The following is a 70,889-nucleotide window of genomic DNA, read 5'->3' on the forward strand; positions in this document are numbered from 1 at the left end:
ACATAACTTTATGATGTGTGTTTTGAATGTTTTACCAGAACTGTATATATACATTACGGTAGAATCGACCCAATCATCACATTTGGGAACTGATCATGAGTGACGTATTCCACGTTTGTATCACGTTTGTAGCCATTTTGGGAATACCCTGTCTTTTAACTGCTCAATCTCGACCACAGAAATTTATTTTCCACGAAATGAAAGCAAAACCACACGTTTTCTCGACGTTATGAGTTTTACGATTTTGTGGCAAGATTAATATCAGATCTTATCGCCATCGTGCGAAATCTTCCTTATATTGGTAATGAACTGAAAGCAGAAGTATAATTCCAATATCCTTATAGTTTCTGTCGTCCAAAAATGATATGATGCATCTAGTTTTGTTAAAAAATACATCTTCACATAGGTTGCCCAAAGTTGAGATGTGAGAATCCACTCTGCTATTAAATTGGACGACAGCCACCACCCAGGAAAAACAGCATCAGTCTGAATGTAACTGTGTCTCCAATGTGGGCTTGAGTGATTCAATAGATTTGTGATTGTATTTGCCTCAGAGAAGAGCACAATAAACGACAAGAAAAAGAGAGAGCGGATAATTTTGACTAATGTGAGCTTGAGTGATTCACTAGATTGTGATTGTATTTGATATAGGTGGCTAAATGAAAAGCACAGTAAACGAAAAGAAAACAGAGAGCAGATAAGACCGATCGTACTGAATTATCACTCGAGTTTTATCGAAAGATGGTAGTAAATGAGTTTCAGAGTTTGTATGAAAACTATGGATTAATACCATTTTGATTGTCAACAATTGTTCCGTGAGATATGATAATTATTCCGTGGATATGACATGTTAAATAACTGAGTGGGCTATAACCAGTCTCTTATCCAACAAGCGCGAATGGAATAGTTCTTTTATTAAATTTCATCCTGAATGTTTGAGTATTTGAAGCTTTTCTCAGTTCCGTAACAGTTGGTATAATACATTTCCATATAACGTGACTCGGAATGTGAGCTGATAACCGGAGTCGACTAAACCAATCAGAACACTAAAATTGTAATATATATAGATATGTATTTGTCTCTTGGTAGAGGTGGGTAGGGGGTACTTCTTAGCAATAGGCTCATGCGATATGGATGCTAACTTCTCGTAATTAAATTATAAAAAAATTGTGGTCGTATAGATCCAACAAACAAAAGATTATTAATGAATGAGGAAACCGAATTGAGTCTCTTTGGAATAAAATACAACAACGACAAAAGCATACAGGTAAAAGAATTTTAATAACCTCGCTTGATACACAAGAGGTTAGGACGGAATGCAATCTCGTTCTCGGCTAACTACATTGGTTGCATCGCTTCCTGCAGTATCTCCTAACTATAGAGTTCCTGCAGTGGTGTATTGGCCGCCGTTGGCAACTTCTCCATCTGTCTCGACAAACCGCTATGTAGGAAATGAAGACAAAGACTTAAGTTATTCATGGTTGCTGCCGCTCGTTAAAACTATTTAAAAAATATCTCAACTCACAACATTCACTCACTCAAGTTAATTTTTTTCGCCAATTAACGCGCGAAATATGAGGACGCAGCACATTGTAACATCTTGGTTCACACAATGAATGTAGACTGAAAATGTTGAAAATGGAGCAAAAAGGACAGGACAAGAATACTTGTAAAAATAGGTTTTTAAACGTCTCATTTTTCATTGCTTTTTGAACAATGAAATCAAAGACTAGCGTTTTGGGTCACTTTTAATACGGACTAAGCAACTCGAAATCATCATCTGCGCGTTTTTAAATTTTTAAAAAGGGACATGTTTTAAATAGAAGCTTCGAATGTAACAAAAAGAGATGGCGAAAAAACAAAATTGAAATTATATTACCAAAAATAAGACCATTATGCTATGGTATGATGCGTTACAAACCTCCTCCACCTCCTCTTTTTGCACATTCACTTCGGTACAAAAGGTTCGCTTGCCGTGCATCAATTGGACTTAAACCAATCCTCTGGCCAATAACATTTTGATACTGGAAAATATGATACATGAATAGATTCTATCTTCTTCACAGCTGTCCTTTCGTATTATATGTCGCACTATGCCTCCCTCCCTTCAACCCCCCCTTCCCCCCCCCTCCTCGATCTGCAAATACTCTGTAAATGTCTATTCAAACCTTTTGGTGCTAAGAAGAAAACAAGTTGTTGTCCAGGAGCTCCCAGTGACTCAACGGGCCCCATAAGCTTATTTTTGTTTGCCATGAATTCACACAAGATGAGGATATGGAAACTGTTGGAATTGAAGTAGTTAAAATATCGGCAAACAGGAAGAGAATGAACTAGATTATGAGGAATAGTAACATACCCTCCTGTCTTTCGTTACTATGGTTGGAAGTCTGGGGTTCTTGCTGAACGCTTTGTCGTCGTAATGCATCACGCTCCGGTAATCATAAGGGGTGCCGAGAGAATCAATGACTGACCTTGGGTACTTGTTAAAATTATGCCCTTTCCCTGCAATAAATTGCGGTGAAATATTTTTTGTCGGGAAAGTCAGTTGCTGTAATATTAAAGGTAGACGAAAGGAAAAAATTTCTATCGATCCTAATGACAAGAACTCTATTTTAGAGACTAGAATTTGTGAAAGATTTGGGTTTTCATGTGTTGGAGATCAAAATAACCGGAATTGTGGGATTAAACGGTGTTTGCTGCTTTCCTTTTCACACACTCTACAATCTGATCAAATCTGCTAAAATCAGGGAGAGTTCAAGGGTGAAGCCAAAACGAAAAAAACTACACGGCTACGTTAAAAATAACTTCAGATACTATTCTGGATTACGGTACAGTTTGTTTCAACTTTTGATACTTTATTACTGATAATATGCATCGAGTCATTAGGGGTAACAAATAAGAAACGACCTTAGAGGAAACAAAAAAAAATCGCTTTTGGTAAGCGAAAAAGCACGAGCTATCGACAGTTAACCAACTGCAATAATTTCATGACGAAACTCAAATTTAGATTCATGGTGCAAATAGGGCGTGCATGGGAATGATTTTTCAGTAGCTAATTTAGAAAAAGTGGAAAAAATTAAAGAAAGAAGACTTTTGCTGGGGTTTTTAAAAATGAATTGAAAATCAATTTGCCTCACCTGCTTGTACATTTTGGAACAGCACTGTGACAAACCGATCTCTATCGGGACGAGACTGTTCATGATAGAATCCAATGGCATGGCCTGCGAAAAATCAGTAAGACACTTGTTTTTTTGCGGTTCACTCTTATGATATCATGCCGTTACCTGATAATACATGTTGATTCTTTTAATATTTAATCAAGAGAATTTTTTGAAATGGTCCTAAGTTCGGATAATAAAAATTGGTGAAAAAATTTTTCAACGGCTTTAAAAATATCGTCCCTAAACGTTTATATGAAATAAAACCTCTAAAAAATATACACAAATACGTAAGCAAAAACATACAAGGAGAAAAGCAGAAGAAAAAAAAAGCAAACAAACCGACCATACTAAAAAAGTAAGGAAAATAAATAAAAACAAATAAGCAGACACACCAGAGCAAATTATTTACCGATTTCATGAGCAACAATTCCTAGAGTACGGCATCCAGTTCCAAGGTTTATAATTTGACGGCCTCCTATTCTGCCTACATTTGAATAACACCCTCCACTGAAAAGTAGGTTGATATTAGAAGGATGCATTAGTTATTTCCATAGATTTACCTGGTGTGATGCGCTTTCATAAAAAAAAATAAAATAAGATATAAAACATAGTAGGGTGTAGCTCTATATTAAGTTGATCATAAGGGATTTCGCGGGCGAGAACTCGTGACGGTACCGAGGAAAATCTGATCACAAAAAAGGAAATTATATTTGCAAATGACCTGACGTCTTTACTGCCTTTATCAGGGTCAAACATTCTCTTCAACATAGCCCCTGATGAAGGCACTAGAGAGGAGTGTCGAAACGTTGGGTCTATGAATAATAACTTCTTCGGTTACATTCATTAAATCTGCAAACCAGAGTAGCATCAAACTATGTCTGCTCATAACCATTTTTCTTTTCCCTTAATTTTCTGGTTTACGACGTACTGATTGCTGACGCCGATCTGCTTGCTTGTAAGGTCTCTAATAGCGGAGCGTGTGCAACGTAGCCCCATACGGAGGAAAATTTTTAGGTTAACCTTCAAAGCCAAGCCTTCTCGTCGATCCATCAGTACATTAGTTTTGAGATATTCTAGTTCTTTCCTTTCAATTTTTTGAGCACAAGAATAAAATGCTAACATTCTGAGATAGCTCGAATCTCTAATTTCGCTAACATATATTTTGATTTTCGTTCAAACACACAAGCTTATTGATTACTAAGATTTATTTTAGAGCAAGTTACGCTAACAGCCTCTTACCTGCGTAAAGCAAATATTACGTAATCTCTTTCATTTGTTCGCCTCTTAAAACGGATGCATGTCTTTCTTCTCCATTCATTCATTCCTGCAATTATGGCCCTAATTGCATTCCTGAGCTCCGGACTTCTACCTGTGTTTTTTTTTAAAAGCGAAGACTAGTTAATATCAATCTCTTGTACTAGGTGGTTTCCTTTCGCTCTGTTTACACATAGAATTAAAATCCTGGACATGACGCAGCAAAGACTCATCCCGAGTGAAAAGGTATAGTTTTTCGAAGATCTTTATCCATCAGTTGTCTCGTTTGAATTGTGATACAGGTGAAGCGAATTGTTGCAGCGACTTTTCAACTAATGAAAAAGGGGCTCCGAACTTTTAGTTGAAAAGAAAAAAAGGGTCCCATCCACCTAGAGCTTTTCCCAGTTTTTGTGGTATGAGGCGATATGGGGTGCTGAAATTCCCTCTGAAAGGGATGCCAGCCCAGTTATGTGTCGTATATATTTAACTTCGAACTGCAAAGAAACTTGCACAAACTGATGTCCAAGTAAAACATACAGTTTAAATATATCCGTATTAATCTTTGAAAGTGTAATGCAAAACCCCGCTGTCAAGCCGATTGTGTGACATTATAGCTAGCGCAGTACAGGAGATGCGATATTTATCTTTGGTTTATTGGAAAGCCACGAATTAAGATTACAGTCCTTAGAGAGTTTTAACAATGACATATTTTATTCACCCTTACCAAGGCCATTAAAGACGGCAAAAGGGACTTCTCCTTTCGGCCATAGTCCGCGTCTGATGGATGCTCTTTTGCGGGAGCTATCAACATCCATTCCGTGCTCTGCTTTATAGAGGACATGGGGAGGAAGAATCATATCTCCCTCGAACAATTCCTTATTATCCACACCTAAATTCTCTATGGTATAAAATTGAATACAATTGATTAGTCGATCACTTGTTCATTCAATAAAAGAGTTATCATTCATGCAATCAACCAATCAGTTGTATAGTCAATCCTCCAATGAAACCAATCAAACAGTAAGTATTACTCTGCTGATCGGTAAGGCAGTCAATTAATTTCCCAATTCAAAATGAAACATAAGCGAGAGAAGTTTATGAAACCTTATATACTTCCATTCTCTTTGACGCAACTAATAATTAGTTACAAACTTTTTTGATGGGTACGTTTTAGTGGAAAACTATTGGCTTGTAACTGACAGCTACATTTATAACTAAAGCGAAAAAAAAGGATTCGGTGTGAAGCGAATTTAAATTAAAATTCCAGCTATTCCCCTCAAAATTAGGTGTACTTTGTATTATTTAAACCTATAAGGTGTTGATTTATTCTGTAACGATCGAACTTTTAGAATTCTTTTTAGCGCGGTAAAGTAAATCCATGGGTTTTTTCCGGCGTAACAATTTTTATTGCTTAAAAACTGTGATAGCTAGAAAATCAATAATCAGAAAAACAGGCACTTACTGAAAAGTTCAAAAAAGGGAAAACAATTCAAAAGTCCGTATCTTAGCTTCGAAAGCTATGATCTACTATGGCATTATTACAAGAAATTATAAACAACCTTACCATCAGGATTTTCCGATCCAACAAAGACTGCGGTCACCAACAGGAAGAAGCACAGGCACTTCATGCTTCTTTGCCTTCTTCTCAGTCAGCTTAAGTTTGCCTGCCGGTGAAAACTTCTGCTATAAACTGATGCTTCTCGTGGTCAAGCTGCTTCTTATAGTTTATCACGTCGACAATACAATATGTAATTACAATAATAGTGTGGAAATGAGGTGATCATTCGGTTCCTATTCCAGTACATTTCGGGAAATGTCCTGTACTTATCGTACACCAAACAATTTAACTTATTGTGATATCTTCCGTGTGCAAGTTAAGCCTCTACCTTTTGCGGTCGCAGAAGAAGGAAATCAGATCACACTCTTTACGACGTTACTGTGGTAACTTCAAGAGTTGCGATATTGCAGGAGCCTGAAATATCTGACCACCTCCTGTGACTACTTATAGCACGGCTTTTTTTCAGTTGTTTTTCTTTTAATCAAATTAAACTGAGATGACCACTTATTAAACTGTGATCCCATGTCATTATTTTTATTAACTAGCATGTCAATTCTGCTATCGATTTGGTTTTCTGATCCACTTTGGTAGATTCAGATGAGTCCTCAAAAACTACCGCCTTGTTAATGTTAACAAGGAAGTACTACAACTCGACTGACATACTTAAATGAATTGATAATTTTTTTGGTTTATCGCGGAACTTAAAACATTCCTGAAGAATCGACCCACACAACTCATGTGCCTACCGAGTGACGTATCCCTTTTCATAACCGGGGTGGCCATATCGAGAGAATTGCGTCACGATATTTAGACTAAGCTGAATAATGTTGCTTTGTTTGTTTGGAATAATGGCTACTGAAGACTTGTGTAGATAAGATTAAAAGATGCAGCTGTATTTTACCATCAACGAGGCAACGGAGACACCAAAAAGAAATCATTGTGTTATCGAAAGATTTACATGAGGTTCCTTGTGGGAGTACCCTGTATTTTAACTGATCAGTCCTTACCACACACATATTTCTTTCTATCTGAAGAAAGGAGAATTAAACCACACTTTTCCTCATCAGTATGAATTTTCTGTACTTGCGGCAGGCAAGAACGATATGGAACCCATTTCTTCTCGAAAGCATACGATATCTCCTTTATATTGATAGTGAACTGAAAGCAGAAATACATAATTCTACTTCTTCTGTAGTTTCTGTCATTCAAAACTAATATAATGCATTCTTTTTATTGAAAAAAGATTTCAAACGGACGGCTAAATGCGTTTTGTTTTACAGTTGTGTTTTGACTGAGTTAACACTTATGCAGAAATATACTTTTTTTTCCATGATATTCCTTCAATGCATATTGGTCTAGTCTCCCAATTAGTCACCTAGTGTACCGGTTTTTCTTCACTTTTTACATTTGTTAAAATCTAATCTAGCAAAAATGACGTTTATAAAGGAGACGAATCATCATAACATGGTTAGATATAGCTGACGATAACGTACATGCAACATACCATGCAGTACCTTTGAGGTTACTTACATCAAAAGTATTCATAGAGAAGATATAAGGCCAGGCGGTGAATATTTCACTCATTTGTTGTAAGTGATCTGAGTTGTGACATTTATAGTCTTTTCACAGTCCCTCTATCTACGCAATAGAACACATTTTCACAGGTTTTAAACAGTAATTAACCGATGAGGGATGTCGGAAGAACACGAGGAAAGCTTGTAACGCAAGTTTGTTTCCTGTAATTCTGAAATTCCAAAAAATTTGAATTCGCTGCAAGGTGAATTATATGTTTTATCATTATTATTATTCAGCCATGCTTGTTGATCGTACCGCTTCTATTATCTTATTATATCCTATTGTGAAGATATTTTGTTTCCCACTCAAGTTGATGGTGACACTGGTTTAGATGTTTAAGAGGGTCGTCACCCGTAACAAGGGGTAGAATAAAGCTTGGTTTTCACTCGCAATGCAAGCTTAAGCGCAAGCACAAACGCGCCCATAAGTTAAATATGCTAAACGAAAACGAACATCAACAAGCCCAAGCACAACAAGAAGGAACAATTCAGATACTAGTGTTTGTACTTATGATTGTGTCGAGGCCTTTTTCACGGGAAAAGTAAGTTGCTGTCCTTGTGTTTGTCGCTAGTGAAAACCAGGCTTGAGTGCTGCTGAAATCTGATATCTCATTTAGGATTGTCCTCGCAGCAAAATGGTTAGTCATTACTCCATTGAAATAAAATATGATTAAATGCAAGCAAACCGCGTAATATTTATTGCTTACACCTATTGTAACCAAACCAGCAAATCAGAGAGGAACTGAACAAAGGTAACTAAAATATCTTGATTCATATTATTCCGCCGATTAAGTTCCGACGTGAAATCGCGGAAGTAATGCTATGTAAATCTAGCTAAAATGGCGGAAAGTAAATGAAATGAAGAGTTACTAAAGAGTGACTCTTTTTAATTTTGAGGTTGTTATGAAATCTCTGGGGACCGTGCCGACCCATTTTTATTAACATAAAGATATACCGCCAAACAAATGGATGTGACTGCCAAGAAAGGGGATTTGGACATTTTTTCAACTTAAACTCAAAATTTTAGAGCATAACGCGGTGTCGTATAGTCAAATTTTTGCCATTTTGTTGCGTCATAGAGTGGTACAATTGTTTTTGTTTCGTTTTTCGTACCTTAGGTTTTGAATAACTATGATCGTGCACGAACTTCCCGGAAGTACAATATAGGTGGGCATATATCTAAGGGAATATCATCGGCAGTGATGGATATTTTGAGACAAAATTCCAAAGTTCAGCACTAAAATATCTAGAATACCGCCATAAAAAATTACAAATGCTTCAGAGAGGATGTCAACATCGATCCATCGCACAAATTTGAAATATTTTGGCAAGTCGCCCAAAATTCGTTTTCACTCCTACTTTCATATTTTGTAGCCCAATATGTTCTAATAATTGTGGTGTAGTTTTTATATATATTTATATGTAAAAATGTATTTTAGTAAGGAAAATGGATGGTCCTAGCCGAAATCTCGATAAAGCTAATTTTTCTCCCAAAAAGAAAGGAGAGTAGTGTGCCGCTTTTGGTTGTTCAAATACATTTTATGGCCCCAATGGTTTGCCTACGAGCTTTCACTTCTTCAAGTTTACCCACGGAGGCATGTATTTTTGCTAAGTATTTATCGTTCTATATTTATCTTATTCTCTGTGAATTATGGACGAGGGTGACTATTGTCGCAAAATTAGTACAAGCTTTCAATTAGGTACCTGAATTGTGTTAAGTTCGATAGAGTTTTTTTTCATTGCGGCAGTAAGACAATAAGTTCAGTACTGCTCACCTGTTTACTACATGGCTTGCCTAAAACACTCCTAGCAGAGAAACTCTTGGAAAGTAATTGCTTTTAATAAAATAACCAAGACACTGTATCTTCAGAGTTTTCACTTATTATGGCAGACCCAGAAAACTGACACAAATTTGGTAGCAATTGTGACAAAAGCAGTTTTCAGAAGTTGTTGTTTTTGTTTTTCATGATAGCATAGTAATCCATTATAGATGCCACATGGAACTCTCTCAAAATATTTGTGTGCTTTAAGTATCGATCAATTTGATGCTTCAAATTGGAAAAAAGAAAAAGTTAGTTTCACCAACTAAAAGAGTTCTCAACGCAAAGATGAACTGACACTAAATTTTATTATTCACAAAATTGTCCTCATAATAAGAAGTTTGATAGAAGTCTCGCAAAAAATTATTTCTCATACAATTCAATGGTCTGAAAGATTCTCTTTCAAACAAATCTTATGGTAACTGTAACAGTATAAAATAAATCTCTTGATTTGGATATATTTCTCAATCTTTTAAGTACCTCAATATTATATTACCATAACATTGATTAACACTAGGCAATAAGAACTAGTAATGCAAACCTCTGTGTCAGAAGGCCTCTGAGTGCTAAGAATGGGAATATCAATTCACTGAATGTTTATCACTGACAGAAACTTAAATATGTGTGAAGGACTAGCATTGCTGAGATCAGTAGCTTAGAGGAAGCATTTCTGCTCTCTTCCTTTAACCCTTAAATACCCAAGATCTGATTGTTAATTCCCCTTTCTAGTTGTTACACATTTACATGTAAATAGGTTATGAGAATTTGATGTAAGATCAAGATAACTTCAGCCTGATAAGTTTCAGTATTATCATTATCTGTTTACTGGATAGTGTTAGGATATTATAGGGAAAAGTTACATGAATCAGTCACTTTTGGGAGTTTTTAAATTGTCTAATATTTTGGTCTGATTCTTTCAATGCTGTCTTGCCACCTAATAAATTACCATGAGTTGCGAACTCAAATGGTTTTCAATGTATCACAAGGATAAGTTGTCCTGGGCCAGATGGGTTTCAAAATATTATGACATCTGTTAGTTACAGTTTTCCTCATGGGTTGATAGACAGAAGGTTATAATCAAGTGGCTGTACAGGCTCTACTGTATAGTTTCCCATAAGATACAATGTACAAATGGCAAACTAAAATACATCTTGGTAAATAAAATGGGAACAACTTTAACTGAAGAATATGGTACAACAACAAGTACCACATCAACAACAGCAGCAATAACAAATCTCCTCTACCTAGAGAGCTACAGCCTTTGCCTCGCTTTCTGGTATTCTGTGGTACTTCCTGTGATGCGTTCCTCTTAACACGATGTGGCGATATTCTCGTGAAACAACAAGGTAATCGTAAGCTGAATGAAATTAATCTCAGGTAAATTACGGAGATTGCTCGATCATCCAAGGGCTGAAATCCTTACCATAGTTGCTTCGTATTTGAAGTCGCTCTGGTTTTGTTCTAGGTCCTGGACATCGGTAAGAAGTTCTAATTCCGCCCGTCGATTTTGAATAAGATTTTGAAATCTCCTTGAGATCTTTTGCTTCGAGTTTCTGGATGTCATCTAATGACGAAATTTCCATATTGTTGTATTTAAGAACCATTTTGAAGGGAGAAATCGCATTGAAAAGTGCATTAGAACGTGAAATGTCAGCATATCAGCTGTTTGAAAGAACCGCCGGGTCAACCCCGGCCTCGTTATCGTGTGTGCGCGGTTACTAATCCAATATGGCGCCGGGAACTGTAAAAAGGTCTATTCCTGGAAGGTTTTTCCAGATATCGTGCAAAGAGGAAAAAAGCCATCTCTTGGTGTTTCTGAGGTTGATTCATCTCTGAATTTATGTGTCACGCTTGTCATGCAACTGTACGAAGACGATGGATAAACTGGAACTCAGATCTGGCTAGAATATGGTAGAGCATAACGTGATCATCGAAACAGCTAATAAAATCATAAATAAACAAGATTAGAGTGTTATGTTAGATTTTGTTACAAATTGTAGTGATTTATGCTAGTAAACGGCGGCGACAAGTAGGCACACCATATATATCTTATAGTCGCTAGCAAGTAAATTTTGCCGGACTTTGCCGCAACAAAAGAACCTGGCCAATATCCAGCCATCTTGACCTCACGCTTGGTCAATAACGCATATGAGTATATTTCATGCAGACCCATACAAATTTGGCAAGGGAAGACAGTTAAAAAAATACACTTCCGAGCCCGGAATTTGTCTAACGTATAGGTCAGTGGACTTTCTTTTACTAAGAGTGGGGTATGTAAGGTAAGGTTAAGGAGAGGAAGGATTGGAATACTGGAATACAGCAAAAGAAAGTCTGTTTTGATATGAAGACGTCCCCGCATAAGGCCGCCATTTTTTCTTCGCGTTTCATGGATCGTACTACCTGTGAGCCCGAGTGGCCTATTTCCCGCGAAAAAATATTCTGAAAATAAACCGTTCTGTGAACCGTTCCGTTCATTGTCTCAGTATGAGAGTTGAATGCTCCAAGTAGCGGCTCCTGGTCGCACTAATAGTCTAAGACAATGATATAAAGAGAGGTATTGGTCAGCGTTCTCATTGTTTTGACGTCTATCAAGTTTATGTCAAAAGCACATCAGTATAAGGATTTGTAGCCAATGCTTCTCGACCTACGTCTCTAGCGAATAAAAAGACGCTGATCAATATTAGCGAGCCCGTAATGTGCTATGAATATCGGTCAGAGGATTCTTTGGTGCAACACCTGTCACTTAAACATCTCTACGTGAATGTCAGCTCTGACAACAATGCACCAGCGCAGTTAAAAGATTGCATCGAAGGTTTATTACATTTAGGACTTTATTACATTTAGGACAGTTATTACATTTAGGCCTTACTCACCACACACCACAATTATTAGGACATATCGGGCTGCAAAATGTGAAAGTAGGAATGAAAGCAAATTTTGGGTGACTTGCCGCAGTTTGTCTGATGTATGTTGACATTAGCTCTAAAAAAAAGGCGCTCGTAGACAGAATATCGATGTTGCTGTTTAAGGACGTTTAGCTCTGTGTTAATCAATTCAGTTTTCCATGTTACTCCAATATGAGAAGCGATAAGGTTTTGAGGTAAAGCCTAATAACCAAAGCGACCTTAACAGAGTAGTGAGGATCGTGAAAAAACAAGGAGTTCCTACATCAACCAGCAAAAGTAGTGCATTGCAAAATCATTCATGCAGAACCGCAGCTCTGTTTGTATAGGTACAGAGTTCTGATTAATTGTTATTACGTTTTTTTAAGCCGGGTTCTTGCAATGCATTTCAGTAGGGAACTCTATGATTTAGCCTATTATTTATTCATTTATCAGTCTGTCTATCCATTTATCCATCAATCCATCCATTCATCCATTCACCTATCTATTAATTAATTAACTAATTCATTTGTTTTGAACCTGCTTGAATCCAAAACCAATCAAGCTTTGACCCCTGGTTGTTTTGTTTTTTTAAAGTACATATCAGGTGAGGGAACTCGAGAGATTACTGAAAATTGGTCTCATTCAGATTTCACGTGATCTATTAAGTATAAGTATTTTTTGAGGACATTTTCCAACTTGCTATTGCTGGCATTTTCATGTCAATCATCGAGTATTCACATTGAGGTTTAGCAAAAACATCTCAACTTTTATTTGAGTTCATTTTATTTTAGTCCGCCATATGAGCATTCCTACCTCTTTCGCGGCCCTAACTCAGAAAATTCGACCTAATAATGTATTACTTGGATAATTTTGATTAGTAAATAGAACTTGCTAAATGAAAGTTGGCCAACGAGAGCGAATGCGAATAATTTCTTCGTTGTTTATGAAAAGGAATACTTAACCAAAGCAATTTTAAAAATAAAAGTAAAATACCAAAAATGTTTCATTTGGAAAGGAAAAATAAAGAAAGTTTCCCATAAACTCGGGATCTAATGGTGTTTCGATGACCCTTTCAAAGTATTTTGCTCGTACCGAATCAACGTCCCTTTGATTTCGTGTCTGCTTTCCGGGGATATCGATACTTATTTTGACCCACAAAAATATATATTTCAGTAGTAGAAGGGCTTTTACGTTTCTATATAGTGTCATCTGCACACGAGTGGTGTTAGAAGAATTCTCGCAAGTTCAGGAAACGCTTAACTGCGTCTTGAGAACATTCGAGAATACTCCCAGCCCCCTCTCAACCAAGGACGGAAGGAAGTTGAACGGAATTAGATTATAACTAACTTTCAGAGTGACTTTTCTTTATGTAGAAAAAAAAATACTGAAGTGGTGTGTTGAGGGCAAGAATGAACTTTTTCTGAGAAAAATGTTCGTTGATATCACTATCTAAACGTCGTTAGAAAGTTTAAATAGCAATAAATAGGAAGGCTTTCAGGTTGGCGAGGTTTTTCTGGGAAATAAACGACAAACGACCAGTATTTTAGAGCTATTGATCTTCTTTAGTAGTATCTATTTGTCAGGTTACAGTTTTTACCTTTTTTCGTTTAGATAAAATCTTTCGTCCACTAGAACGTCGTCAGAATTCGAGAATGCAAAAGAAACTCCTGTCCTTTACAGATTGTTTTAAGATAGGATACCATCATGTACGAGTTCACGACAGATCTTTGTCTGTAGCCATGCACGGCATGGAGAATAGTGATGAGATCCGAGTTACGATGCTTCAAGGGATGTTTTCATTAAACTATGGAGAAACTAGGGCATTATTCCTCCGAAATGCAACATTTCAAGCAAGGTTTCCCTTTTATAAATCACAAACATGCTTTCACCTAACTGCGTGAAATATCTTTGCCTTTAAGCCACTAACACGTAGACTTACTTTTAAGGTTTTTGCATTTACGGAACGCATTCATTCCTTCGTTCGCTCAAGAATAAGTCTGAAGTATGATTACATTGTGGCAACATAATAACATTCTCGGACTTAGCGACGCAAGCAGAATTCACATTAATTTGGTTTCATGAAGCAGAACGTCCTATAAGATCGATATATCACCACGCTGTTTATGTGGAGATGAAGACCTAACAGCACAGTAGGAATATGACTTGATAAACATTGCAACAATTAGAAAGAAGTAATTTTTTTCTTGGTGTCGTCTTGATACGATTGTGTTGCAGGTGCGAACCAAGCTTTCCTTAAAGCTACGTTAACTATTTCGGTATTTTTTCTTCATTATAGAGTTTATTTTAGGACTTAATTAAACTTCTTATCGTGCAATTAACCCTTAAAGTCAACCGCTAAATATGGTTCTTATCTCGCTTGTGCCTTAGGGTTTTATGAACTATTTCTTCTTCTCCTTGCTCAACAGACTTTGCAGCTTTTCTTGCATTTGTTTTTTATTCTTCTCCTCCTTCTGCAGCGGCGTATCCAAGACCGACGACGACATTTGCGTGACCTGTCTTTGCAAGTTGCTGAGAGGTGGAAAAGGAGAAAAGATGTTTGAACCAGATAAACTTTAAAGTTACTCTACAGTTAAATAAAAAATTCAGCAATTACAAAATTGAATTCCGCTTAGCTAGATCTTAAACGGAAAGTGTGTTAAGACTGGCGGCATAAGGTTCTATTTACTAATGAGATTTATGTTCAACCAATGTAACAACAACAGTAACAATGTTTTCCCTCAAAACTCTTTCGAAAAGGTATCTAAAAAGGCCGAGTTATTACTTTACAGGCTTCTTTTTCACCTTTGGGCTTAGGTTTGGCCTTGGGTGTGGGCTTGAGTGTGGTCTTCGGGGTAGGCTTGGTTATAACTTTGGGCGTGGCCTTGAGCGTGGCCTTGGGCGTGGCCTTGGGCGTGGTCTTGGGCGTAGCCTTGGGCGTGGCCTTGGGCGTGGGCTTGGTCGTGGGCTTTGATGTGGCGTAGAGTGTGGGCTTGGGTGTGGTCTTTGGCGTAGGTTTGGGTGTAGCCTTAGGCTTTGACTTTGACGTGGGCTTGGGCCTCCTTGCACACTCTGCTTTGTACAAAAGGTTCGCCTGTTTTGCATCAATGGAACTTAATCCTTTTCGTTGGCCAATAGTAACCTGGATAAAATGAAGAAAGTTTCTGTTAAAAAAGGGAAACAATTCTCATGGTCCCACAAGTTTGCAGATCTGTGGAGCTGAGTGTGTTTTCGTATGCCAATCTATCGGGCTTAGTATGGATAAGGCCTCGCTCATGTGCTGGTCACGTGATTCAGAGAACGTTCCCCGTGTGGTATATGTGCATATCCAAAAATGGTCATGCTGTCACTAATCTGTCAAGCGAAGATCGCTTTCATATTCATTTCTCAAAAACTGCTGGTAACCTATGTGATATATACAATGAGAGAATATGAACAGGTTCCCTTGAGACTATAACCTGTGATAAGTTCTATTTTAAGAAGCAGTTTTCGCAGTTACACGGCGCATTTACTGAAGCCGAATGTGGCTGAAGTGCTCATTAATTCATTAATTGAATGTCAGGTAAGGAAAGCAAGAAACGGTTGTAAGAAATAACCACGCTTCTATTTTTCTATCCTGAGTAACGTACCCCTGATTTTTTAGCAACTATTGTAGGTTTTCCATTCCTACTGAAAGCTGTACTCCTATAATGCATTAGACTTCCATAGTCGTATGGTGTGCCGAGTGAATCGATTCTCCCTCTGCTGTATTTATAAAAATTAGATTCCATCCCTGTAATCGAATGAAATATACACCCCGTTAGAAAAGAACTGCAGTTAAAGCGAGGCACAATTTTCATAGTTTTTGTGAAAGTAATATTTCAAACGACAATCCTTTTTGATGATGTAGCCAATCACGTCCACAGACCTTGAAGTTGGCCATTAAGTTGACTTGGAAACTTTCGCTGGCACTTGTTTTTCTAAGTCAAGTTTTATTCATTGACTCTTTGTAATCACGAATGTGCTTTTTTTTCTTCTTTTCGAAATCGTCACCTAAAACCAAAGTTGTTTTTAATTCAGTAAGCTCATTACATCTTTATTTACCGAGTTTGGACTCCAGCCTCTAGCATTAGGAGTTTACCAATAGTTACCTGAAACTATATTAGCACGATTAATCCTGATGAACTTATCTCTGTCAGGACGGGACTGCTCATGGTAAAATCCGATAGCGTGACCTGGAAAAATTTAGACATTTATATTTAGAGCGTAACTCTCATCATGGGATGGAAAGGAGTAAAATGGGGCGGAATGGAGTGGAATAGAATTGAATGGAATGGACTGGATTGGAATATAATGGAATGGAGTGGATTGAAGTGACATGTGGTGGAATGGAGTGAAATGGAGTGGATTGGAGTGGATTGGAGTGATATGGAAAGGAGTGGAATAGAGTGAAACGGCATATAACGGATTAAAATCGGCTGAAATGAAAGTGGGATGGAATAAAATGGAGTACAATGGAGTGGAATGAAATGGAATTGAGAAAATGGAGCGGAATGGAATGAAACAGAGTGGAATCGAGTGATATGAAATGAAGTGCTACGGAGTGGAACTGAGTAGAATGGAATGGAATAGAGTGAAACGGCATCTAATGGATTGAAATAGGCTGAAACGAAAGTAGAATGAAGTAAAATGGAGTAGAACGAAATGGAATTGAGAAAAATGGAGTAGAATGGAAGTAGAATTGAGTGGAGTGAAGTGGAGTGGAATGGAGCGAAATGTGGTGACCTTGGATGGAAATAAAAAGAATGGAATGCATACAAATTAAAGATAATTGAATAATATTAAAATTGCACATTTTAGTAAGCAATTTGCAATATTCAAGAACAGTCAACCCTATTTTCTGTTTTGTATGATTGTCGAGTGATGCGATATTTCAAATATGCTTACATTTCTTTCTAGTTCTCTCTTGTAATTTCTGGTTGTAAGTCTCATATAACGTACCACTGTGTGTGAAATTACGTTTTCGACAGTTCGCCATCGGCTTGGACAAAATTTACCCAAAGAACTACGGAAATATTTTTAATCAGGGACCTATACCGCCGCGTGTGAGCTTTTATTAAAAAAAAATAATAAAAAAATAAAAAATCCCCGTAAGGGAGCTGCACGGGGTGGCGTACGTAGAGCCACGATGAGACTCCGCTAGATGCAAAATATAATAAGAAGCATGTGATCAACTGCTTATTGACTTAGTAAGGTCACGCCAGACGCGGAATATTGGTTCTTAGTCATCACGCGTGGACCTCGCCGCGATCGATGCAAAAAAAGCCGAAGAATTTTGTTTTTTTAGTAAATGCTTCTCTTCGTTTCTCACACCATCAGTTTGTCAAATGATATTAGCGAAATTGTTAACACCCGGAAGACACCCCACATTTCTTTCTCTTGGAATTAAATCTTTGTAAATTTGATGCTGCTATTTGATAACATTTCATAGAATAAGAGTCACCTATTTCATGAGAACAGATGCCCTTGTGCCAGCATCCTGGTGCGAGAAAAATATCTTGGCGCCTACCAATTCTTCCCACATATGATGCACATCTGTAATATAAACGGTTTTGATGAAAACTTTTTTCAACAGCTGCACGTTGTAAAATATATCGTTATCTACTTAAATTGATGACCGAAAATTAGGGATAATCATTATGGGATAATCTTAAACTGCGGCCTATCTGTTTGACCAAGCTTCTGCGTGTTTAACACAGCCTGGCCGACGTTTTAGATTTTCCCTCAACGACCAACCAAACATTCAAACACAACAACAACAGGGTGAATACAAACAAAAAGAAACCAAAACCATTTTGAAGTAATTGTTTCACTGATAAACAAGATAAATTATTCCAGGGTGGGTGGGAAGGGTGGGGAATGGGAAAGGAACATGTTGGCTACTTCATCCTTACAGGGAACACTTTAATGGTTGAAAAATGAACGATACGTTAATTATTCTTGATTTGAGTGACATTTATAAGCGATTTCATTTATCTACACATAATCAAACATACATGTATGTGACACGTATTTTATCGCTCCATATATGGCACTGTTGCACGTACTTACAACGGGACGTTTAATGTGTGTCCTTTGGGAATAAGCCAGGAGCTGTGTGAGGGAGTTAACCGAAGCGTTGTGGTAGGATCGTTAAATCAAGGGAATAAGCGTGACATAACAAGGAGCGTGGAAAAGCTTTTTCGCGTTTTCGACACAACACAATGAGCTAAGAAAATTATATCGGAAAGAAATAACTAACACCAATGAATACAGCAAAACCACCTGAAGCGAAAAATAAACAAAAACAAACCAGCAAACAAAAAGGAAACTGTACACTTCCATAGAGGAACAGAAATTTATCATTTAATAACGCTTACCCTCTGCCATATCTGAAGAAAACGTAAGCTTTCTGACTAGGGCTTGTTTTTCTCTTAAACTGAATACAGGTTTTTGAGGTCCAGTCGGCCATCCCAGCTCTGATGGCAGACATCGCTCGGGAATAGCGACCTTCAAAAAAAAAAAAGGGATAAATCTAGTCTAATGACAATGTTTCCCCAGCTTTTTTATATCGCATCTTAAAACGCACAGGAGTCCCATCCAGCCATAATCCATTGTTATTAAAACTAATTTTTGAAAAACACATTGATAAAGACAAGGCTTTTGCGATGATTTTTTTTTCACATGATGAATTTACGTGGAGTCCATAAACTTAAAGATCTCATATATTTTTTTGAGTTATTGTGAAATATTCAATTAGACTATAGTTTCAGGACATACTATGAGCTAGACTTAGTGATAGGTTTACAATGTGACATGAACTAACCGAGGCTTGGAGAGATCTGATAGATGACGACTCCCTTAGGCCATAATTTGGATCTCGACGAGGCTCTTTTGTGGCGAGTCCCATCAATATCTAATCCTTCTTCTGCTCTTTCCCGCTGCTCCTCCGGAAGTAGCATGTCTCCTTCAAAAAGACTGGAGTTCCTCAAGCCAAAATTTTCTGAGGACAGGCAAGCATGAATCAGTTAGTGCCAAACTGCATTTTACAAAGTTGTGTTATATTCTTCTCACTGAAGTTTTTGCTTATCAATCTTCCCTTTTTACTGTTAAATTGAGGAAAAAATACAAAGAATCACCGCCAAGTCCAGGCGTGGGGTTGGCCCAGGGATATGACGTTTTCGAAGCAGTTTTTGATAGATAGTATTACGAGCAGAAGTATGTTTAGTGAGACGTCTGCATGACGGCCAACCTCGATCTGATGTTCTGTGAAAGCGATGAAATGGCAAACGTCTTAGACGAAGGACTCAGAAAAGAAAGGAAATAGCAAAATATCTAAAATTAATGGTTACTGTTAATTACAGTATGAGAAATGACAACCTTCTAAGAAAAAAGATTCAGAGAAAGAGAGGAAATAGCAAAATATCTAAAATTGATGGCTATTGTTATTTACAATATATATGGTGAAGTTTTTACTCTGACAATGGAAAATCGCGACGGGTTCCTCCTTGGGAAACAAAGTGACAAAGAAAGTTTATTGTGAAATTCTGCTTCGCTGGATCGATAAACATCACACTTGCTATCGTACTCAGAAAACCGAGAAGAAGAAAAATCGGAAATATAAGAAAGATATTCCAATATAGTATTTAAGCTGTCCACACACTTCTGAATACCACAGTAACAGAGTGTTTTACATTTTATATCAGTTGTGCGGAACTAATTTAAGGCTCTTGAATATTATTACTTGAAGGAGCTCTATTGTTGCTGTTTCTTTTTCTTTACTAATTTTTTTTGAGGATGTCATCTAGCTTTAAATGAGTACAAACACTCACAAGGCACTCGATAACACCACTCAGCTTAAGGTAAGGCTATGTTTGGAAAGCCGTGGCTATGAATGGAGGAGAGCATTGTTCCTGTGTAGAAATTGTGTATCCATTGCTCAGCACTGGAAATCTGAACTGAGAGGCGATGAGTTTCAAGCCAATCTTGCAATGTTGAATTTGAAGCTTTGTAATTGTTTAGTGCTTTAACCGATGAACGTGGACAGCGCCCTGAAAACGATGACTCGATGACATCAATACAGCAACAAAAACTAGAGTGGTGACTCACAGTGTATTTTGTATCTTAGGAGCCCAGAACGCTTTACTTTATGTAATTATTTTGTCACGAAAGGTACATTTAGGAAGGATGAGCTCAGGATAGCTATTTGTATTTAACACAACAGGAGAAAAAATAGTTGAGTATCAGATCTATTATGTATCGATATGAACCACTTTTTGTCGAATGATTGCCCCAATATCCAACCTCGAGTAGCACTTATGACAGAAGTGACGGCAGTACCCTTACCCTTATACAATAGTATAGATATATTCATCTGGGTTTGAATGGTAGGCTGATTTCAGTGGAATAAAAAAAACAGAAGTTCTTCGGGTCAAGGTTGAAAGAAACAGTGACGGCAGTTTATTAAGAGCTTGATGCAAATGGCTAAACAAAGGCAAATATTTAAGAAAAAAATGAAAATTCCAGTCACCATTCTGCAACTTTAGGCTTAAAAGTAGAGGAAAACAAAACTTGAATTTCTATTAGCTGGCTAATCATACCGAATTGAGCTTCCCTGGTGGACAAGGACCTAATTAATTTAAGCACTTTTAGAGAGCCAATTCGACCCAAAAATCTATTCAAAATAATGATGATAAATCATAATAATAAGAATAATGTTAACAATAACAATCTTACTTACAGTAATGATAATAATAATAATAATTATTATTATTATAATAGTAAACCGATATTAATACAGCAAAGACATCTAGAAACTATCGTGATTTCAAGACAAATCGATTTGCTTTTAAATCCTGTAGTTTCAGTGTTTTATCTCATGCATGTGTGATAACTTTTCCAACTGCTCATTTTATTTCGAGTTGCTGATGTTAACTCAAACTCAAGAACTGGTATCTCTTTTATATTCTTTCTTAGTCTATTTATCTTTAAATCATTGCTTTATATGAAGAGATACAACAAGGCTGAACTTTAACCTTGTTATTGCGTTTGATGAACAAAACATGTTGCAAACGAAAAGAATCCAAAACTCGTTGAAAGGTTTACCGCAAATCAGTTTAAATTATTTCTGAAATCGATGCGTCAATTGCGATATGGTTTGTGGACTAGACACCAATCAAATAAAAGACACGTGTGGAAAACATTTCTTTTTGTGAAAAGGAAAGAAACATCAGGTTTGAGTGGCTGTTGCTACTTTGCACTCTAAAAAGAAGACAAGTACTGTGCCTTAGAGGCACCCATTTATCGCATTTAAAAGCCAGCTTTTGCATGATGAATGGAGATCGTGCTCTTGCTAGAGGTGTAAGTAATTATCTTAGCCTTTAGCTTGCTTAAATATTCTGAATCAATTCTACGAAACTTCAAATCATATAACATTGAAAGAATCAGCCAAAACTGGGACTTATCTGGAAAGTTCACGAGGCAATATAGGAGTATTTTTTCTCATCCTGTTTTTCTCACAATAATCATTAATTCTTACATCCTTTTAATGCCAGTGCGAAGAAGCAGAATCAAGTTATTCGATCTTCTACCTTTGGAAATCTTACTTTAAGCCCAAAAATGCATTGAGCTTTTTACTAGTAAGATCAAGAAACAGTTTATAGGATTGTCTGAATATTCTATGCCACGCATGAAGTGTTGGAAATCCGTAAAAAAGCATCAGTAATATTGATAATGATAGAACCTGAGCAACTATCTATGAAAACAATGATTCATCAAATAAATTTGATTCTTCTTGCAATCTTTGTAATGTGGCCCATGGTGAAATGTTTGTAGGTTCTAAGATTGACGATTATTATCTAAAGTTATGAAAAAACAAGCTTTTTTCAATGTTGAGTCTTGCCGTCAGGCAATTGGCAACAATCACGAATGCATATTACTATGTGATACAAACTTTGCCGGGTTATCCATCATTCGAATGGAAAATTTTCATTTAAAGCTTAATCTCACCGATTTTGAAGGTAATCTACGGTAAACCCGAAAGGAAAAATAGTTAAAGGCACCGATAAACAGTTTCATAACTTGAACAAACTCAAACTCATAAAGCAATTAAGTTTACCGTCAGGATTATATACAGCGGCAAAGCCAGTGTTGATCAATAAAAGGACGCTAATGCACCACATCTCCTGAAGACATAAATCTGACTCAGTTGACTTGAGCTCTGACTACTGCTAAACGAGATCTTTTCGTAAACGAAATGCAGCAAACACAATTTCAGAACTTTATAGTCATCCGAGCATTCAACATCAATTTATATCGGCTTGTCACGTATTGAGTCAATACTGATCTCTTTTAATTGCAACAAAAATGCATTTATTTAAAACTACTTATTCGCCTCACGTTTCAGTGTTGAAGTGATGCGTCATTCAAAAGCATTCCGGAAAACAAATAAACATATCAAAAATGACTGATGATAAAAACGAGCTTGTCATGTCGGTTTTTTTAATAGTTCTCTAGTTGATCTTAAAGTCGTAAATAATGTCTATTCCCACAAATCATATAAGTTATATTTGAGCAGATTTTAATTCAGCCCATTTATAAAATTAATGTTTACATGTTTGACGTCTTTTTGGAGTCAACAAGTAGCCATTTATGATAGAGAAAGTGCAGAGTGGAGGTAGTTGGGCTCTAGCCAGCAGATTTGTTGGTCTGTCGATGAACACTTCAAAGCAATCGATGATCACAATCACCTTTCGATTAAATGTGTATCGGAAACATATCGGCATAGTTTTCCAAAACTGTTCTCTGTCAGGCCAATGAATAAAACAGAGAGCCTCAAATCCATAGCAATTATCCATGACGAGAATATCTTGAAACACTTGAAAGGGACACTACAAATCAGTACGCTAAATCTTGGAATGCAACGTTCAAACGGAGTTTCATCAGAACCATAAAAAATTATTGAAATCTATTTAATATTGTAGAACCAGGTCGTCGTGACAAATGTGGAGCTACATGCTCGAAAACTATCATAAAGACTTCATAGGATGGCAGACTAGTGTAAAAATGAACTTTCTCAGGACAATTAAAATAATATTTGTCTCGGACTCGATGTTCAAAGCTTGTAAGCATATAATTGAATTTTTCTATCTTTGTTTTAGCGTTTTCTGTTCCTCCCATAGTATCTCAAAGTCATCAATCGAAGTTAATTTGTCTACCTGAATGATCTCGTCAGTTTCTTCGTCACCATCACAGCTTGTACTACAAGAAGGCTCGTTAAGATTGGTATATAAGCTAAATGAGCTGGCAGTTGAAGCAATATCAAGGATAGGGAGTCCACTTTGATTCAACTCTTTTCTTTTCTTAGCGGCTTCGATTTCTTGTCGCTCTAATTCGTGTTTCCTCCGTTCTTTAACCCTTTCGTCTCTAGCTTTTTCTGCTTCGGCATAACTCTCTTTAGGCGTCTTTGATTGTTTCTTTCCAAGGTTAAGAGTTGGTACCCAGTCGAAGTTAAAAGCGTCCCCATATTTTGCAGCTTTTCCGGAAACAAAGAGACGACCGCAGACTCGCTCGCTGTCGAGGACTCTCTTTGTTTTTGTGTCGTCTCGACTGATGGCCGCAATCCAGCGTTTTCTTTTTATTTCTTGTGCGTTCTTCGTGCTCTTGTCCTTGGTTTGTAACGATTTTGGGGATGGAATGGAAACTTACTTTATGTTTTCCGCCGCTTTAAAAACCACATCCAACAACTTCACTGTACGAACCATACTTCACGCTTCTCTGTGATTGTTTACGCTTAAGGGGCACAAAGATGGCGGGTAGCAACCGTTGTCAAGGATAGTGTCACGTGGGTGAAAGTCAGGAATAGAAGTTTTGAATATATCTGTTCTGTCGATCTTTTATTAAAGACAAACCATTTTTAGGGCGCCGCTTTTATTGAACCAGTTTCAATAACATACAACATGAACTCATGCAACAGCTTGTGGTTATTCAAATGCGCTGTTCTCATGATTCTTGCGCCTGAGATCTTAAGACACGAAAGTTACGTGACTGGAACAAAGAATCCCCTTTCAAGGAAAATATTGAAGGGGTTTTTGCACAAAAGGAGCGCGCTGAAGAAGGGGAGTTATAAGAATTAGAGTTTTAGGATCATGTCTCACGTATGATCCAAGAGCACCCAGGATATTCAGGTGCATTTTTGCCCTTAAATTTTATTTTTGTTAAAAAAAATTAAGCATTTTTTTTTTATCAAAGGAAGCCCACAAACCTTCCGATAAGCCCTTACTTTATTGTATAATCAATAAAGAAACATTTTATATCAATTCCTTCTTAAAAACGCTACAACCATGAGCGCAAAATGCTTAGAAGAATTTGCTGTTGACTTTCTATACTTGTCCAATATCAACTAGTCTTCTTCCTGAAAACCATCATGTTAGAATACTTCAAGAGGAGTGGAAAAAAAAAAGAATTTAATAAATAGAGGAAATATTTTCTTTGATTTCTTATTTCTGGAAATGAGACACGTTAAGTTCTAACAGCTTTTAGCATCGCTTGTTACAGGTCTTCTCGCAGTATGAGGAAACGAAACTGGGTACACAAGTAAACGCACTTTTCAGAATGTTACAGAGGTTCGCGGAAAGGTTGTCTGTGCAGCTCACTACGATGAAGAAAAAAAATTCAGTTATTAGGTGCTTACATCTAATCAAGAGTTGTTTTTTTAATGCTGTGGGTAGATAATAAAAGTAGTTCCAATTATGTCCTTCCCATAAAAGAGGCAGGGTTCTCTTATTAAAAAAAAACAATACAAAACAAAAAACAAAATATTTTTAAATCAGCTACATTTCCAAGAAGTATCATGCGCTGTGCGTCAGTTTGCGAGGAATACTTGGCTTATTGTAGCTCACACAGAAAGAAAGACAGCCCTTTTGTATATGCTCCCCAATTTAGACAGGAAAGGCCAAAGCAACTCCCCTTCCCCTCCTGGGAAATTTCCTGCCCTACCCTTAAAATCTTAGATGATCGGGGATTTCATTGTTTCCCAACCGTCTCAGAGTTTTCCGACAAATGAAAACTCGATCGAAATCAAACACATTCTCGACTGTCTGGGATAGTCGGCGACAGTCTGGAAAATCCGTCCCAGATTTCTGCAATAACTGGCGATCACTGAAGAGGGCGGACGCTCCTATTTATACGGTGTCGGTGATTGCTTTAGTTTCCTGCTAGTCGTCAAATTACTTGACCAGCACCCCCGAGTCACAAATAACTTGGGGTCTGCAAACCACCAAGACAAACTTCTGGCGATCTCCCAATATATCGGCAAAATCTGAAACGGTCTGGAACGTGTAACTTATTCTACGTCCCCAGCTGACCATAACAGGGAGAGTACAAGAAGAGGTTTGCAAATTTTCATCATTATTCGATGAGTCGAGAATGTCTCACTATTTGCATGTTTCATCAAAAAGACAGCACATTCTCCTCAGCTCTCAAGACACTTATTCTTGTTCTCGTTAAGATCTATCAGTTGAATCAAACAATAGTGTCCAGGTTATAGGGAGATGAACAATTTTTATCGAGGCAGTTTTCAAAGTTTACCTGTTGGTGGTTGAGTAGTCTTTGGCGGTTGAGTAGTTGTTGGCGGCAAAGTTGTGGTTTCTACAGATACAGATATAGATATGAAAAGTTTCAGTAGAATGTTAAAAAAAATATTGCGATGAGGTTTAAATGGCAATAACGTGGTATTTTGTCTGAGATCAAAACCTTTATCCCTTCGAAGACGCGCCGCCATGTTGAAGGTACTCTTAAAACCTCATGATATACGTGAACCACTCAGAAATAACTTGGGACAATTAAGCGATTCAAAGCTCTTCCCAAGACCTTTACATCCTGCTGTTTTATGTTTGTATATGGTAGAATGGAAAAATCATGTGGAAAAAAAACTTAACCGCCTATTTTGACATAGATATACTACTTTACTGCGTTTTAAGACTTTCAAAAAAAAAAAACAACAACAACAACAAATAAATAAGAACAAGCAAAATATTAAGAAGCAAAAGAAGAGAGAAAAAGTCTTACTCTTAAAGAATATTACATATCCATTTCATCGTCCATATAATGATGAGAGATTTATGATATAAGATCTTTCCCTGTCTCATATTTCATATCGTTATCAAATGTTTCACCTTTTGGTAGGCCACATCGATAAAGAAGATTCGCTTGCTCTGCGTCAACAGGGCTTAAGCCATTTCGTTGCCCAATTTTTTGCTAGGAGATGAAAGTATACAATAAAAGTGAGCTGCAATCGATTAATTTTGCACGATTGAGAGTCGAGGTCGCCAAGTGGCGGTAACTCTACCAAAACTTCTATGTGGTGACAATTTTGCCTCTCGGCTCCAGAAAGAGAGGCAGAGAAGGGAGAAAAAATTTACCTACTAGTCGTGATTGTGGCGTTGGCATGTTAGACACCACGGAAATCGGGGAAAGCTCCAGTAACAAAGTTGATAATAGGGAAACCTTATAATCAAAGATTTAATTAAATGAATATTTTTCTTCATATCAAACTCTGGTTAGTCAAGCTAAGAAAGATTCTGTAGTTGACGTCGCGTTTAGGGGTGGAAATGTCCCTTTACCTCTGCACTGACTTCGAGTGATCTTCCATTTACTACTCAGTTTGACGAACTTTAAAAACCTTGCTTTTTACATACCCCCGTTTGTTTAACCACTATTGTTGGTTGGTTGTTTCTGCTGAATGCAAATGCCCCATAATGCATCACGCTCCCATAATCGTATGGAGTACCAAGAGAATCAATCGTTGACCGGCTGTATTTTCGAAAATTACTCTCTTTGTCTGAAATTAAAAAATACATAAAAATTACGTATACAGTCGACCCTCCCTCTGCGACCACCTCTCGTTTGCGACCACCTCTCATTAGCAGCCACTTTTTCAAAATAGCACAAATTTCCAAGTCAAATCGCTATAAATGGAACCTCTTAAAGGTGACCACCTCTGGTCAATTGAATTAAACCTCCCATAGGTGATGACCAGTGACAGACAATCAACTTTTTCTCTTACGAGCGGAAACTGAAAAAATTGATTCAGCAAATGTCGTAAAAGTATCGCTATCGGAGGTGTTTCTCGAGATAGCTTTCTCACTTGAATTAAGGTGTTACCAGCCAGGTTCTTTCGTGTGAGTTGTTCCAAACGCTCTATGTGAGATAAACAATCACCATACATCCTGATTCTTTCCTTCTATACTTTTTGGTTATTTGGACAACAGCTATTGTACTTTCCTTTTGTAAAATTGTCCCTATAATTTATTATGTCATATATAATCTTTTTAATGGAAAAAGAAAACGCGTATATATTTCATATATTTTTTAAAATTTCAACGTTTTTGAAAACGAGTATATATATGTACTCTACTGTATAAAAAACATATGTATATTTTTTTCCTGACATATTATAAGAAGCGGTGGGATGATTCAAAGATGGTTCTGCAATGATCAAAGGAACTATATGATGCCAAGCAGCTTTTATATTCCTCCGCACATACTTAAAGACTGCGTTGGACCCTTGTTGCATCTGCATGAGCCTTTTGTAACGGGGCACATGCTTAACAAAATTTTTAAAAAGAAATGATTTTGGAAAGGAAAAAATCTTCTAACAAAGGCTTAATCTCAGAAGATCGTGGCAACAAGGCTACCCTACAACTTACATTACCCTGTTCTTTATTGTACAGCAGGCACACACAGCGAGTATTGTTTGTCCTCGACTATTGTATTTGCCAAGTTAGTTTTAATTGGATTTTTCACCCCGATAAGACTTCTCATTGTTGACTATCAATCTTTGCCTAAACCAAAGCAGCAGTATAACGTACCTGTTTCAATGTTATCCCATAATATCGTAACAAACTCGTCTCTGTCAGGTCGTGATTGCTCATGGTAGAAACCAAGTGCATGAGCTGGAGAAGAAATTTAATTAGGTTGCGATTACGACAAATTGTAATTAATTGACACAAGATTTCCACAAAGAGGAAGAAACTCAGTTTAACCTAGCATTGAATATGAGGAGGGTTTGTACACTTGGGGATGCTGCAGAGTCCAAGAAAATAAAATGCAATAGAAAAACATTACAAACAGTGTAAAAGAAAAGGGTTTAGATTTGCCAAATACTGCGTTGCCCTAAGGTATGCTGCAAACACTACTCATACCAAAATATCAGGACAAGTCAATTATTTCAAATTAACGTGAATAGGACAATAAAAAGAAGACCTGACCCGACCTTCATGAAAAGATATAGTTGTCTGTTGCGCTTAACTTCTTCTTAAGTTGAGTTTTCCGTATTAGAATTATGCCTAACAGACTTCTCTGAAAATCGCTCTTCGAAACGGTTTCTAAGTACTATTAGCTCTGGAACAATTTGGCCAATATAGATGTAACACAGAAAGACCCTTTCATCGATTTTCTAATTAATGATTTTGTTTTAAATGTTTATTGTTGCCTTAAGTCGCAGAAAAATAACAAAAAGCAGTGATAAAAAACTAAAACCGAGGATAAAAATGAAAATTACCAATTTCGTGAGTTACAGTTCCTCTCCACCAACAGCCGTTACTTAGAGAGATCGGTTGGCGACCTCCACGTCGACCAACATATGACCAGCATCTAATTATAAACAGTGAACAAAGTCAATACTGGAGATGTAAAGAAAAAAAAATCAACAATCCTCTATCCACTAAAACTGTATTCGCTTAACGCTGAAATAAAATGCTTTTTATTGAATAAATTAAAATAGAATCGTGCTGGGACCTTTTCTTTATTGCATCGCGTGTATCAAGGAAGTCTCCCGTATGTTGATGGCATTGCAGTAAGTTTGGTTGGGTAGGAATGACGGGAGCTTAAATCTTATGACGGCACGGCCTTTTCTGAAACGGGTCAGTAAGTCCATAGTTTGAGCTGGAAAAGTCAGATTAATACCCTCGCGATAACTGTGACAGCTAATCAGAATTTCCATACCCTGAACTGTCATTCGAAGGGGACTTATCTTTACCTAGCTAGCATAGCATAGGCCATAAAATTCAGTATGGAAGGTTATGGATTCTTAATGGTTTTTTCGTCAAGAACAGAGATTGTAATTTCGGGATAATCATCTCGGAATTTAAGGGTATCCTATCTTGACACATTATATCTTCTTGCCTGGCGTCAAACTGATCAAATTCTATTCTGCACAAATCGGAGTGTAAATGCATGGAGAAGATTTTCTAGTAGTAAGATCCAGCCGCTACTTTCTTGAGGACAGACATGCTTCTTATGCCTTTTTTTCCTTTTTTTTTTATTCTTAGTTTTAAAAAAGCCAAAAGGATCGGTACCTTGTTCTAAAATACACAAAAGATGGAGAGCCGTTCGACAGAGAACCGCTAATAGAACATATTTTAAAAATGAGCCATGCATTCACAACTCTTGGAAACAAACCAATCACAGAGGAGAAAATACTCATACGGTGACGTTCAATTGACGTTTACTTACCCTCCTCCATCGCCAAAAATGATGTAATCCCTTTCACCTTCTCTTTCCTTAAATCGGAGACAAGTTTTTGAAGTCCATTCTGTCAATCCTTGATTAATGGCATTCACAGCGCGAGGAATACCACCTTAAAGCAAAATATACCAGGTGGTCAGAGACTTGGAAGTTGTTGGTGTCAAAGTGGATAGAGGTCGAGTGAAACCTAACTGGAGAGGTTGATTTTGTATGTCCAGGGTGAAGTGCACGTTTGGCTCTATAATAACGAAACAAAAATTTGTAAATAGTGAGCCCATCTACGCGTCTGCCATCCGATAGATCATAAGTAAGAAACAATCAAAATATGTGTGAAATTCAGCATATAATTTTTGTTTCGTTATTATAGAGCCAAACGTGCACTTCACCCTGGACATACAAACAGGGGGAGGGGAGGGGAAGGGGGCATGACGAGACAAAAATTATAATGGAAAAACAGCCCGCCATGTTGGATGACATTACTACCGCCACCGCACCCTTATAACTTCGTACCACGGTGGGGGTATCAATTTAGATGCACTTCCAAGGGTTAACCTTGAAAATAAATATACCTGGGGTCACAGAGAATCCATTACAGAGAATTACAGACTTACTATGAACTTACTTATACTTGGGTGGATTTCATAGGGTACCAATCCATTCGGCCATAGAGAGTTATCTGCTATTGAGCCTCGTTTTCGAGAGCTGTCGACATCCAGTCCGTGTTCGATATTATACACCTGCTTTTTTGTAAGACGCATGTCTCCTTCAACTAGGATTTTGCTTTCAATACCCTCATTTTCTGAAAAATGATGAAAATAAAGATAGCTTAATCTCATCTAAACGCGTGATATAGCAGGCGATATATCAGAGACTTGGACCTCACAATAAGACTTATAATAATTCTGCTCTTATTGTTTTTATATCCTTATGGCTTGGGAAACTGTCTTCCTTTAAGCAGTTTGAGTAGGAATGTGATAGTTTCTGCATTTTTTGGGCAAAGAAATCGTCTTTCCTTCCGATAGATCTATCTAATATCTTTCCGGAAATTCCGATGAAAATATGCGATATCCGTGGTGTGTTACTCATTCCAACCCTTAGAGATACCGACCGTGTAACTCTATCGATTAATATTTCAGTTTTAACTAATACTTGAATTAACTAATCAAATATTCAGGCTGTCCTTGAACTTTTAACCAAACCACCTTACTCTTCATTTTGTTCCAAAAACAAGCAAGATTGGTTTGCTCGTGAGATGCAACATTTAGCAGAAAGCCACCTTCGCTTTGTAAATAGACTTAATGCTGACATTGCGATTTGCTGAAAATCTATGTCGCTTGTCACGCTTTCCTCGATATATCGCAAAGAAGGTCATCTCGTCTTGGCCTGGAATTAATTTGAAATAAATTCTCCCAACATAAAACACGAGGGACAGCCGGTCATTTCGAAAGAAAACAAGAACTGCTTTTAGAATGGCACGTACAAGCCCGAATCTTAAGGGAATTTATATATTTGTATATATTTTTTTTTACTTTAGTCGCACTTTGAATTGAAGTTGTTTGTATAGGGATTTGAGTGATCGGTATGATTATTTTTATAGCGAAAGATGTAAGTGCCGCACGTAGATTGGACGTGAAACTAAGTGAAGTGCAGGAAGTCAACCAGATTTTCCCGATCGCTTGCAGGATGAAATTCAAATTCACTAGCCATTATCATTATCATCATCCAACTGGTTTGCCGTAGACTTTTGGGAGTCAACACTACTTAAATCCGACAGTTATGTTTATGCCCATGTACGCGTGTCACATGAGCAATACCGTTGGGGCAGATCATTCCAGTATCAGCTTGTATTAACATAAGAAATAAACATGTGCGACGAGTTCTTTTGAGATAATTTCTGATGAATCCTTCTATATCTCTATAGTTAAAAAAAACAAAAAGCAAAAAAAAAAAAAAAACCGAGCAAAACAATGGATATCTTTGACTTGTTTTCTCGCTTGCTTAATGAGAGCAGGTTCGATCAGTTGCCATTTTTAAGATATGTAAACAGATGCGTTAGTGTCCTAGACAATTATTCAGCGAGGTTGTAACAATAATCCGTAACACATCTGGCTTGTCTACTCTCATAGAACTTCCCTGTGCTTTTAGACTATAAGTTTTTTTAGTTATTTTGAGAAGTGGAGGTCATTTCAACCTTTTAACCTCGCATAACTTGATGGTCTTAATGTTAATACTGTTCATTAAAGAGATGTTACTGACCAAAACCCCTAGGGTTAAAAAATTAATGATAAAATTATGTTCATGATGACAGATTTGACATTTTCTACAGTATTTGTGATTCCTCAAGCTTACCGTCAGCAGTATGGCCATGTGGTGCGCAGAGAACTGTTCTGAACAACGCAAGAGTTACCAACCACTTCATGTCGAGTCAGTTTAACTTAAACTGTATACCTGTGAAAATCTGTTGAAAATACAGCGTAGTCTTAAAGTGAAATCTCAAGGCCGCATCTCGAATTTATATAGAGTGTCAACCAGTTACAGGCTGGTATCGACAATAGCTAATATTGATGCCCACTAATGCATATACAGGAAACTGCAAATTTATCGTTTCGGTATAAGCAATATTTCTATTTGGGCCAAAAATTGATGGACAGTATCCTACAAATCAAGAATTATATTTTATTCATCAATATTTTATTAGGTCGTTCTGCTTTCTTTTAGCTACACTTTTTTTGTATTTATTAGTATTTTAGCGATACAAATTTAGACAAACTTTTCGATTTCGAGAGGTCAAACGTTTTTGACTGTGCTTGAATACAGAATAGCGGGAAATTTCGTACGCACAGTATTTCCTTTAAACTACATTTCATCAACAAATTCTAGCGTCGCAAGTGTATCAGAGCAAACATCTCCGGTCCACTGGAATGCGCAAGAAGACCGTGGGAACATTAGCACTTACATCATGAAGTTGATATCAACAAGTCAAGATTGCGGCGGAAACTGGACGGGCGACAAACTTACGCAAGATGAGTGTTACGTTAACTAAACTTGGTGATAACTGTCTTTTCAGAACAGACTGCTAGATAAGTTATGTTCGTAACACGCCTTACTAAAAGATCGATATCTCAATTCAATTCGTCTAATCCAGCTCTAATTTCATCGACATGCTATCCTATAGGTGATATGACGTCTTTTAAATTATCTTCCCGTTGTTTCCTTTTTGTTTGTTTTTTGCTCTTTCTTCAACAATTAATCAACACTTAAACCTGACAGTGCTCTTTTCCCGCCGCTTTATAGAGAAATTGCGGTTAAGAAGCCCTAGATATCAATACAAATAAGATACGAGTATTTGACCACACTCCCTTTTTTTCTGACCTACATCCGTAGACTCAGAGCATAGCCTATTTTTAGGTATGAGCAATGGTATTGCGAAAAACTTGAGGGGAAACAGTTTGATGAAAGGCCGGAACCTTCTAAACAAGCCTGAGGGAATGCTAAGTTAGAGGAAGCAACACAAAACCATGTGCTTACAGTGCTGATAACAATTACTTTAAGCGACAATAAAAACGGGAAAAAAAGCAAAATGAGAAAACTAGTTATGGCAGCCTGTTATTTTACTTTGGATATTTTCCACTTTTTTTAGCTAAAGTGAAATTGGGGCTTTTTCTAAATATAATACTTATAAAGGATCCTCTATTTCTTTCTTATGATTCCACTACAATCTAAAAATCGAGGGGCCTTTTTTGATTTTTTACGACGTTGTACAACTCAGAAACTTTATTCCCACTAGGGCGCTCTCCGACAATTTCACAAGTAGCATGATGTATCCAACTAACATGTAAATTTGAACTAAATAACAATTCCTGTGATTTAGTGTGCAATTCAAATAAAAACCGTCAAATAAATTTATCATAACAACAGTCTTGTTCGATACATCTTTCTCGGTTATGATTATAAGGAAGACTAATTGCGTTTATTTAAAATACAAAGTGTCGAGTAAAAACCAAAATACTGATATTTCTGTGTAGATAACTGCATCCTCCACTGCTTAATTTGCCGGGTTTTTTTTATATGAAATTCTTATTTTAATTGGGAATACCAATACAAAAGCTGCTTACTGTTTGAGCAGACGAAACTAGCCAAAAGGAAATATTCTCAGAGACCTTTTCAGAGGAATGCTATTAAAGAAGGAGAATCGAGTTATGATGAGGTTTGGTTTGGTTTTGTTTCATTTTGAGTTTTTTTTTTTTAATTTTTCGTATTTTCTCAAGTATTTTTGTTTTACTTTTTCATCAGTTTTGATGTATTTTTTTGCTTTGTTTGTTTAAATGTTGGGAGCCAAAATGTGAAAGCAATAACTTTCTTCGGATGAACCGAATTTTCGAACAAAGAGTTTTATGTTTGCACCTTTGGCTTTGCTCTTTAAAAAAGCGCATGCTCAATTGATCGCAACGCAGAATTACTCACTTTATGGTAAATTACTTTTATTCTCATTCATTGGATAGATGGGCACACATAAATGACTGAGCGACATTACATCCAGCTTCAATCAGCCTGAAAAAAAAAAAAAAAAAAAAAAAAAAAAAGGTTGATGCTGAAAAAGATTTATACTTGGTTCTCTATTGATCCTGGCCCTGGCTGAAGCCATTTAGTGTATCGCGGAATAAACAATTACTGAACTGGAAAAGAGACTTTAATTTTTGCCTTAAGTATATTCATTTGGAACAAATCGCTTATATCACCTTTATTCTACCATAGCAAACAATACTGAAGGCTACAAAAGGATTAAATAGTATTTACACCTTTTAACAACCTCATATGCCTACATTTGTCATAGCCTATTCTTCCTTGAATAGGATTATAGGCTCAAGATCTCTATCGCGTGATTGTTGATGAAGGCGAAGCTCGAATCAGCTGCCTTGCGAAGTAATCGAGAACAAATAATCTAATTGTTTTTAGTGTAAATCTATCAGACGTGGAAAACTTATCGACAATGCAGGTTGGTGTTTTTATTTCATTTTGTTTACAACCGTACACTGTTTGGCTACTCACTTCACATACTTGCTATCACGGATATTTAGCGAGTAGCGTAGCCAGTCATGCTCATGACAATATATCTAGAACGCTTGTAGAGTTCTTTTAATCTTACATAGGGAGATACACATCCGCTAATTAAGTATGCATATAGTCATCATAGATGTATTTTACATTTCTACCCTTATAAGGCAATTTCAAAACATGAACATTAAATATGACTTAAAGTCCAACGTACCCTTTTGTTTTACCTTTGTGAAGTTTATGAACACATGTTGCACGATTTCTTGCAGTTCTGTTTCACATAGTTGTTAGTGGAACAATATTTGGTCCAACCAGGGCAATTCGTGTTTTTGTCTACACAGCTACTGCCACCTATCACAAAAACGATGATGAAGTAGATATTAGCTTAAGAAAACCGCAACAGGCCGTTCATCGATTCACACAATTTTAAACGTGATATGATAATGCTAAACCGCGCAAACTACAGCTTCTCACTGGCGTAAGCCATTGGCCGTGATGCGATTTTGCAAATTACAGTGGTTTAGCATGGTGTGTATTCTTATTGACAACGATATTCGTCATCACGGCAGTCAAAATATTGTGGACTAACGAGGTCAGTGCGTGACCATTGCGTGACACGTTGACGCGAGCAGCTACTGTCTGTGCTCTTATCGACAACGACAAATTGGCTAATCACATTGCAACACTACCTGAGCATTGCTGACTGTAGAGGAGATTCATCTGCTGAGCGTCTATTTTACTGATGCCTTTTCTCTGACCAATCTTAACCTGTGAAAAAGAAGATATTGACCAAAACCTGATACAAGTCATGTTAAAATTTTTACAAAACTCACTAATGAGATCAAGATGTATGGCGAATAAAGTAATTCAAATAATCGGGACGCTTGTTGTTTCGACGAACTTTAAATTTCGAGTCAGTCACTTTAAATGAGGATTCCTTTTAAACGTTTGAACAGAAATACGCGGCAGACAGTCATTCGCACGAAAGTTCTCGCGTATTTACTCTTACACTGCAACAACAACAAAGTGCAAATTCGCCGTTTCTCTATCGTTATTATTAATGCAAACAGTGGGAAAGTTATATCTCTGGTATCATGGGGTTTTGCATCTTGGGTGCCCCATTTAGGTCAAATCTTAGAGTCTCCTGTTTTAACTTTGTCTGCATTACCGATATCCCATGAAAAGTTCGCCGCAACTGCAATCTTTATCACTGTATGGTAATGCTATCTGATAATACGATCAGTAAAAGTAACTTTGAGGCAAAGATTATACTAATTTCATTGAATATTGTATATTAAACAAAGTTTTTGTGCGACGTACGTTGGATTGTTTAGGAACGATTGTTGGTAATCCGTTTTTGGAAAAAGCTCTTCCTCCATAATGCATCACACTTCCGTAATCATACGGGGTTTTGCGAGAATCAATAGTGGATTTGGAGTACTTCTTGAAATTGAACTTGTTCTCTGAAAACATAAATGAATAAAGTTTTCGTCATTAGGAAAATTTTTTTTACAATCAGTATTTATGGTTTCCTTTTTTCCGGGCTCTGCAGTTTTGTGCCACATTTCTTGTGTAGGGAACGACTTTGAAACTGATTAGAGTGAAAGAAGAAATCTTAAGAGGCGTAAATTGTTGAGTTTGTTAACGTTTTTAAAACGTATTTAATAATTTGCTTTTTACCTCTATCCTATATTAGGAGTCTTTTATAATGTATTTATCAGCTGAAATTCGGGTCTAATAAGGTTCCATTTTGACTAACTAAGCTTTACGGATTTCTTGTGGTCTTAAAAGGAATCTCCGCGTAATGATTTCAATATGTATTTTTTTCCGTTATAAATATGGAACACATGATTATGCCACCTAATCGTGATTACCTTTTGACCACGCTGTCACTTTATATTGCTTTTTTATGACATTGAAAGTAAAGGTTTAATTTTCGTATAACCTAAGGGAAGGGACGCTTTTGAATATTGCTCGAACTAAATACAAAGGGCACAGATTTCTCTCCGAAAGATGAACCGCTTTGGCGATACATCACTAGATGGATATATCGAAATCGCAGCAGCGGTATTTCGCTTGACCTATATATCGTGATGACGTGTCCCGCGTTTTACATTGCGTCGTTGTAGTGGTATTATGCTTAAAAGATATTCCCGAGATATCGAGGGAATGTCATAGCGTTCAGCTTTTTAGCGTCTCGGTTCACTTCGCGATATATCGCCGTATTTCCGCATTATCTGGGAAGAATAATATTCATCGAAGTGGAGGTGAAAAGTGATAACTTATTTTTATTCTTGAATAATTGTTTTAGTAAATACCAAACAGACACCTCAGAAACAGTTTATTTGTCTCAATATACCGAAATAATGGTCGGACATTTACTTTTGACGCTCGAATTGCCTCTTCGGCTACTTGGGGTGAATAGTACTTGCTACTCACTTCCGAAATAGCCAATCAGCGGGAATGAAAAGCAGTATTCACTTTTCTGGTTTTTGCTAAAGCATGATATTCGACAACAATTCTTTGTATTACTTTTGCACAGTAATGTAGTTACTTACTCTCCATTATGTTGTCCCACATAATTGTGACGTGGGCATCCCTGTCAGGTCTGGATTGTTCATGGTAAAAGCCCAAAGCGTGACCTAGGAAAAGATTTTCGTTTCTTTATCATCGTTGCATGTTTTAATTTGAATTAAAGGAAGTTTGCCTTTTGCCTAAGTTTGTTATACTTTCTTAGAAATTTTGAAGTCGACACAAGTATCAGTACTCCTACATGGAGCAGTTACCAAACCCTTGCCGCATACACAACAACATTATGGTATCAACTTACAATGTTCCTGGCCAAGGTTCGGAATTATACTTCTCGAAAATTAGTGGCTGTTTCATATCCCGCTTCGTTAACTAACCAAAAATGTTATAATACATTATGATATTGTTTTCGTAGCAGGGAATTAATACGCGAAATACAGTCAAACCTATGTTACGCGGCACCATATTAAGCGGACATCTTGTATAAAGGGGTCATTTGTTAAAGTCCCGAAATTCTTTCCCCTTAAACAGTGTAATTTCCACCTCTTTTAAGCGGTTGCGACTACCCTTTACTGAGTCCCAACGACTTTTTTCCCATTGTCGCCAACCTGTATTAAACGGTCACTTAAGGCGAAACCAAAATCAATGCTGATAGTACTTTTGATCGAATTTTTTGTACATTAAGTGGTCATTTAGTTTGTGTCACAGCTCAGTTGCCCTGAAAGGCTCCATCCATATTCTATTTTAGAACAAGAGCTATTAAGAACAAGACTTATGGATCACCTACCGATTTCATGGGCGACAATTCCAGTGTACCAACATCCACGAGCAAGGCTAATGTCTTGTTTGCGTCCCGTCCTCCCAACATATGATGAACACCTGGAAAAAATTTGGAATCAATGGTTCAAATCGTTAGCGCAGCCATATAATTTTCATGAAGTAGTTCTCAATAATCGACCAACATAATGAACTTCAACAACATATCAGAAAATCTCAACACTGCCACGGAATATCACACACCATATCTCGTTAGACTAAACAGGGAACAAGGACGTTTTGCGTCATTTTGTGTCGTCGCAAATGACTTTTAAAATAGATTCAAAAACCCAGAAACGTGTTTGCATTTGAAAGGAGAGAATAAGTCACAAAGATGTGAAGGTTGTTAAGGATTACTTTTTGTATTGCTTTCTGTTTCGAGATGGAGTTTTCAAATTGGAATTTTCAATTCATTCTTCACCATCGCTTTGCTTTGATTAAAGATTTATATATATATATATATATATATATATATATAACTAACTGCAGACAGTACTTTTTTTTTTTTTTTTTAAATAAAAGCCTGGAGACCAGGCAGTTTTATTTCGTCAATGATATCTATTTACAATTCTAATTGATTAAAGTATTCGAATTAAATTATGAGTTATTTAGGTAATTACAGGTCTCAATTAACTAATGATATTTTCTCTTACAGGCGGCACGAACAGCGCACGGGCTATAACAGCCCGGAGTAAGCGCCCACCTGTAAGAGGTAGCAAAGTTCTATTTAAAAGTTTTCTATTTACTATTTACAAAGAGATATTTCAGACCATGTGGGGCGCAAACAGCGCGCGGGCCTGTAGCCCGGAGTAAGCACCCCTCATGGGCGAGATTTAACAAATTTTATTATATACACAGGTTCAGGGGGGAGCAAGAGAGGGGAAGAAGATGGGCTTACCAGCGTCGACCGAACAAAGTACGTTTTTAAAAGACCAAAAATTCCTTAAGGTATCAGTGTCGTTACTAAGAATTCTGAGTTGGACATCTTTCTTAATTAAGTCTATAATCGCGTTGGAACTCAAAAGAGAACCTTCGAAGGTAGCTTTATTTCTGGCAAGCCAACACCAATATATGATAGTTGCCTTGAGAAAGTTAGATAAGGATATAGCGGTGGTAGATTTGTCTAGGGAAAAAGGGTAGTAGATAGATGTAGGGGAGATAGAGAAGGGGGAGTCGAGTAGAGCACGGAAAAGGGGGGAGAAGTGGTCCCAGACTTTCACAACTCTGGGACATCCCAAGAAGCAGTGTTCAATAGTTTCCGTTTTTCCGCAGATCGCGCATTTGTCATTATTGATGTATCCCCAAGACTTAGGGAGATATCTTACGCGGATCATTCTATGGATCAATAGCCAAATTAGATCGTTCTTCTTGTTTTCAATTAGCTTTAGGCGAGACTTGCGCCACACCCAGGCCCAACGATTGATGGGGCGGTCCATAGCAGACGCCCAAAAACCGGAGCACCGGGGTGCAACGCAGACGGGGTCAAGCAACAAAAGATATAAATTCTTACCGGTGAGTAAATCAGGTAAGGCACCAGTTTTCTGATGCAAGGTACGGAAATTATCTAGACAAAGGCGGTAGTAATTGGAAGGAAGGAAGGAAGAGGGAGCAGAATTGGTGGGAAAAGAAAAACGGGGATCTAGAATAGTTAGCTTATGTCCTAAAAAATATCGAGCTAGGTAATGCCATTTGGATGTGCCAAAGTCATCTCTTAAACTGGAAAAAACAGAAAGGCGCAGGCTAGCGCACTTAGCTTTAAAATTAACGACGTTGAGGCCCCCGGATGATGGGGGCGCACAACAGCGATCGCGACTAACATTTTCCATTTTTCCTCTCCAGATAAAAGGCCAAATGATCGACTTAAAGCTATCGTGCACCCAACGGGGTGGGGGGATGACTTTAGCAACGTGCCATAAACGGCTTGCGCCTAAAGTATTTACAATTAAGGTCCTACCGATAAAAGACAGGTCTCTTTGTTTCCAAAGATCTAGAACCGAACTTAGTTTGTCTAATTTGGCCCGCCAATTGTCGTCGTCGACATTGACGAGGCCGTTTGAGAAGTAAACACCAAGCACTCTCATTTTAGTGACCCATTTGAGGCCATAGGGAGATTCAATTCTAGTTCGCCATTTTCCTAACCACATTGCTTCAGATTTGGACGTGTTCAGTTTAGCGCCAGATCCTTGTTCAAATTTTGATACGACTCGGAGAAGTGAAGAAAGAGATCTTTCGGATTTTAAGATGCAAGTAGCATCGTCAGCGTACTGGGATATTTTATATTGAAGGCCCCCTGCTCCGGGGAGCAGGAAACCTTCAATATCTTTACAATTACGGATTTGCGTTGATAATACTTCTGAAACTAGCACATAAAGGAGAGGAGATAATGGGCATCCTTGTCTCACCCCTCTTCTTAAGTGGACAGGGGGGGACAGGGAGCCATTAACAATGATTCTAGAGAAGGCTTTAGAATAAAATAGTTCGACCCACCCACAAAAGGAGGGGCCGAAACCAAATTTACGCAATACTCTCATCATGAATTCGTGGTCAACTCGGTCAAAAGCTTTTTCTTGATCTAAGGAAATGAGAATACCCGGTTCATTAGTTTTGTCAATCATGTCGAGGGCATCACGAAGTAAGGCCAAATTTGAGAAGATAGTGCGGCCGACCACGCCGCACGTTTGGTCTGAATGCACGATGGAGTTCATGACTTTTTTCAATCGTTCAGTGATGATTTTAGATGCTAACTTGTAGTCAGTGTTTAACAAGAAAATTGGGCGCCAATTTTTTGCGAGGCGTCGATCATCTTTTTTGTGGATGAGTCGTAGGAGGCCCTCGTACTGGCTATCCGCGAGGGAGCCAGCAAGAAAGGCCTCGTTCAAAACAGAAAGGAGAGATTCGCTCAAATCGTTCCAAAAACACGAGTAAAATTCTGTTGGGAGACCATCAGAACCGGGTGACTTGCCGGTCTGAAGGCCTTCCAATGCAGTAAGTAATTCTTTATTAGAAAAAGGGCCTTCACATAGATTGCGCTCATAATCAGTCAGTGAAAATTCGAGGCCGTCAATTATTTCAGTTTGAATTCGCATATCAAGAGGATCTTGGGTGAATAAATTCTTGTAGAAATTGGTTAAAATTCTTTCAAGATCATTTTGAGAATTTCTGAGAACACCGTTCTCGTCAAAAAAAGATTCAAAACTATTCATGTCAGCTCGTTTTTTCTCCAGACGGAAGAAATAGCGTGTTGGTTTCTCACCTTCTTCGAACCATTGTGCTCGGGAGCGGACTTTAGCTCCTTCGGCTTCTTTCGAGATCAGAGAGGACAATTGGCTTTCCAAATCGCTAATTACACCTGGGTTATTTAAGCGATTAGAATGTAAAGCGTTTTTAGCATGGGTTAATTGCTTAGTAATTAGGATTCTTGTGGCATTTGCTGTTCTCTGTTTACGGATACAGTATGAAATACTTGTTTTGCGGATTTCAATTTTTAGAGCATCCCACCATTCGCGGAGGGAGGCGAATTCGGGGATTTTAAGCTTAAAGTTGTTAATCGATTTTGACATAATGTTTTTAAATTCTACATCTGAGAGTAAAGAGCTGTTGAACTTCCAAATTCCAGGACCGTGATTAGAGGGGTTAGTCGTTAGTTCAATTTTTACAAAGTCATGATCGGATAGGTCGTATACGCATGGAAGAATATTACATTTCGTTGCTAGGGTTAAGCCTTTAGCGACGAGAAAGCGGTCAATTCTAGATGCCTGGGTATGGTCTTTATTAGACCAGGTGAAAGTTACTTTGCGCGGGTTGTTTTTGCGCCAAATGTCTGTAAGTGAGAAGTCAGCACAAAGGGATCGGAGAAGTTTTTGATCAGACAATAGGATGGCGGAACAATTTAATTTATCTAGGACATTGTCCACACAATTAAAGTCTCCCCCGATCACTAGGTCCCCTTGGGGGAGAAAGTAATTGTGCAGACAAGAGAAAAACTTTTACGATCCGAAATAGTATTGGGAGAGTAAATGTTTACTAAATTTAGTTTAGAATTATAGTAGTCAATGAGTAAGCTCAATATTCTTCCTTCGGAATCGGTCAAAAAACGGATAATTTTGCCTGGAAAGTTTAGAGAAAAGAGGATGGCAACACCGGCAGACCTGCCAGTCCCGAAGGACCACAGACATTTGCCGCGCCAGAGTATTTCGAATTCCTCCGCTTGTTTTTTGCATGAGACATGTGTTTCTTGTAAAAGGATTATGTCACAGTTTGAATAATTTAATTCTTGAATAATTTTCCGACTTTTACTGGAGGACCCGAGTCCTCGCACATTTAGAGAAATTATTTTAAGCTTACTCATTGAATATAAATAAAAAATTAATATCTGTACCGCCTTCTCCTAGGTTTAACTCTCTCCCATCCATCATCATCAGTTTCGGAGCCAGAGTAGTCACGGCGGGAAGATCTATCGCGGCCATCGCGGCCGCGATAATAATCTCGATCGCTTCTATCTCTCTCTCTTCTGTCGTCTCTCCGGTCATCTCTTCGTTCTTCTCGATCGTCCCTCCCTCGCTCGTCTCTTCGTTCTCTTGGTCGTTCTCTTCTACCTTCGTCGCGTTGTTGTTCTCGTTGTTTCTCTTGATCTTGTTGTTTCTGTTGTTCTTGCTGTTCCTGCTTTTCTAGTAATTTCTGTTGTTCTTCTTGTTGTCGCTGTTGTTCTCTCTGTTGTTGTAGTTTTTTCTGCCTTTCTTCTCTTTCCTTGGCGCGCTGGGCTCGCTCTTGTTTCTTTTCCTTTTCAGTTTTAGGTGGCGTTGGCTCACTATCGACGTTCGCGCTGAAGAGCAGGAAGGGGCATTGAGGCATGGAATGGTTGTCCGCTAAACAAACGGAACATCTTGGCGAGTCTTTACATTCTTGAGCTCGATGCCCAGGGCATTCACAATTAAAACAACGGACTGCAGAGCAGTCTTTGGCCATGTGGTCAGTAGCTCCACAATTCCGGCAAGCTTTTGGCTGATTTGGGTACCATATTTTGATAGGTTCACCAGCTATGTTGATGTTGGCAGGGATAGTTCGATGTAGCGCCATTCGAGCCGTTCTTACTCCATTCTCGATATGTTGTGCAATTTTGTCGCGCCGAAATGAAAGGACACGACCGTAGTGGCTGAGTCGGCCAATCACGGCAGTGTCGGGTAGTTCAGCGGGGGCTTCATGGATCTTGACGAGGACCAAACGATTTTCGCAGTCGCCCAGGAACACTTTGAGACCGGCAATCACGACAAAAGGTGTTTCAAGAGCGGCTTCTTTAGCTGCACGGCTCTTAAAAGTCACGATCCAAGATCTATTGGACGCCTTTCTCTGGATTCCGGTGATAGCGTCAATATCGATTTCTGCCGCGTCAAAAGCTTCGAGAATTATTTGCGATGTGACGGTTGTATCAACGCTAAAATAAATAGAGCGATCCTTCGTGATTCTACTTTGACTAGGAGCATTCAAAAAAGGCACGGCCTGAAATTTCACACCCTTATTTTCCAGATTTTTTAGTACCTCAGGGATTTCGATTTCCACGTCTGCGCCCCAGGACTGTGAACCTTCTACCACGCTTGCGTCTACGACGTCTCCTGGATTCGCTGTCGAGTTATCTGTAGTAAACTGGCTGATATTTTCACTTTCCTGGCTGTCCATGTTGACCAATTGCTGCAAAAGCAAGGAAAATAAACTTTTCATAAGCCTTTTAACCTTACCCAAGAGGCCGAGAAGCTTTCAGTACTGTTTCGGCCTTCTGGGCCTCATCAGTGCAGTGCTGATGCTAGGATGGAGGTAAGGCAATATAGCCACCCCAAGTGATCTCACACATGTGGGATCACTTAAGCCATGCCAGAGTGCTCAAACTAGAAAAACTAGTGAGCATGCATAATGCTGCTGTGTATATATATATATATATATATATATATATATATATATATACACACCCTTTGCCTAGTTTGAAGTTCGCATAGCTAGACTCCGTTGTTCTCGGCTTGAACTGGATACAAGTGTTCTTTGTCCATTGTTCCATTCCTGCCTTAATCGCCGCCATAGCGCGGGAGTCACTTGCTGTAATTATGGGTCAGAAGAAAATGTGTATTTTATGTTAAGAAAGGATATTTCTGAATTGTTGCAATTGATCATTGCTCTGGTTTTTTCAGAACAGTTATATTGCTTTTACTGCGCTAATCTCTTACCATTTTGTTTGTTTCCTGCTACGGAATGGGGTCGTAATTTATTTGGGAATGATCTCGTTTTTGAATAATTGAACTGTCTTTTATCTGGCCCTATTGATAGAACGTTCTGTTCTACTTACTACGTTCAACTTTTCGTTCTACATTTACTTACCACGAGTTTGTTTTACCCCACCAATTTACACTCAAACTTATGTCTATCACAATAGATATAACACGTGTGCGACGGACACACCACTATTTGCCACTTTAAAATCGTAAAGGAAGAATACGATTTCACACTTCACACTATTTCTCGTTTGTTTTTAGAACACACTAATGACGAACTTACAGAGACTAGAGTCAATGACATAGTGCATCACACCACCAGGCCACTGTCGATTTATAGTGGAGCCTCTTCCAAACGGATTGTCCACATCCAACCCAAGTTCAATCGCCATGCGTTGATCTGGATCTAAGATCATGTCTCCTTCGTAGACATCTGGATCATCGATGCCGATAAAGCTTTTACAATTATACTTATTTAAATATATGGTAGAAGCTTTGGATACGTTTTCTGAATAAAGTCATGAATTAAAAACGTCAACAAAAACTTTATATTTTTCATACAAAAACTAACTTCCATGCTTGAAAAAACAAAAACTTACCGTCAGCGTTTTCTGATGCAACAAGGACCACTCCAAAAATCAAAATAGTACCAAGCCACTTCATGGTGATCTTGTTCTAGTTAGAACAGAGTGAAGGGCTTACTCAGAGTTGAGATTTTATGGAAACATTTGTCAACTCACCTGCGCGTAACAAAAGTCTTCAGTTTGATATTGTTTTCGACTATAAGCAAATTCCTGTTACTGTAGTTGACTCCTCTGTAGCTGTCATTTGTCAATCCACGTTTAAACAGCATTTTAAACACTGCATTTCTGTTTTGCATTGTGAGACAAAGTGTAACACTTTATTTCAATTGCTTTTAGCGCGTGATCATCGTACTAGTGCAGTGCGCTGAAATTACTGGCAAAATCAAACACATTCCTTTGTGCGAGGAAAATGGCACCTGCTACAGCTGAAATATGTCCATTGGGGACTTGGAAAGTCATCGTGAATACCCATTAAAAAAACAAGAGAAATAGCCGCAACTCCATTGACATCTTTAGAAATTTGCGTCTTAAAATAATAACCACTTCTTTCCAGGCTACTCAGAAAATCATTCGCAATACCCTTACAATATACCCAAACAGACTTACTTCACCTCAATTGAATAAAATGTATTTGCAAATTTGGACAATTACAGCAGTGCATTGTGTAAGAGTCTGTAAATAATCGTGTAAATATCTCAAATTGTTGACTTACTTTACTTTGGACAATACTCTCTCATGGGAAATTTAATTAATATTCCTTTCGCTAATTTGAGGCCTTTTAAGAAAAAAGGCAACTTATCAACTTCATCAGGCTTACAAGTTAACGTTTGCTTGAATGTCACAATACTATGCTTCGTTGTCCTAAATTTTATATCGTTGAAAAAAATATCTTCAGTCTTTAGCCGCCGTACATTTAAAATCATCATATTTCAACAGCTTAAATCTGTGAAAACTATTCGCCGTGAATTTCTTTTCATTGCTTTCGAGTTATTTTCATTTCTTTATCTTTTCTTAGGAAAACAATCGTTGTAGATGTTGACACTGGCTAAAAATATTTATTTAAAAGACTTAACTGGTTTTAAAGAAAAAAGGTTCAGGTGAATCTACATTCGTTCCATTTTTACCAGCTTCTCATGCTTAAAATGTTGGAGCATTGAAATTATTGTACTAAGGTGTACAGTGGGACAATGGAACATTTCGTGATACGAATTTTCTATATCGAAATGAATATACTCATATAATTTTTAGCATATCAAATTATTTATACGAATACATTTCGTTGGAGGAAAAAACGGTCTTTCCCGAAACGATTCAAATGACATTAAAAGGGAGGCAATCCTTTTTGCATTCTTCTGCGTGAAGCCACACCTATAACTCCGACCATGTAGCCGCTTCAGTATATATTAGATTTCTTTCTCCTCGATGTGAAGGGAAATCGATTCACGTTTTTCTTAGTTTTTCATTCTTCCTCGCTTTTACGTGCGCGAAAACCAAATTTTGGGTTCGATATTACGATAAACAAATGTGATGACCCAAGAACCTTTGTGTTTCCAAAACAGGAATCGAACAGGAAAAAGGAATCAGATCTTAGATGAGAACTGGCGGCGAACGGTTAACTTGGATTAAGTTCTTGATATCGCCTATTGCTGTAATCAATCTTACGAAAATATAATTTTTAACGTTTTCTTTCTTGGACAAGCACACCAATTTCATATAAATTTCCTACGAGGCCAATGTGAAATCACCAATGAATTGTGACCGTTTCATTTCGCATCCCTCCCCCCCCCCCCAAAAAAAAAATGCTTACTTACAAAATACAGTGCTTTGAGACTCTTTAGCAGTGTGATCACAATTACGCATTGACTTTTTAGTACGCGACCGAGAAGAAGCAAGGCATCTATGATTCTATTATTCGGTTGCATTTGGTCGTTTGCTATTTTCATTACCTTCTTGTTTGCTTTGACAACCAGGAATTACTTGCAAATAAAGATGGGCATGAATGGAATCAAATCAAGTGAGAGCAGCATTTGAGAGCCAGCTTCCTTTTCGAAGTTGAGAAGAAAAGACATATGGGAATCAAAATGAGGTTTTTCTGCCAGTTTTATTCTATTAACCCACTCTACATAAAGTTAAACTACAACAGCACTTCCCCGAAAATGGCACATGACCTGCAAGGGAAAACAGCATTGAATGTTTAGGTATCATTGAGAGCAAAACCAAATAAGTTAAAATCGGGTCATGCGCACTTTCAGAAAATATATATGAAAATTTAAGTGAGTTAAATATAAAATTTTCACAAACTATCACTTCTCCTGTTTAGTTTCTCTATAAAAAAAAAAGTAAATAAATAAATGGGTAGAATTGTTAACGAGAGAATTTGAAACGCTCGAAAAAGGTTGCAATAGGCTGGGCCTGTTTCCAAACATAGTTAACGATGGAGCGCAGGCCTAGGTTTTATTGATCGAACGTGTTTTCGCATGGATCGAGCCTCCAGTGTTAGTGATATTTCATTAATCAGGACCCAGAAAGGCAACTTATTCTGCGCGGAAGTAAATTGTAAGCCAAATTTACGACTTACTGTTTTGTAAAAATAACTTGTTCATCATATATTCAATTTTTTTCCTCCTTATGTGGAGATGGTTGAGAGCCAAATGAGCAAAGTTGATACTTAAAGGTACTGTTTTTAATGATCTTGTTGGTAGATTAAAATTTCTTTGAAAGGAAGACTCTGGAAGTTCAGGAAAGTGTTAGTTTTTCAATCTTGACTATGTTCCCTTAAAATTTAGCCGAAATAGACCAATTGTGAAATTCACATTTGCATAGGAGTACAATCTTACGAAATGCTTAAATTTCTATGCAAGATTTCGTTTACGGTGAGTGATTTGGATTAAATCAAATATCACATTTGAAGTTATAAATGTGATAATTCAGATTTAGTACATTTGAAAGTCCTTTGCCGATGTGAATAATGATTTTAAAATTTTGATCACGGATAATTCATCGGCTCCTCAAGCGGCTTAATTATTTTAAATGCAAAACCCTTTCATTCGTGTTATAAATTTCAATGCAAGTCATTCCATTGAGGGTGAAATATTTTCAAACTTCTAAAAACCAATGAGGACCAAGCTGGGGGGGGTGGGGGAGATTCCATTGAGCATTTCTTCTGACCACGTCGGAGGTGTACAAGAGTTTGGAAGTTCCAAGACTGCTAAAATTTATTTTTGAATGAATTGTAACCTTTTTTTCGTTGCTGATTAACATAGTTTGCAGGTCTTCTTGCAGTTTGCCCTCACGTATCGGTGATAGCTGCAATATCTCGTCCATCCGCTACATCTGTTATCCTTATCTTGACAATTTCCTAAAAGATAACAATGGACGTTTTGTCAGGATAGACACAGCTGTCAAAAGCTTACGCATGGCGCAAACGTTGAAGTGGCAAGGTTGCTTACTTTAGGGCTGTCAGAACCAAGTTATCTTATAGGAATTATGGGTAACTACGTAAGGCATTATATCACGGTAATTCAAAGACGTGCACCTTTTTTTGATCAAGATCTAAACAGAATGGTAAATCAATAGAACTCCTTTAATGAAATAAGCTTTGTGTTGGAAAAGTCTCGTTTGCCTTTTTCATTATTTTTGTTTCCCTATATGGACTTATAGATCTGTTTTCATCTTTCTCCAAAATATTGCATGAAAGAAGTATCTTGTATACGTAGTACCCATATAATTCCGATAATACTATGAAATAAAGCAATTATTGGATGAGGTTGGACATGATATCATGACTTATCGAAGCTGAAGAATTTACTTGATCCTCCCATCAAGCGCTGTAATATGCCAATTATCTCTTACTGGCACTTTACCCTCCGTTTCCCCTAAACACTTTGTGACCCCGCCCCCTTAAAATCTTCCAACCCCCACCCGCCAGTGATAAACAACGAACGGTCTCATATTTTTTTTTTCATGTTTTTTTTGGGTTGCGCGATGATTGTGTAAGCAATCATTACTACACACCTCCACCTCCCCCTCCACCACCAACACCTCCTCCTCCTCCTCCACACTGGCTCTTGTACAGAAGATTCATCTGCTGTGCGTCTGTTGCACTAATTCCCCGTCGCTGACCAAGTGTTACCTGGGAAAATAAAATGATAGAACACAACAAACCAAGACAAAAAAAAGGCTTAACGACAATCAGCGATAGTAATGATCAGAAGCATCCAACATAGTTCTATAAGTTATATGCTTCTGTAATTAAGTGAGTATTCATGACATTTGAAAAATGTCTGTGTTACTTGTTTTGGTTAGGTTTTTAAATGTCTGACCATGCACACTTCGAAATGGCATTCAAATTCTCTTTACCTGACTGACTAATAGGACGTGTCCTTTACTTTATCTATCCCAGTATGAACACATAAAAGAAAATATATTTGATGCAGTTCGGTAGATCAAATGTGGAAGTGCCAGCTTTATTTTTTCTCAAACTAGGATTTAAGTATATAAGTATGTTTAGGATAATAGATCGTAGGTTCTATCTTTCGACGAAAAATGTCATGTTATTTCATAGCACCTTTTGTTTTCAAAATGGAATTATAGATAATTGAATTTAACGAAGCTGCTTAGCTGATGGAACGAGCAAACATGTGATCCTTTTGGGAGCGCCTGGAGTTCTTTTTTTCCTCCGAGTATGTCTGTGTCATTCACCGTAAATATCATCATTAAAACATGTATTTTGTACCATGCCTTGGTAATACAATACATTGTTGTTTTTAAATGTGAGCCGCTTGTAAGTAATGATGCATTGAATTGCAATTCCTTGAACTGATTTTGCCGCTTTGATATTCATTAATGCAATGGATCGATAGCATCTACACCTAAACTAACCCCTGATTGCTTGGCAACGATAGTAGGTCTTCCGTTCTTGCTGAAAGCCCTGCTCCCATAATGCATCACACTTCCATAGTCATACTTGGTTCCCAGGCTGTCGATAGTTCCTCGATTGTATTTGTTGAAATTAAACTTGTTTCCTAAGCAGAAAAGAAAAATTTAAAAAATCTTGTGAGATAAGGCTACTTTCGTGCTCGTTCCTTTTAATGAATCGGAGTAGGCATTTATCATTTTTATATTCGAGGACGTCGATTAAATCAAGCAGTCATTGGACGATGTTGAAAAACCGATGTATTAATAATTATAAATTTTTAAAAGCGTTCCACTTCTTTGAGTTTCTCACTAAGGTTGTAAATTATGAAAACACTTCATATACGAGGGGCTTGGAAACTAGCAGGTAATTTAGAGTTAACAACTGAGTTGAAAACGTAAATTGGCCACCGTAAAGAGAAAAAAAGCTGACTTTTCAAGCGTTAGCCCTTCGTCAGAGCGATTATTAGCCCTTCGTCAGAGCAATTTACTTTTTCAACTCAGTTGTTAACACTAAATAAATTACCTGCTATACTCTCCCACCGACGCAGCACTACGGTTTCTTTAGAAACTTTCCCCCTTTATTCGCTTAGACATCAGGTCGACTTTGTACTCAAAATGAGAAATGAAGTATTCGCTGTAGATATTGTATTTATCATGTCAACTTCACACGCTTTATAAACAATAGCCTCTATTTGGCGCTAAAATATGCACGGATATTTGTTACTGGACATTATTTGTTTCAAACTATGAACAGTTTTCCAACAGTGAAGCTCGAGGAAAACCGTAAGCATCGAGGAAAAAATAATGTCCAACAACAAATATACGAGCTTTTATTCGCACTAAATAGAGGCTTTTTTGTTTATTATCCTTCAAATATTTTGCAAAGAGCGTGGAAAAAATGTACGCGATTAGCTAACTATTTTTTGCGTAAGATTTTTTTCCTTCAAGTGTCCTCTGGTACGACTTAATGAACAAAGCTATTTTCCTTCTTTTGTAACAACCACAAAACGCTCTCTCATTTTGAATCAAATTTTAAATGAAGACTTATCGTAGTGGACGTAAGGTTTAAAAAATTGGGGAATGTGACCTAGGTGATATCTTTGGATATACTCAAGCTTTAGCAGAGGAATATTCAGTCACTTGATGAGTTTAAACCAATAGTGCGCCATCAAAAAATATTTGATGGTTCATAACGTGTATTGATTGAATCCTCTCAACCAGCCAAGTCTAATATATTATATAACCATTTAATTTCGATGAATGTTTCTTTTGGTGCTTGTGATCTGATGTTATGATTCTAAACGGACTCGATATTGCACTTAGTAAATGATAAGCTGCGATTTTATACACACAATGAATTTGTCAGTAGAAGGTATAGTTTGAACCTAGTATCATAATTTGTTATTTTCAATCTAACTTAGCACTTACTCTCAATGATGTTGTCCCACATAATTGTGACGTAACTATCTCTGTCAGGACGAGACTGCTCGTGGTAGAAACCCAAGGCATGCCCTGAAAAGTAAACAAATTCAATTTTAGTCACGTTGTTGTCAGTATAACTGGTTGCAGAGGAATGTCCTAGAGTAACTTCTCATGATGTTTGTAGCCAACTGCAGAGCATATTTCTAAGATATCCAACGGATAAGGGTAGAAAAAGACAAACCGGCTAGACCATCCATCGGACAGGTTTTGGTCCAATGAATAGTGTTATCCACCCTTTAAACAGCGGGGGCCTGTTTCCGTATTATTATTTTGTCTACTTTACTAACCAATTTCGTGAGCTACAATTCCTCTGGACCAACATCCCCTGGCGAGATTAATATCTTGACGACTGCCTGTTCTTCCTACGTACGAGGAACATCTGAAAATGACACCAAATAGTAACGTTTCACACTTTTCTATCTGTGTTTTCTCTGTTATCAACCCCAGTTATCCTAGTTATTACAATGATTAGATTGAATTAAATTGCTGGCTTGTTGATTAATCAATCATTGATTCATAATATCGATGGATTGATTAACTGACTGACAGACTGACTGATTAGCCCTTTAAAAACCTTTAGATATGTTTGCAAATTCTCTATACTTTTCTTTATTCGTTTTCTGAGGTGCAAACAATTAAAGAGAATTTGTTTAATACGTAAGATCTTCATAAGTTGGTGATCGTTTCTTTTATTCTGGTGACTTTGACGAGTGCTTCAAGAGTGATATTGTAAGGAGAAATTAGATGCTTGTCACTCGTAGAGTCCAAGGGTTAATCCTTAATAGCTGTCGATTGAATTATTTTTTCGATTGCTTTTAATGATTGTTTTATCATTTTTTTTTTCATACATCGTCTGTTTATTTATTCGTTTTAGTTTTGCACAATCGTGCCTAAGGAACACGAAAATCTGAGCTACTCTTCTTAGTGTTGTTAGGGTCATCTTGCAAGAGCTGTTAAGATTTTAAAGAGCTCATTACCCAGAGCCAATTTTGAAGTTGGCATAAGCTCGTTCATTTGTCCTCTTCTTGAACCGGATACATGTTTTGCTTGTCCATTCCTCCATTCCTGCTCGGATGGCGTTCATTGCTCTGGAATCACGAGCTTTATTCATAGAAGTAAAACATGGGCTACATGTAAATGAATTACTACTAATGATTGACTGTAAAATAACATATGATGTATTTGATTTAAGTTTATGACGGCTTTTTCAACGTCACGACGTTTTTCCTTCCTCTATAAACCTAAAGTTGATAATTAATCAAGATTTCACAGATCTTCCACCTATATACGAGAATTTCGTTGAAACCTTATAAGATGAGAGGGAAAGAAATATAACGACAAATTTATGAAAGAATGGCTGAATAGAACGTTAGAGACATGAATAATAGAAGCCACACAGTTTTTCATCAGCGAACATGTTTCATATCTTATGAATTTAATAGAATGCAACTCGTACCTCCACTTTTTGACCATCTTCTTTCTTCTTATAGAAGGAATTTCTAACAGAATGATAATTTTGTTTTTTTTCTTTTCAATTCATGGCTCGTACATTCTTTATGTGGCAGTTTTCTTAGGAGTAGCCAAAACACAATACTATTTTCTGTTGTAAGCCGCGAGGTTATTGTAACTTGCAATTCTCTCGACCTGATAGCGAACGCTAAGCGTATAGAAGTTCTAAAATATCAAAATTTATTACATTATTTGCATTATTTTCCAACAAAAAATTTACACTGGCGTCGCTGGACTAAGAAACGAATATAATGAACCATATACTTACATAGACTGGAGTCAATGACGTAAGCCATCACCCCTCCCGGCCACTGTCTGTTTTTGGTTGAACCTCTCCCCATTGGATCATCCACATCCAGTCCCATTTCGGCTGCCATGCGCTGATCAGCTGTTAATATCATGTCCCCTTCATAAAGATCGTCACTCTCTACAAGGAACGTTCGTTTTAGGTTATTTAGACTTCGCGTTTGGTTTTACCCTAATGGGATTCATTTACGACAAACCATACTGTTATTTTTAGTATCAAAATACCAATCGGAAAACCGTTTACTTTCCACAGCTTATCCATATCAAATTACATCACTTTGACAAAATAAAACAAAACGGCATTTGGGCTTGAGTGCTTAAATGCTTTCAGTTTCAATGGTATATTTTCATGCTCCACACTAAAGCAACTATTCAAATGGCGATTGTTTGGAATGAGTTACTAAATTACAGATGTGAGTGATATTTTATCTCTATTTGTAAGATTTGGAACTCTCGCATGCTGGGGGAAAAACTAAGTACTTTTCAGTCTACTTGGTTTTATCGCCTTTGGTGACCTTGGTAAATCCCAAAAAAGGACAGTGAATAAGAATCTTCCAATCGTATATAAAAAAGTTCTAACAATGCTCATAGAGCTAAAATGTGAAATTTTTACCTTCAGGATTCTTGGCGAAAACGACTCCGCACAGAACAAAAAGGCAAAGCCACTTCATGATGCCTCCCAGCGGTGCAGAAACAAAGTTGTGAAATTGTTTCATCTGCAGCAAATTTATTGACCAGCAATTGTTCGCTCACCTGAGAAGCTGTTCAAGTTTTAATAAGTTCTTTTGTTTAAAGCTCTTTTTCTCTTTAGATCACGTTGCGTAAATTCAATTAACATGGGAAAGTGGTAAGATCTTGTTCAAATACATCTGTTACAGATGCAAGGAGGTAAAGAATTTTTTTTTCACGTAGAGCAATTGGATATCTTCTTTTTCAGGAGGAGGGGAATATGTGGGTACGTGCAATCATAAGCAAGTGATTCAGGCATCCCTGAAAATTCGCCTGTGCCCATTTATACTCCTTGGTGGTAGAGGGCACCGTGAGAGTAATGTGTGTTTCTCAAGAACCCAAGACCCAGCCATGTCTCGAACCCAGACCCTTCGACCCGTCTAGTCTAATACATTAACTGTCAACCAACTGCGTCTCTCATAACACTTTGGCTAGTTAGTCCAAATTGTAAATGAAAACCAACCCTAATTTAGGAGGGATATGGTACAAGAAATTCCTTAAAATTTTCAATCTGTTACTAAAAATTGAAGGAATAAAAATAAAAAAATAAAGCAAGCAAACGTTACAATTTATTCAGGATTTTCTTCTATTATGGTTCAGTTTTTTTCACTCATGAAAACATATTTTGTCTACTTTGAACTTGTCAAACCTTTTTTTGACGTATAGAAAATCTTTATTTAAAAAAAAAATTTTCGTTTTCATTTCAAGCGTTACTTATTGTTTATTGTGGAAAATGTCTGTTTAAATGTCATGAAATTGCTACGGATTTAAAAAGCAAACAGAGAATGTTGGAAAGCCTCGAGAACCCCAGTAGTATTGAAACAGCTTAAATCTTTAGAGCAGGCAAATTGCTCTTTGTTTTTTTTTTTATTCCGGCTGGAAGTGAGTAAAGACACTCTTATGTAATAACAGTTCTTCCTTGACTTCGATCTTGACTTCAACCGTAAATAGTTCGTATCTAAAATTTTTTAGTCCAAGATTACTCCTTTTTTTAAACAAAATCAGTCTAGGAAATCCAATAAACACGTGTTTTTTCGATTTAACGGAACAAGTGATGGTTGGGAAGTTGTCTTAATTGCACCTATCTTGAGCAAGTTCATTATAGAATCGTTCAGGCAAAATCTAGTTGTGGACTTTTTGACTTACCATACTATACATTCGTGATTAAATACTGAGGGAAAAAATTTTTTTTGAGTGTGTAATATCAATAAAAAAATATCCATGTTCAAAGATTATAGCATTATGTGCAATTTTGTCGTTAGCTTTTTTTTTTTTTTCTTTGGTGGTTCGTTGCTTCATCACGAATCACGAAGTACCGTTGCTCGGCTAAAACAAACCTTAAATAATTATTTGTAAGATTGTCAAAAACAGTATTCACGTTCATATTTCTATGTGTAATGTAAGTGTCGCAGCTAATTACGAATCATAAACCCATGCAAATTCTTTAAAGAGTAACATACATCACTACAACGAAACATATAAGCAAAGGCAAATTTACAGGTTGCAATATTTGGGAGACGCAAGAACTCTTTGGATTCCCGGTCGAGCAGCCCTGCACCTTTAGACGTAGGACACCTCTCCCGAACAACGTATTTGAGATTCTTTCACCCTTCTTCCCCATTCAACATTGTTAATCGCCAATGTTTCTCTGCCATCTTGCAGACCAACATGGAGAGGGGGCATGAAAGACTGTATGTGTCGCAACAAAGGTGTCTGCCCGGTCATTGCGTTGTGTTCCTGGGAAAAACGTATTACTTTTACAGCGGCTATACCGAAGAGTACATATAAGAATGGGAATTTTGTAATAGACATCCACCAGGTGGCTCTTCTTGTCTACTGTCTCTAGGTTGAATTAGAATGTTGGTTTTTTAGGAAGGAGGAAAACCGTAGGACCCCGAGAAAACCAAAGAAGTCATTTCTAGTTGATCCGTTCTCTACGTCGTTAAGGAATATTAAACAACTCGGACATTCATTGAAAAGAAACTCTTTTGGTTGCATGTGGCAAAATAGGCCAAACCACTGATATCTATGGACAGGTAGCCGAAATCTACCTTAACAACTTAACTTCAACATTTTTTGGCACTCTCATCAACTCAAAATTCGATACAAAGTCAGTTTATCATCGGTGATTTCTTTATTATGCTTTTAAAATCAATTGACACGTCAGAAATTGTCAGGTAAGCAATCTCATTTGTTTTGATAAGCTATGTAGCATTCATAGTCCTGTCCTTAGATGGTCAATGTAAGACAGAGAAACAGGAAAGGAAATTGGTTGGATGATTTTCGACCAAGAAAACTGAACCATGATAATTCTCCTAACTAGTGGCTGACGCTCTGGGCATTCCCCCATAGAAGATCCAAAAATTCCTTGGCAATCCCATCAATAACGATTGAATTGAAAATAAAAACCGTAGAAGCCGAGTTAATCACCGCATCTCAAACTCCACAGATGAAAGCAAAAAAATTTCCTGCAAGCCCCGCTCTCGGGTTCATCTGTATAAAATAATAATAATAATAATAATAATGTCTTTATTAAGCACTCTAAACAACAAACGTGTTTAGTTACAATGATATGAAATCAGCAAGTATAAAACTAATAAACTAACTAAATTACTAACTGAATAACTAATAAGAGAACAAACATCTATTAATAAAGGTCCTTTTGAAACGTTCAGTTCTGACAAGCGGGAGAATATAGTTATGGCGCCTCTTACGTAGCGTATCCATTGTTCGCTCTGGTGGCAAAAGGTCATCTAAAGCTGTTGGAAAATCGCTGTCGGTGATCTTGGCCCACAACTTCTTATCTTTTAGAATAATAATATTTTCAATCGAAAAAAGCTCTTTACAGTAGCCAAGCTTAAAAGCTCTCTTGAACAGCCTGTCTATGCGACTCAGATACTTATGATAATACGCGCAGCCCCATACTTCTACAGCATATGTAAATATAGGTAGAATAAGACTGATAAAGAGAAGATGAAGATGATCCAGCGGCAGTCCATAGAATTTACAAACACGTAAGATGTACAGACGACTACTGGCTTTCGATATAATATTATCAAAATGTAAATCCCAGTTACACGGATCAGATTGAAAAGTTACACCCAACAACTTCAGACATGGTTTACGCTCTATAGAAACCAGAGGAGCAGGTAAGGCCTTAGTGGATTTGCCTCTAAGAAGCATCTCCCACGTTTTCTTGAAGTTTAGTTGCATACGATTAGCAGATGTCCATGCGACGATCGATCGGACCTCCTCAGCTGCTAAATTGCCGTTATTAGCCAGCGATTTTACTGGAATACTTAATGTTAAATCATCAGCATATTTCACAAGTAAATTCTGATTTGGTAGGATGGCCTTAATATCATTGACCATAATAGAAAATAGTATAGGGCCTAAAACTGTCCCCTGAGGGACACCTCTATTGATATTTACATAGTCCGTGACAATGGCATCAACAACAACTCTTTGTTTCCTGTTCTGTAAAAAACTAATAATCCAATTGGTCACGTATGGATTTATATCAAGTGTTTTCAACTTAGAGCAGAGGATATCATGAGGGACCGAATCAAAAGCTTTGCTGAAATCAAAAGAGAAGATTCTAACACAATCAAAACCCGACTCAAGCCATTTCAGCCAAGCATATTGACACTTAATTAAGGCCATTGTCGTATTGTGGCCTTTGCGGTATGCAAACTGGTCGAAGCTGATGAAGTTCTTCATATATTGAGATAATTCTTGTCTGTATACAAGACGTTCAAAAACCCTCATTATTACATTAGTCAGCGAAATAGGCCGCAACTGTGTGCAATTTTTAAAGTTGGGCTCTTTAGGCAAGGGAGTTATGTCGGCTAATTTCCAAAGATCAGGCACAATGTGATTTTCCAAAGAACAGTTGAAAATATGGGTAACAACAGGAGCGAGGTCGTACGCAAACTCTTTCCAAAACCAGTACGGGATTCCATCTGGACCAGAGGCAGTTCTTTTTAATTTCAGTAGACTCCTGGTAACACTGGAGACCGTTAAAACAGGCATCTCGCTTGATTCCGGGATAGTGACAGTGTCAATGGGTTTATAAAGGGGATCAGTGTTAATGGAACAGAAAAAATTATTGATCTAGCTCGGGGAGATAATTGAGCTTACTTGCGAGTTGGTAGACTTCCTTCCTGTCAGGGAATTAACTGTTGACCACCAAGATTTGGATCCTGCACTATGTTTCTCAAAATTCCCTTTAACTGCTCGAACTTGATTATCTCTGATCAACTTGTTGATTTTCTCTTGAAGAGTTTGGATCTCAATCGAAACAGAATTTCCTGACATGTTACTTCGCCGAATCAATTTTTTCCGTTGGTCCAGTAGATGTTTGATTAGAGGAGAAAAGAACGGGGGGTCCCTATTAGACACACGTACTGATATACCCGGAAAACACTCATCAAACATGGACTTAATCTTGGTACAAAAAAGATTAAGTTTTCCATTCACATCTCCGCATTGATAAACATTGTCCCAGTTATGAAACTTCAACAGTTTATCCATATCCAGTTTATGATGATCACGAACATCTCTGAACATCACAGTTTTCCTTTCAGCCTTAAGTGGGATTCTGGGATATACCAGGACCACAGAGTGGTCAGATCGAACTAGTCCTTGAGTGACCGATACTTTCCTCCAAAAATGTGGGACGTTAGTAATCAAAACATCCAAAATTTTGTTCTTTCTTGTCGGTGTATTTACCATCTGGAATAAATTTAGTTGTGTAAGAAAATCATTGTAATCTAGCTGATTGAGGTCACCACAAATTATAAGGTTGCTGTTAGGATTACCAGTCAATAAATGATCACAACTATTTGTTAGATGTTCCAATAAATCATCAGGACAATAAGGCGGATCTGGAGGATGATAAACAGCAGCCACATAAAAGCTTGAGTTGGGAGTTGTAATTTTAGCCCACAAACATTCAAAGGCATTATAAAAAACGCTGTCTAATCGTTCCAACAACCAATCGCTCCTACAGACAATAGCAACACCACCGCCTGACCGGTCAGTTCTATCCTTTCGCAAAATTGAGTAATCCTTCGGACAAACGAGATGAGATGGAAAATTTGGTTTAAGCCATGTCTCGGAGATGATGCAAATATCGCAGTTGTTTGAGTGCAATTCCATATGCAAAGCAGAAGCAGCATCAACTTTCACAAGTGATCTTGCATTAATGACCATACATTTGGGGATTATTCGGGGTAAAGAAGAAGAGTGAGTAGAAATGAAATGCAAATTTGTATCCTTGGGTCGAAGTCGTGCGCGTTTGGTCGTTGATAAAAAACAGTGGTCAGTGACACGAACTGGAATCTTGTGATGCTGTTGACGAGATCCAAATCTAGAATTAACACCAGCTCTACGACCTCTAGCTCTATAAATTCCCAATGACTTTAAGCGATGAATAAGATAATAATCCAGTTTAACCTTAGGACAACAGGAGCGAAGTTGAAATAAATTACGTCGACTGAAAGAAAAACTAGGTCTTGAAGTTTGAAGTGAAGCAGTCGGCATGTAGTTAAAATTTTCCGGACCCGGGTTAATTTCAACATCCACTGCAATCGATAGGTCCTTGATGAAACCTCTTTCAGACAGAGCAGCAACCGTCGAACCATGCTTTGACCATTTGGTGATCGGTAACTTAGTTGAGCGTCTTGCAACAGCAAGGTCTTGACCGCAGCGAGAAGCAGAAAATAGCTTTCGACTGACGCTAAAAGGGCCTTTAAAGGTAGATGGAGGCGAACAGATTGAATTGTGCTTGTCAAGATACTGAACGAACAAGGTAACAAAGCACAAAAGCTTAAAAAAACAACAACGACGACAGTAAGCGGCAGCCATCTTGGCGCACATACATTAGCATTTATAGAACTCTTTAATTTATTCTCTTAATTCTTTAACTCTTTAATTTATTTATAAAAATCTCATTTGCAGCAAACGCATACAGTTAAATGTAAAGTATTTCGCTCTAGCAGAGGGTTAAATGTCGGCAGTTATCGGTAGGTAACATGGGAGACAGAAGGCTAGTAGAAAGGGAGGAGAAACGTATTTATGATGGTCTAGTTTACATCGCTTGGCCGAGCTGTCTTTGCACATGATCGAAACCCAGAAAATCACTTACTGGCCAAGACTATGGTAATATCACAAAAGTTATTTAAATTCAGTGATGTTTACGAAGGAATGTGAAGGTACAAATAAAACGAGAAACAAACAAATTACGTGAATATTTCTTCCTTTATTCAATTCTACCCTATTCTTGGAAGTGTGTTTTGCTTTGCCGGTGAAAACCAACCTGCAAGAAGAAATAATGCTGAATTTATCTGTTTATTAAAAAAAAAAAAAAAAAACCAGAAACCAACAAAAAACAACAAACGGGAGTTAAATTCTTTAAAAGAAATTTCGTTCTTAGTAGAGTTTTGGAATTAACGGCCTTTATAGTTAACGAAAATAAACGAAAGGAGGGCTAATGACCATCATGACCAAAGAAATGGGCTGATTCACACGAATCTTGGAAAACTGTGCTAATGTTCATTCAGCATGTGGTCAATGATCTTGAACATCACGCAAGCGAACTGCCCTTATTTAAGGTTCAGGAAGTACCTGCAACGGTATTTACCTTCTTGGCTATTAAGTACCTGAGGTCTGGAAAACTTAAGTTGAAGTTCAAAAGAGGAAAACGTAAAATTGAATTATCTTACGATTCCAGCCAAAGCTTAGCACAGCTTGCAAGTCTTCCTGCAATTCTTTCTCACGCTCTCTTCTTCGCATTTTTGTGCCATCTTAAAACAAAACAAAATTCCTCTTAAATTGTACTACATGTACTTCAGTTGCATATGTAAGTGAACGTTAAATTTTCATCTTCTGATATTGCATTTCTGGTGTTCTGATTGCTTCGCTTAACTCCGGTAATCAGCTCATCACCCGAAAGTTGAAATTAATTAGGGAATTTTACTTCCCGTGCGATGCAAATAAAGTAAAGCAATTTCGAATCAATTTCATTTCGGTAACAAAAGTTGCAAAAGGTGCATTGTTGATACATACTGCCTCTCTCCGCACTTGCCAGTGGTGTGGGTTTTGCTAAAAGAAACAAAATTATCCGTTAATTGTACTACATGTATTTCAGTTACATATCTTTAAGTAAACTTTAAATTTTCATCTCTTGATATTGCATTTCTGGTGTTCTGATTGCTTCGCTTAACTCCGGTAATCAGCTCATCACCCGAAAGTTGAAATTAATTAGGGAATTTTACTTCCCATGCGATGGAAATAAAGTAAGGCAATTTCGAATCAATTTCATTTCGGTTACAAAAGTTGCAAAAGGTGCATTGTTGATACATACCGACTGCGCCTGCCCCTGCGTCTTCTGGGCACACTCCTTTGTAGAGAAGATTCATCTGCAGTACATCTATCTCGCTGAGCGCATCCCGCTGACCCATTTTAGAACTGGCCTGGAAATATTGGAATGAGTTACACTTGTATGTAATTTTGCTGTTATTTCAAAGAAAATCTATCCCATCAAGAAGTCTATTTTAGCTTCATAAACACCGACCAGACAAACAGAGTACTGTGGGCGTCTGCTGATCCCTTTTACCCTTTCAGGTGATTAGCATCTCATTTCTCCTCACAGTCACATCAACACAGGAAACCCATAACCATTAATCACAGCTTATTTGTTAGAGGGTCTGAATGAATTATCCATTAGCCGTAAAACAGCCAAAAAAATCTGACCCTCAGACGTTGAAATTGACAAATTTTAAGTGTTAGTCATACAAAAGTTAGCCGTAGAAAGTCTCTCTCTTAATCTCAATGGAAGGAAGTAAACCATTAGCCGTAAAATGGCCGAGATTTTTAACCGCTAGCCGTGAAAACCATCACCCCATTATTACCCTCTTGTTAGAACTATCGTAAATGTATCCGAAATCAAGAGCTTTTTCATTGAACTTACCCTCGGCATCTTGGTAAGGATGGTAGGTTTCCGTTCTTGTTAAATACCATACTCCCATAATGCATAATGCTCCCGAAATCATACTTAGTCCCGAGGGAGTCGATGGTTGAGCGAGGGTATTTTTTGAAATTACCCTTTTTTCCTTAAAAAAACTTTAAAAAATACTAACAATAAAATTGAGACGCATTTTTCCATGACCTCCATAGGTATTTTTGTTGGGCCAAAATGTTTTGAATGTAACTTCTAAATGTTGCGCAAAAGACTTATGTGGAAATTGAATTGTTCCTCATTTTTACCCTGATGTTGCATGATCTGTCACACTCCAAAAACCAGATTAAAAACTAAAACTAATCCTTGTTTGGTCATTTGCGTTTCCTCGCCTTTCATGCATTTTTCCCTTTTTCACTTGGAGTTCTATCGGCCAAATGAAGATATCAACCCTCTCTCCAACTGGCTGTTGTATAACTTTGCTTTCGGTTTTTCGAAACTCAGGTGAAAACTGCTCTATGTATTATCAAGGGCTTGTTGAGTCATTACCTACTATGGCGAGGAAAGTGATGATTTTATCTTTTCGCCTAGAAGATACCATAGGATAACGTTTGTAAGATACCATGGGCTGAATCGCTGAAATCTATTGTCAGGAGTAGATTTTATCTACTCACTCCATCTTCAATGTTTTCCCGTAAGATTTTTACATATTTATCTCTGTCAAGGCGAGACTGTTCGTGATAAAAACCCAACGCATGTCCTTAAATAAACAAAACAAACAAACTTAACGTTTAGTGTCAACCTTATCATGACGAATGTATCATGAAGGGATACGAACCACAAGAATTAACGAACACGGAAAATTTAGGTAAAAAATTGATAGGGTACGGGATACTCAGACCACTGGTATGCAATTCAGCATGACTAGGCATTCTAGAAATTTCTAGAAACTTATATTCACAGTTATTATCCAGAACACTTTGCAAGTCTCTTCTGCCTGTTCTGAGGCCCTGGGAAGTAGTACATATGTCGGGATGGCGTCCTATTAATTCGATCAAGATATACCTACTTATGGCCAATACTTACCAAGTTCGTGAGCGACAGTTCCCATGGACCAGCAACCGTTGCCCAAGTTAACATATTGAGGCTCATCATGCCTTCCTATCTTGGACGAGCATCTGATAAACAAACCAAAACGTTTCAGGTTTATTTCCATTGTTATTCCCCTCTTAACCTGCCATGTACTGATGCGCGCTTTGATATTCACATGCGACGCAGAACCTTCACATAAACGTACCGTTATTGCATATGCTGCTATTAGTCAACACAGCCCACCTCGCTGTCAATCTACAGCGCACTTAGATTTCAAGCTATTTAGCTGCTAAAGTCAGTCGCTATGTCTTTCTAATTGTTCGTAACCTCAGAGCATAAATAATAGTTCAAATCTTCTTCTTTCCCTAAATAATGCTAAAACGCACCAACGACTGGACGAAGTTTTAGAATTCATTCGTTTGATTTACGGACGCTGAGATACTGAATTAATGAGAAAGAAATCTCTGTTTGAGACACACCATGAGAACCCAAAAAGTCTGACACTGAGAGATATTTATTCCTTTATTTTGAAATTTTCGGAAAATCTCTTAGCCAAGACGAAACGTAGCCATTACAAATAACCTTTAAGTTTTAGATGTACTGAGGTCATGCTGCAAGCACTTTTTATCGCAGAGTGGTGAATTAGCTTCCCTCTCTCCGGGCATTTAGTTTAAAAGTTTTTGTAATGTTATTAATCTTTTCAGATAAAACGCAAGGAGATATGGGGATTATATTCCTCATAACTGAAGCTATATTTGTTTTCAACTAATTAGCAAAAAACGCTAGAAATGGAATTGAGGGAAAGAGTCTGGTTGAGGGGGACAGAAACCATTGGAATTCTCTGGCCGAGGCCCTGTGTGCATAGACGCACAAGGTAAATAACACCTGCACTCGAGCCTATTGCCCCGTCCACCCTGATCTTATCACGCTTTCCAAGTGTAATGAAGCGACAAAGAGTATTACGACTGCCCCTGAATGGGACACTAGTCCTTTGTAAGGTTCCCTCCTCTCTCCAACATTTCATAAGGCTGCCCTCACAATTCGCCGATAGCCATATAAACTCCTGGGTGAAGGAAGGCACTGGTGTTCAGACCAAGAACGCAACGTGTTTGGGTGACCTCTCGACCGGAGTCCAGTACTTTGATCATTAGGCCTCAGACATAGACGCATATTCTAAGGTAATTTTTAATTGGTTTGAATAAGCTGAATTAACCCATGTCGCGGATAGATAATAGCTCTTCCCTTAACTGATCCAACAAAAAGGGCTTTGGTATCCAAAAAAAATAGAAATAGATTAAAACAAACAAACAGTACTAAAGAAAGGTGTCCAGAACAAATGTTCATAATCCTCTTTCGTCACGATCGAGCATGTAGTTTACAGGACAAGTAGGATGAATCACATACAGCATGGCCAGCGAGTGTGGTCTTTGTTAATAAGTTGGTAGAGCATATGAAGGGAAAATGGGTGCGGCTCTAATAGTCAAAGATAAATTATAATATTCTTTTCCGTTAGTGACCAAGCTTTAAATATTATGTTTGAATCAACACTTTTTTCTTTAATTTGAAATTATTGTTTAAGGTTAAATACATGTTGTACTTACCAAGAGTTTCGTCAATAGTATAAACAAAAACACCTCCCGGCCAATGTTTGTTTACCATGGCTCCACCCCTCCCTATTGGTTCATCAACATCCATTCCAAACTTGGCTGCCAGAGCCTGCTCTTTGGACAGTATCATGTCTCCCTCAAAAGTATCAGGAAGGTCACGACCCATATTCTCTGTGAATAAAAGTTAATTAATAAGAACTTAAACATTTCTATGTCGATTGATTACATAATGATTGCTAATTCATCAACAAATGAAGAAAAAAATATATCAAGTATTTGTGTGAAAATACTTCGTGGCTGGTATGACGCGGCGTTTCGTCTTGGCTAAGAGATTTTCCGAAAATTTCAAGCAAACTGGCTGAGCATCGAACTCAAAGTCCCTTTTGCGAATTCAAGATAAAGGAATAAAGCTTAACTCTTATGGTCACTTCTTCAAGGTAGAAGGCAAACTAGTGAGGTGCATGTACCAGCGCCCTAAGATGAACTCCCTCTACATGAACTGCTCCTGTTTTGTAAAGTTTTTTGAGAACAACCTCTGCTGAGAAAGGTTCTTTTCACAATTACTTAGCTCATGACGGGTAGCAGTGAGTTAAGGGACCGAAGTTATCTAACAGAGAATCAACAAAATGTCAATGCCAGGGTGTAAATTAGCATTTCCACGCAATGCAAAGGGCAAGAAAGAATAATAAGTACACCAGGTAATATTGTATAGATATCTTCAAAGAACATAGTATGTGCTTTGGTTGATTTTATTAGCTTCGTTTTAGTGTGACGAGGACGTCATGGTTATTGAGGTTATCACTAACGAGCGTTTCAACGTCTATTATTTTATTTAGACAGTTGAAATGTGCCCTAAGTGAAATTATTCTCCAAGAGATAAATTGGAAAGTAAAATAACACATTTATGGCTCTATCAATGGAATTTTGTAATTTATAAATTAACACTTCTAAAGAAGGACAAAAACGCAATTATCCAGGAGTTTTTAACAATGTTCATATGATTTTTACCCATGATGAGTTTGTTGCTAGGGGAGTCCGTTCTTCAGCCTTAGTATGTATGCTTAGATTATCTCTGGTGTTTTCTAGGCATTATATTGACATGATATTGGTTAACGGATGATCGTGCTAGCCGCATTTAAGCTCAAAAGTTTTGTTTTCCATTAGTGCAATTATATTTAAACAACACAATTTAATTGGTTTTCTTTGCTAATGGATAAAACCAAATTTTTTGTTCTTAACGAGCACTTTTTATCCAGTGCATTCATTATTTTACCAAGCTAAACCTGGAATGATACCTTTATTTTATTCAAGGATCCGTGGAAAATAACATATGTGTTTAATGGGTGTCGTTGTTGCGCTTTACATTTTCCTTATTAAAGCCTTTTCGGATATGCATCAATCCGGAGTTAGAACAGTTAGAATCCCCTAACGAGTGAATTTGCTCATCATTACTACTTTCTAATACTTGGGCACCCAGAAACAGCATTAGAGAGCTTTGCAAGTAAATCATATCTTATGAAATAGTATCTTCTCAGAGGATCGCCTACAAAAATATTTTTTCCATATTTTCAGGTATCGTGGCGCATTTTGTGGCTTGAATTGGAGAATTTGGCTAAAAAACATTTTGTCTTGCTGTTGAGGCGAAAGAAGTCAAAGCGAAAGAAGTTGAGATGAAAGAAATCACATCTTTTCTAAGACCGAATCATTTCTGAAACGTAGAATTCAACGATGAATTATTGGTAAATTAAGAATCCTCGGAGATAGGGGAAAGAAGATTTTCAAAATTAGGAGCTTTTCCCTTTAATAAAAAAAGGCACAAAGATATGCCTGTTGGGGTAACTTAGTGGCTAGCGGAGCGAAACAAATTCACATTGAGTTCAAACCTCAACCTCTCACTGGATCACGACAGAACGTCTCAAAATCAGACCGATTTAAAACCACATTCACAGCGCACAAGAACGGCTTACATCGCTCGCAAGACGTTATGAAACTAAAGTATTTTTATAATGTTGCTATGGCTAAGTCGATTTGCCTCAGAGCATCCTACCACTCCTAATCTTAAGCGAGACCAAAATATGAGGCATAATATTTTTATTCTTACACAATTACTGATTTTGAGTCAATTGGAGTGGCATTCTTGAGATTCAGCACCATCTATCATGTAAGCGCGATCAGAATGAAATAAGAGATTATATGGACAGGCGGGTTACGTCACCCACCCAAGCTCCCCCCCTCATTGCCCCCCTAAAACTGTTATTTATTTTTAGTTTGAGGATAAGTTATTGAACTGTTTTTTTTCATTGGAGCTTGTTTGTTCAAAACACGATTTCTTTTACTATGCGTTGTCTTTCCCAAAAGTTTTAAATTCTAAAAAAACAACCTTAAAAGAACTGCGTTGGTAACGTGGATCATTATCAGTATCTGGGCAACTGCCCACTTACCCCTCCCCCAACCCAACATTAACCTTAACTTGTTGTCAATTGACTGTTGTTGAGTTAGGGGAGGGTTAGGTGGGCAATTGTCCAGATACTGATATTGATCCGACAACGTTATAAAACTATTGGTTTTTACGTCAGCCATGCGTTCATGGGGAAGTTTGTAGAGCACAAGAGAATTGTAAGAGTTGCTCGAGGCTTAGTCGAGAGCAAATCAAGCTTCTTGAGTGATACATGCTGAAATATGAACCCTCCTGTTAAATTTAAAATGCTGCAGATCGAAGCCAAATTATCAATAGCCTTTGCTCTCGAAAAAAATAAATGACATCTATAATTTGTAGTAAACACATGCAGTTAGATGTACGTTATTAGCAGAGGTTGAGATGTTGGCAGTTTTATGAAGGTTGCATGGTAGACTTTTGTCGATGGAAAGGGATGATGAATGTTCCTATATATAATGTTCATTCATGACAGGACGGATAATGCATGCACTGTAAGTACCTCCCGTTGTTCCATACAAAGCCTTAGAAAAGTTTTCTAAGGCTTTGTATGGGACAACGGGAAGGTACTTACAGTGCATGCGTTTTCCGTCCTGTCATGTTCCTCGCTTGGTCAGGCTATCATCGCACATATGATCAAAAACCAGCAAAACCAACAAACCTGGCCCAGATTATGATAATATTAGATGGGTTCTTTCAGTTTTGTGGAACAGGAGACATTAAACTGATAATAAACAAACAAATTACATCGTGTCTTCATCCTTTATTCAGTTCTTCCCCATTTAAAGAGGTACGTTTTGCTTCGTTAGTCAAAACCAACCTGTACGAAGAAATAAAAATAAAGTCATCAGTTTATGGCAACCATTGTGAGGACAATCTTCAAAGAAACGCCCATAATATCATACAAATGATATAAATGGTGAGATAACCAGATTTACAACGGTGCCGTGTAATCCTAATAACACTTGCAACAAATATAAAGAGAAGAGAACGTACTTCGGCTTGTCAAACTCAATTCACACCCTCTATGGGCACACTCCTTTGTAGTGAAGATTCATCTATTCCGCATCTATCTTACTTATGGCCTTCCTCTGACCAAGCGTGACCTAGAAAAAAAATTTGAAATGAGAGACGTTGATACAAACAAAGTGATATAGCTTTCTTTTTTCCCCTATAACCCCTTCAAGTGACGGCCATTTCATTTCTCTTTAAATAGAATCAAACCCTGAGTTAAACACTGAGAAAATCAAAACAAAGAAAGCGATCACCAACTAAAGAAGCTCGTGACTGTCAAACAGTGCCTCCACGTCAGAGTCATTTTAAGTGCATAAGGAGCAGTAAGGAGAACATAATCACCAATTCCGTGGTGTAAAGGGTTAAAGAGTTCCCCCTGTATTGCATCGGTCTTCACCACTAATAAAGAGCATTTTTATTGAACTAACCCCTTCTTTCTTGGCAACGATGGTAGGTTTTGTTCTTGCTGAAAACCTTACTCCCGTAATGCATGATGCTCTTGAAACCATGCTTAGTCCCAAGGGAATCGATGGCTTTGCTGAGGTATTTTTTAAAATTAAACTTCTTTTCTGAAAACAATAAAAAAAATAAATAAATAAATAAACAAGGTATTGCAATAAAAAAGTGAAGGGACACATCCTTTTATGTCCTTCTTAGATATCTTTTCATTCCTAAAATGTTAAAATTGTAACTTTTAGACGCACCACAATATATTCAGCATATTTAACATTGAATGCAAACCTTTTTAAAACTGATATCACGTGATCAGGCTAATAGGAGGGCACGCATGCATTGCGAGAACAAGGTATTAATTGTTTCGCAATAAAGGGACGTAGTAGACAGGTATTGTAATTACATATTGAGTGATAGTGCCAAAAATTTTATCAGATTTTTCATTGAAAATGACTAAGAATTCCTTTTTTTATTGATCACAGCTTTCATCAGTTGTCTTTGAAAATGCAAATATAATTGCAAGCGAGGCCGATAATGACGTCTTGATAGCTTACAGTTTCATATTTCCTACCATCAAGCCAATTTGTCTAGTCTGCATTGAAATTATACGCATCGTGGGGGATTTACTTCCCTTCGTCTCGTCAAACATGGAAGAAACGGCTTTTTAAATCCGCTATGTGAAATCCCGGGTGTTGTGATCGACATAACAGGACGGAAAATGCGTGCACTGTAAGTATCTCCCGTTGTCCTATACAAAGCTTTAGAAAAGTTTTCTAAGGCTTTGTATGGGACAACGGGAAGTACTTACAGTGCACTCGTTTTCCGTCCTGTCATGTTACAAGGGCTTCATTTTTTCGCTTGTCTCCTTTCCTTCTTTCTTCTTCTGTCTTACATTTTATTTTTATGATCTGCAGCAAACAAGAATAAGCGCTTACTTCTATTTCATCAAGAGTTATCAGCAATTGAAACCGCTAAACCATTTGGCGTGTTTGGTTTTTTTGGTTTTTTGTTTTGCTTTTGTTTCTTAAGTCACCATGTGGCTTTAGGAACTATTTTCTTGTGCAACGCAAATGATAATTTATCCAGATCAGAATGCGTGCGCTTACAAGTTAACCCTTATACCCATTCGAAAGATAACCATGTTAGATGATAAAAATGCACACTGGAAAGCATAAAGTCAATGATTCCCTTCACCAATTGACAAGCCAGTGCAAAGAAGTCGCACTATGAACGAAATCAGATCTTTATGGCAAAGGGATTATATTTGATCGACGGCTTTTTGATTCACCTCCTACAGCGGCAAGGAATGCTTGTAGATTTTAACTACTTTTTTTTTCCTTTCTCCAAAAGACATCACAGAAGAAAATATATCCAAGAGACCATAAGCTGGAATTTCTTGATACTACTGTGGTGGCTTTTATGTACTTATTATCAATTATATTGCCCCATAATATTTTTACGAAATCATCTTTGTCAGGGCGGGACTGTTCGTGATAGAAACCTAACGCATGTCCCTAAAAAAAGAGAAGAGTTCATATTCAGTGTCATCCTTATCGTTACGAAGAAGACAATATAAACTGTTCATATTCTCTTGTACGAAAGCTATGCGTGGACTCCGTTCTACAGTTAGTTCGTGTGTGGCGAAAATGCCATGATTCGTCCTTAAAGCTTCTACGTATAGTAAAAAACAAACAAACAAACTAAAAATCAAATTCTTAAAATTCAAAGCCAAGATAATATTCGAGCAAAAAAAAAAAAAAAATTACAAGTAGTACTACCTCTAACAAGTTGCGATCTATCGTCTCAGTGTCTATGAGCGTTCATTCATGGTTTTCCTAGCTTCTTTTGTTTGTTTGTCTTTTAGAATGCGCAAAATTCTGCTCAGAGACCATAAATTTTCCGTTTCTGCTCTATTTCGGAGCGACCGATAAAAACTTCAGAAGAGAAATAAAGAGTGAAACTCAGCCGAATTTAACATGTTGCAAATGCATGGACGTATAACAGTGAATCGTCAGAGGATTTAAAATTGCTCAAATTCCCATGAAAAAGGCTAAGCACTCGGAATATTGATGATATGCACTCGGTTTGTTTGAGGTATATGTTTTAAGTTACGTCGAGTTGTCGTCCATGAAAGCTGATCAATTTCTTTTATAAGACGACAGCCAGAAGCAATAATTCTCTTCAGGATGTTGCTGGTTTGAATAACACTCTTTCAAAGCCATGCACTTACCATTTGTCTGAAAATTATGTTGTTGAGAACAATGGATGTGAACATCGTGTAAATATGCAATATCTGATTTTTGAGCTTCGTTCGCAAGTTGCTCCTTTGAAACGAAGAGGCTGGCCCGCAAA

General features: G+C 37.5%; 5 protein-coding genes and 1 long non-coding RNA gene across 7 annotated transcripts; all 6 read right to left on the bottom strand.

Moving 5' to 3' along the window:
• Positions 1-1,262: 1,262 nt before the first annotated feature.
• LOC113667408 (blastula protease 10) lies at positions 1,263-8,220 on the bottom strand. The gene is made up of 9 exons (XM_089192132.1): positions 6,981-8,220; positions 5,980-6,079; positions 5,140-5,313; positions 4,401-4,530; positions 3,571-3,668; positions 3,138-3,221; positions 2,357-2,502; positions 1,922-2,024; positions 1,263-1,441 (listed from the first exon to the last, which is right to left on the bottom strand). The coding sequence occupies exons 2-9, from the start codon at positions 6,041-6,043 to the stop codon at positions 1,335-1,337; spliced, it is 906 nt and encodes a 301-aa protein (XP_089048258.1). The 5' UTR covers positions 6,044-6,079; positions 6,981-8,220; the 3' UTR covers positions 1,263-1,334.
• Positions 8,221-13,793: 5,573 nt separating this feature from the next.
• Positions 13,794-22,589, bottom strand: LOC113667403 (hatching enzyme 1.2). Its single transcript, XM_027183220.2, has 8 exons — positions 22,385-22,589; positions 19,094-19,270; positions 18,648-18,777; positions 17,732-17,823; positions 16,380-16,463; positions 15,879-16,021; positions 15,055-15,391; positions 13,794-14,781 (listed from the first exon to the last, which is right to left on the bottom strand). Exons 1-8 carry the CDS (start codon positions 22,446-22,448, stop codon positions 14,672-14,674), a joined length of 1,137 nt encoding a protein of 378 aa, XP_027039021.2. The 5' UTR covers positions 22,449-22,589; the 3' UTR covers positions 13,794-14,671.
• A 1,941-nt stretch (positions 22,590-24,530) lies between these two features.
• LOC113667404 (blastula protease 10) lies at positions 24,531-32,312 on the bottom strand. The gene is made up of 9 exons (XM_027183221.2): positions 32,143-32,312; positions 30,416-30,592; positions 29,782-29,905; positions 28,829-28,920; positions 28,137-28,220; positions 26,964-27,106; positions 26,442-26,523; positions 25,855-25,914; positions 24,531-24,919 (listed from the first exon to the last, which is right to left on the bottom strand). Exons 1-9 carry the CDS (start codon positions 32,210-32,212, stop codon positions 24,804-24,806), a joined length of 948 nt encoding a protein of 315 aa, XP_027039022.2. The 5' UTR covers positions 32,213-32,312; the 3' UTR covers positions 24,531-24,803.
• A 1,920-nt stretch (positions 32,313-34,232) lies between these two features.
• LOC149035058 (uncharacterized) lies at positions 34,233-35,666 on the bottom strand. Its single transcript, XR_016182491.1, has 3 exons — positions 35,538-35,666; positions 35,076-35,199; positions 34,233-34,344 (listed from the first exon to the last, which is right to left on the bottom strand). It is a non-coding gene; the product is annotated as an uncharacterized LOC149035058 (long non-coding RNA).
• Positions 35,667-35,836: 170 nt separating this feature from the next.
• On the bottom strand, positions 35,837-44,897 carry LOC149035059 (zinc metalloproteinase nas-15-like). The gene is made up of 5 exons (XM_089192140.1): positions 44,734-44,897; positions 44,154-44,277; positions 38,165-38,256; positions 37,407-37,490; positions 35,837-36,311 (listed from the first exon to the last, which is right to left on the bottom strand). The coding sequence occupies exons 1-5, from the start codon at positions 44,864-44,866 to the stop codon at positions 36,115-36,117; spliced, it is 630 nt and encodes a 209-aa protein (XP_089048266.1). The 5' UTR covers positions 44,867-44,897; the 3' UTR covers positions 35,837-36,114.
• A 2,219-nt stretch (positions 44,898-47,116) lies between these two features.
• LOC113667390 (zinc metalloproteinase nas-15) lies at positions 47,117-54,015 on the bottom strand. Of its 2 annotated transcripts, none has more exons than XM_089192130.1 (9): positions 53,862-54,015; positions 53,211-53,369; positions 52,411-52,534; positions 51,721-51,812; positions 51,380-51,463; positions 49,916-50,058; positions 49,075-49,166; positions 48,272-48,394; positions 47,117-47,202 (listed from the first exon to the last, which is right to left on the bottom strand). In XM_089192130.1, exons 1-8 carry the CDS (start codon positions 53,962-53,964, stop codon positions 48,289-48,291), a joined length of 903 nt encoding a protein of 300 aa, XP_089048256.1. In that variant the 5' UTR covers positions 53,965-54,015; the 3' UTR covers positions 47,117-47,202; positions 48,272-48,288. The 2 variants fall into 2 exon arrangements, with proteins under 2 accessions (XP_089048256.1, XP_089048255.1); XM_089192129.1 differs by having other exon boundaries at positions 48,272-48,392; positions 49,049-49,166.
• Between the last annotated feature and the right edge of the window lie 16,874 nt (positions 54,016-70,889).

The sequence above is a fragment of the Pocillopora damicornis genome, chromosome 13, assembly GCF_964200805.1.
Source record: "Pocillopora damicornis chromosome 13, jaPocDami1.2, whole genome shotgun sequence".
NCBI lineage: Eukaryota > Metazoa > Cnidaria > Anthozoa > Scleractinia > Pocilloporidae > Pocillopora > Pocillopora damicornis.

What these genes read in the sequence shown, in the direction of transcription:
- LOC113667408 (XM_089192132.1), bottom strand. Translation starts at nt 6,043, where the DNA reads ATGAAGTGCCTGTGCTTCTTCCTGTTGGTGACCGCAGTCTTTGTTGGA. An exon ending in TGGATCGGAAAATCCTGATG is followed by an intron (nt 5,314 to 5,979) that starts GTAAGGTTGTTT and finishes TTTATACCATAG; the next exon opens with AGAATTTAGGTGTGGATAAT. An exon ending in TAGTAACGAAAGACAGGAGG is followed by an intron (nt 2,025 to 2,356) that starts GTATGTTACTAT and finishes CATATTTTCCAG; the next exon opens with TATCAAAATGTTATTGGCCA.
- LOC113667403 (XM_027183220.2), bottom strand. Translation starts at nt 22,448, where the DNA reads ATGTGGTGCATTAGCGTCCTTTTATTGATCAACACTGGCTTTGCCGCT. An exon ending in TTCTTCAGATATGGCAGAGG is followed by an intron (nt 17,824 to 18,647) that starts GTAAGCGTTATT and finishes TTTATATTACAG; the next exon opens with ATGTGCATCATATGTGGGAA. An exon ending in GGCCAAACCTAAGCCCAAAG is followed by an intron (nt 14,782 to 15,054) that starts GTGAAAAAGAAG and finishes TCCACCTCTCAG; the next exon opens with CAACTTGCAAAGACAGGTCA.
- LOC113667404 (XM_027183221.2), bottom strand. Translation starts at nt 32,212, where the DNA reads ATGAAGTGGTTGGTAACTCTTGCGTTGTTCAGAACAGTTCTCTGCGCA. An exon ending in ACATGGCCATACTGCTGACG is followed by an intron (nt 30,593 to 32,142) that starts GTAAGCTTGAGG and finishes ATCATTTTTCAG; the next exon opens with AAAATGAGGGTATTGAAAGC. An exon ending in TCGATGTGGCCTACCAAAAG is followed by an intron (nt 25,915 to 26,441) that starts GTGAAACATTTG and finishes CTGTATCTGTAG; the next exon opens with AAACCACAACTTTGCCGCCA.
- LOC149035059 (XM_089192140.1), bottom strand. Translation starts at nt 44,866, where the DNA reads ATGATCTTAGATCCAGATCAACGCATGGCGATTGAACTTGGGTTGGAT. An exon ending in TGTCATTGACTCTAGTCTCT is followed by an intron (nt 44,278 to 44,733) that starts GTAAGTTCGTCA and finishes CCATAATTACAG; the next exon opens with CAAGTGACTCCCGCGCTATG. An exon ending in AACTTCAAACTAGGCAAAGG is followed by an intron (nt 38,257 to 44,153) that starts GTGTGTATATAT and finishes AATTTTTTCCAG; the next exon opens with GTGTTCATCATATGTTGGGA.
- LOC113667390 (XM_089192129.1), bottom strand. Translation starts at nt 53,964, where the DNA reads ATGAAACAATTTCACAACTTTGTTTCTGCACCGCTGGGAGGCATCATG. An exon ending in CGTCATTGACTCCAGTCTAT is followed by an intron (nt 52,535 to 53,210) that starts GTAAGTATATGG and finishes CTATGAATAAAG; the next exon opens with CTCGTGATTCCAGAGCAATG. An exon ending in AATTGTAGCTCACGAAATTG is followed by an intron (nt 51,464 to 51,720) that starts GTTAGTAAAGTA and finishes TTTACTTTTCAG; the next exon opens with GGCATGCCTTGGGTTTCTAC.